Source organism: Danio rerio, chromosome 12 (genome assembly GCF_052040795.2).
Source record: "Danio rerio strain M-AB ecotype USA chromosome 12, GRCz13ab, whole genome shotgun sequence".
Taxonomy (NCBI): Eukaryota; Metazoa; Chordata; class Actinopteri; order Cypriniformes; family Danionidae; genus Danio; species Danio rerio.
The window spans coordinates 41,006,231-41,078,319 of record NC_141032.1 but is presented as its reverse complement, the minus strand read 5'-3'; the positions used below and the strand labels follow the sequence as shown (position 1 = coordinate 41,078,319).

The following is a 72,089-nucleotide window of genomic DNA, read 5'->3' as shown; positions in this document are numbered from 1 at the left end:
AATTCTAAATGTATTGTTTTATAGTAATTGTGTGTACTTACATTTCTAAAACAAAAAATAAGCATTGGGTGGTTGAAAACACTGCATAATATGAGACATATTTCTCTGGCTCAGCGCCAGCCAATGTACCAAAGCTCAGATTAAATTTTTCACATCATGCTAGTCAAGCTGGATAACAAGTAAACACCAGCACCCGGGACATTACGTTCCTTACTTCAAAATTGAACAAAAGTAGTATTCTGTAGTGATTTACCCTGCTTTTACTCCCTTCCTCCTCATCAAAGACTCCAACATGTTTGTGTTTCAGGCGCTGGATCATTGCCGAGGTGCTACCATTACACTTTTGCATATTTGGCTGTTAACACACTTTTTTTGTTTATTTAGTGAGAAATGTTCCCACACCTCTAATGTTACCTTCACCCATTTTTTTGCTCCGTCCTGTCTATGAGACGCCAAACTCTGCTGGCATCAGTGCACGAGAGAGGCAGAGTGCGTTTACTGTGCTCTACGCTCAACTAAAAAAAAAAATTATAATCAAACGTCTCTGCGTCGTGCGACATGATGAATCGATAATGAAATTTGTTGCCACCGCTTTTGTTAAATCAATTTTAATTGATTTATTCGATTCGTTGTTGCAGCCCTAATGATGACTATAAAAGAGCTTGCAAAGCATTATATTTACAGTAATGGTGTACACAGAGTCATTGTATACCAACATTCCTGACCCACATTTGACAAGCTGGCAATCATCTTTTGTCTCAGTCTGGCCACACCACCATCATCAGACTAAATACTGGAAATATGCTCTTGCTATGTGTAAGGATACAAGATGTCACTTCATTAGTTAGACTGCTTGTTTGTATTGCAAGAAATCCAACAAGCTCTTGACTTATAGCCACATGTCAAACAGAATCTAAATATTTTTATCCTGCACTTCTCAAAAACAAACTGTGGATCTCTGATATATCTTATTGGCCCGATTTAGGTCAATGTGGTTTACCACACAGCTTTCACATCCATTTTAGGATTTCAGTTTTCTTCCCTGAGAAAAACCTGGGCCACCCATGAATCAGCTGCAGCAAATATTTAATATATTATACAAGTCTGCTGCTAAAACAACCAAGCCTGAAAGAAAACCATTTTTCTCTTATCCTTATTCTAACATGTACCGCCTTTTAAGTTGAAAGTAATAAAATAGACCCTAAAAACAGACAATAAAAACTTTCATCAAACAAAATACACTATAGTCGAGCCTTAAGTTATATTACACAAACATCAAAACAGTTAGATAAAAGGCCAATTAAGAGCTTTCCTTATTGTGATTATTGTTTTTAATGAACAAATGACAAATCTTACATTGTCCTTTAACCAAATGGGATAACTTGAAGTTAGAATTCAAGCAAAGTACAGTGGAAACAGAGCCAACAATATTGATGATTTGCCCAATATTACAGGTTTAAATCTAATCAAATGATTTCTAGAAGATTGAAAGCTCTGCAGTTAATTTTGCATTGCACACAGGTATAAAATGTGCAGCATCTTAAATGAATAACATCAACAAATTAGAATATTTAAAAAAATAATTACTCATTAATTTACAAAAATAAAAGTGATAATTAAATCACAGGACATTTTGACTCGCACTCAATTTCAACATCAGAGAAAATATTTCTTAATCTTAAAGCTGAACTGTGGAATATTTGTTGATGTTAAAATAAAATCCCCTGTCCTATCTGAAATCTTTTTTTTTTTTTTTTTTAAATCCCAGAAGCGTAAAAATGGAAAGTTTTAAACAATCATTCTGTCCACTTGAGCACTAAACAGCCAACCGCAGTTGGAAGAACACTATTGCAAAAAAAAAAAGTGTCGTTCTAGTGTTCTTTTCCAATTAGGAAGTTGGAATTTCCAAGTTGAAAGAAACGCAGCCTGTGATAGTCACTGGATGTTCTTCTTTTTATTTTTTGTATTGTATCTATGTTCTAACCAGCACGTTATAAGAGAAGTCGGCTAAATCACCTGAGGGTCAGATGAGTCAGATGTCAGATGACGGGGAACTGCACTATGGCTCATAGAGGTCACTAAAAACACAGATCTCCTCTATCCTCTCTGCATTCTCTCTCATCATTTTAGTAGTGTAATATTAATAAAGCACTATTACCATGCTTAGAGTTAGCAATATGAGCTTGACCTTAAATGATACCTCAAATTAAGCATCTTTTAAAATAACAGCTAGAAAACAAACTAATAACTAGAGTTGCACAATATCAGATAAATCCAACACCACAATATCCATTGCGATATAAATAAGATTTCACCAGATGAATATAATAGCTCTATTTGGAAATATTCAATTCATTTAGACCAACTGGGATGATGATCAAGTCTTTTTCTATGCAATGCATTTACAAGCAAAAATAAATAAATAAACAGTGCTTTGTAGAATTCTGGAGAGTCTAACACAAGTACAGAAATTAATGTAAAAGAACATGGTCATCATAAAATATTAATATTGTTATTATTTAATCTTTAATAAATATTATAATCCTGGAATGTGCAATGTTAATTTCATTGACAAAAAAAATGTCCATCATAATTTTCGTCATGAACAAGTTTCTACTAACAAAAACTATACGAAAACTAAAGTTAAGCGATGATGACGACAACTATAATAAAAATATACTGATATTTTCATTGACTAATTAAAACAAGATGAGAATGTGATTGAGGGATGTATTCTATGTAACATTTTATTATTTGCCAGTCAAGCGTCATTACTTAATTAATCAGTGCAATAGCTGAGCAACAACTACTGTAACACCAACTACATAAGTAAGGCTTGGTACACTGCCATTGCAAAGCGGACTTTAACTATTTTAAGCCTTTTTAAAGATTTAATGGCTTGAAACTGTTCAACAAACTGTTTAAAAAGACTACCACATTGAGTTTGCTAAAAAATTGCACAATGCTGCTTTTTCAGTTAGAATATTTTGTATAAATAAATGTATACATTATTTTAACTAAATTACACTTATATTAAACTGGTAGATAAACCAGTAGTATTAAACTAGAGTAGATTTGGTCAACTAAAACTAAAATGATTCAGAAGAATGACTAAAATTAAAAGGAATTTTAGTCAAAAGTATACGTCTAAAATAAATAAAAAATTGCAGTTAAAATTACTGAAGATGTGACTATTGCATATACACACTGAGATATCGATGCTAAAATTATATATTGTTCAGCCCTACTAATGACAACCAAGAACGCCTTTGCAACCTCATGGCAACACATTAAAAATCCAAAGAAAGTAAAAATAAAACCTTATTAAAAAATTGATTCACATTTTTATAGATCACAGTAGGTTTATGCACAAAAAAAAAAACAAAAAAAAAACAGCTAGCAAATGTCTACAGCTGATTTTACATAAAGGGGCACAAATAGCCCTTTATGGTGTGAACCAAACAGATGCATCCTCAGTCTGGGATGGAAAAAAAAACAAAAACAGCTGTTAGCAATTCATCCCCGCAGGAAATAAGAGAATCATATGGACAGATGACCTGTGACCTATTTAATGCACAAACACGGTGATATCCACTCAGGCATAACTTGAGGATTGCTTCTTTTGTGCGTTTATTCGGTTGCTGTACTGACATGCAGTATAGGGATCTATCTAGATCCGCAAAATTCTAAGAAAAAAAAAAGAATCTGTTTATTGTTATATTGGATATTTGTTTGTAATTATTCCACAGATTTCCTTCCAAAACAGCACAGAAGACAGACAAAAATCATCTGCAGATTCCATCTGGACATGCTTCTTGGTGTAAACATAGAGCAGAAATATTTTTAATGAATTAATTAATTACTTACTTTAATAATTAAATAATTATTTTGGGGAACTGATAAATAAGCAGGCAAATAAATAAATATATAAATAAATGAATGAATGAATGACCGCTAGTTCGAACGAGCGAATTAACAAACAAACAAACAAATGAACAAACAAACAAATGAATGAACGAAGCAACGAACAAACCAACCAACCAACAAACCAGCCAGCGAACAAACCAAGGAATGAATCAACAAACAAATGAACTAACAAACCAACAAACAAAGCAACCAAGAAACATACAAACAAACAATTAAACAAACCAACAAAAATACAGAGCAATGAAACAACCAACCAACGAACCAACATACCAGCCGGCAAACGAACGAATCAACAAACGAATAAACAAACAAACAAACCAAACTAACAAACACACCAACCAACAAACAAAGCAACCAAGAAACATACAAACAATTCAACAAACCAACAAACAAAAGAACAAACAAACAAACGAATGACCAATATTTTCTATAATGATTTGCTATATTTTTTGACACTTAAATGTGAAATAAAACAAATAAAAAAAAAGAAACTAAAAGTGATAAGCAAGCAAACAATAAACAAACATTATCTGGAAAATCCTGATAACTTAATTAATTGTTAAAATAACATACTAATATTAAAAAACACACAGCTGTTATTAGTGCATTAACTGTGACCAACGGGAACGTTCTTGTGACCTAAATGCAAACTATGCAATTTAACAAATTCAGAGCAAGAAATGAATCCAAACTGATTTTTTAATCCTAATTAAATTAAACTCTCTTGTAATTATTTGGCACATTTAGTGTCGGCAAGAACTGCTGAAATGAACAAACACCGCAAAAATCACCACAGAAAACACATCTCACCTAAAGTGCTCATAACAAACATCCCCAATTTGATATAAAAACCACAATAACAACAGTCTCTAAGATTTGCAGAGCTCATATGCACAAACTCCCCGAGCATTTATAAAAACCCCACAGAGGAAAAAGATCCCGGCAGTTTCCTGTTCTGCTGAAAAGCTATATTAGGATTCAAAGAGCAGTGTCAGCGGGAACAGAGCATTTAGATTCACAAACTGGGGGGAAAATGGGTTATGAAGGAGGATCCCTCGGGCCATCGGAAAATGCCTCAGTGTTGATTTGGAGACGGCGGAAGACCCAGCGTGAGCTCCTGATCTCACACCACAGCATCTGGTCTCGCTCTGCTTCCATTTACACCATCTGCCTTAATAGAAACAGACAGCTACAGAAATGAGCACCGTGCCCGTCCATCCTCTCTCACGATCCCCCCCCTCACTCCATCTCTGATCAACTGGATGCTGATACTGGCCAGCAGAAACACACACCATCACCAACACAAAGTAAGACATGTGCAGAAACGTAGTGAGTGGAAAATGGGTGTCTTCGAGACTTGAGTCAAAGAATTGTTTCAAAATGAGATCTGTGACTGTGATTTTCAGCTTTTAGTATCTTTTTTCTCTGCAACACAAAACAAGACGGACTATGGCAATCAATACGCAGCAATGTTACTTAGTTAACTAGCTAGGGTACTATGCAAAGATGTTACCTAGTTAACTAGCTAGAGTCTATTTTCAGGTTCAAAGTTCCTTAATTTGAGAATGAGAGAATCAGAATAAGAGGATAGTGGCCATATCGACAAAGACAACAGCAACTTTTCAAGTTTAGTCATTCTTAGCTGTCTCCATTATGCTTGCCTTTACTATTGGCAAAGGCCCTTTAAGGCAGGGATGCCCAAAATTGGTCCTGGAGGGCCGGCGTCCTGCAAAGTTGAGTTCCAACCCCAATCAGACACACCTGGGCTAGCTATTCAAGCTCTTACTAGGCTTTCTAAAAACATCCGTGCAGGTTTGTTGAGGCAAGTTGGAGCTAAAATCCGCAGGACACCAGCCCTCCAGAACCGAGTATGGACACCCCAGCTTTAAGGCAAGTAATTTCACTCAGCGGCCATCTTTGAAACGCCTCTCGGGCAGTATGCTCGGGCATTCTGTTTGAACGAGGAAACATCAAATTCTCCAAAATTGCCTGCCAAGATTACGATTGATTTTTATTCACCTTATTCTCCGCAGACGAGCGGGCGCTGCCATTTGAATCTTTTTGTCTCGCGACTTCCGGTCACATTCACTTCCATTCATTTTTTGATGTTAACAACTGCTCGTTACACTGCTTGATGTTGCAATTTAATACTTCCTTATTATATTATGCTACTTGGTCTGTGTAGTCATGCAAACATTTGTTTGTTGAGCAAGTAGTTTGACCGTTTTCTGCCGTTTATTATTCCTAGTCATTTCTACCATAGGCGACTGAATCGGAAGTTCTAAGACAATCGCGAAAACAGGCGCACTTCCGCATTTTAGAATAAGGTCAATATTAAGGAATCACCAATAAGATTAAACAACAACTATCCCTTTAGTTTTTATTTCTAAATGTCACACACAAAATCTGCTGAAACTCACGACTGGTCCGAGCCCCTTCCCCAGAGTTCCCCGTCAGTCTATAGACAACGATGATTGCCTCCTGTAGTAGAAGGCGGGCTTTTTTCACCATATAGCGATCCATGATTGGCTCCTGTACTAGTAGGCGGGGCTTTATTCACCATATTGACAGTTACACTTTTCCCCATTCAAAAAGATGAGTGACAGGTCTTGTGTATTCTAAAGTCTTTGTCATTGGTTATTAGGTTACCAATACTATAATCAGCTGCTCTTACAACTTGATGGAAACACACCTACTAGGCTGTTTCTCAATATACATTCTTGTCTGTACGTGCGTTCTTGTGTCCTCGTGAAACATCATCAACTGTCGCTGATGTACTGTTCCAATTCAAAGTTCTTGGCAAAAACAGATAAAATTCTAAGATGTGTACTTGCTCCGCCCTTTTGTCAAGGATGCATCGACAGGTGACTTGTGCAAACTAGCGAAGCACAGGTATCCCAGAATGCATTGCAGCCCGACCAGCAAAAGCTAAAAAAATCCTTTGCTGTGTTTCAAATTAAAGTTATGAGTTTTTCAGGCGAGAATGTGATTGTTTTAAACTCGAATCGGCAGTTTATTCACAAAGATGATGACGTGCCTCAGCTTATCCAGACTCTGACCCCCAGCCTGTCAGCAGGAGCTTCCTCATCACCTTCCCTATCAAGAGCAGCTTTAATCAGCCAGACTATCTCAAATGTACCGCTGGATCTCATCTCTTTAATGTAGTTAAAACATCATATTTAACCCATCTTGAACATATCTAATGGATATAATAGTCATTTAAATCTACTATTTGTTTTTAGGTGTATTATTTTGGCAGTGTTATTTTGTTTCGCTTTACATTTTAATTATGCAACCGTATTGTACGCTGTTTGTCTTTGTTTACCAAATTGCTTAATGTTATTTTTATTTCCTTTTGCTACATCCTGTACTTCATTTTTGTATAATGTGTGCATTGTAGCATTTTAAATTAAATAATCAAAGACACGAGTCTGTGTAAAATAGCAACTTGTACTTCACATGTATGGTGATTTATTTATTTTTTTCTTAATTCAAACATATTGATTTATACAATTAATTATAAGGCTGTGCTTTATACAACTAAATAATTTTATTGTCAATGTGCAGTAAAACGATGAATCCATGGTGAGGTAAATAAAAATATAAAATACCCATCCCACTTGTGTCCTGGTGTCCTCGGAAGTTCGTTCTTCCAAGTCTGAACTTGGCAAGTCCAAACTTTGCGTACTTGTATTGAAACACACATAATTTTCATTTGGATGTTCAAAATTATTTTTTTACTTTAAAAAGACTTGCTTCACATTAGGATGGAATCCTTAATAGGACATCAAATAAATCATTATATTTAAATATATTTAAAATCTAGCAAGCAAACATTTAACCATGTTTAATAATAAAGCAGACTGTGCATTTTTCAAAAGGGTGTTATTCAGGACAATAACATTACTTCAGTTTGGATTGATGTATGCAAAACTGAGCATTTCACTTCACGTTTACACTGCATAAATGGCCTCTAAGTGTTTGCCAAACACCATTTTCATCAAAAACTGAAAACATTTGTTTATGCATTTGGGCCTATTTACATCATTACAGCAGCATTTTAGTGGCTTTTGCACTGCAGGCTTGTCTTGTATTGAGTCTGATACAGTGTTTATAGAAGAATACGCATACATACAGTATGTACTAGTGTGTATTGATGCTTTACTATTCGCCTGAAATGCATAAAGCAGCAATTTTAGTTGATTCCATGTATGAGCTTGAACTGGGAGATTTAAAAAAAAAAAAAAAAAAAAAAAAAAGACCTTTTTTTTTTTTTTTTTTGGGTGTGTTGTTGTCATTTGCTATAATTAAAGTTGTCCAAAAACTATCAAGAAGCAGGCCTACTTAAAATCTTTTCTTTAAAACATGACCACCTGGGTTACATTTTTAGCTATTTAAAGGGACTTTGAGTTCCAAACATAACATAAGAATAAAAATACATACTGTAGCATGAAGCAAATCTCCACTGTGTTTATACTGTGATGCCTGTAAGTTTAACTGTTGAAAATTGTACTGTTAAGAAATTGTTCAAAATAATAATTTTCCGCCAGGAATTGTTTTTTTTTTTATTATTTGTTTCCATTAGCCTTACAACCAAAACCACATACAGACAATCACTTGTGATTTTAAAACTTTAATAAATTAATTACTTTTAATAAAATCCATAAACAAAATTATAAATGCAATAATAATAATAATAATAATAATAATAATAATATGTATAAGAATAATAATGAGAATAATAGAACGGTAAATATCTATAGGCTATTGTTCCCTGACCTTAAACAAATTACAGCCATCACTGAAACTCAGGTCGTGTGGTGAATCACAGAAGTACCTCACACAGACACAGATCTTTTACAAGAGCATTTGTTTGAGCTAGACTTAACGTCAATTAAAACACAGTCATTAACACGTTTTGGGAAATATATAAATAAACAAATCCTAACAGCCAGACAAGAGTCTATCTCTTCATATTAAGACAATGTACATCCCCTTACCATTTTATGAGGGGCAACTGAGAGGTCAAACACAATGAAAACACTCTCTGAAGACTTCTTAATATAAATGTACATATGTAATATTTTTGTAATATTATCATACAACTCAGATGTGCCAAAGAGACATTCAATGACAATGTATGAAGCCCATGTTTGAAGCATAAACCTCAGCATGACAGTAAAAGCAGAAGGTCTGACCTGCTGATAGTTCTCCTCCTGCGGTTTAAATGTGTGATCCAGCGGCTGAAACCGTAGATTCACATGAGGAAACTGATGCAGCCAGTAAGTCCACCAAGGAGCGATATAATCGACCCGGGCAGACGACATCCTTCAGCGGCCGAGCAGATTAAAACAAAATCACTTTCCCAGATAGAGACGCTCCGACAATTTGGGTGTTTCTTTGCCGTTTACTCTCCTGTGTCTTGTCTTCTCAAACAAAAGCCATGGGTTTGGACATTCAAGATAGTTGAGTATTGAAACTAAAGTGCTCAAAGGGACTTAAGAAGATCTCTGAATACTTCCTCCAATTTGCAGTCCATGGAAATTGACTGGAAATGTTGAATTATTGCATTAAATCCAAGTCTCGTGCCGCAGCCATTCCTGCGCGCGTTGTACTCAGGCGAGAGCGAGCCTGAATGAGCGCACGGATGGGGACTCGGGGACGCGCCTGAGAGGAGAATGAGGACGGGACAAATTTTCTTTCTTTTTTTTTTTTAAACTTTTTTGTATGTATCGCTTATAGTGGTATATTACAAATAAGATTAGGTAGAAAAAGAGTTAAAGTTTACTACATGTTCGAACTATAAAACTACGCTACGTTTGGTAGTACGTGTGAAAATATCTGACGCAATATTGCCATCTATCGGGTAACTCTTGTCTTGCAGACGGCAGAAATACATACAATTTAAAAGCACGTGTAAAGGGGTAGTTTCACATTTATACTTTATAAATCTGAAAACTAAAGCCTTTAACACTACTGTTATTTAAAACAATTTCTTTCTCTTTTTACTTATCACTTAATTTACCGTTTAAGATTTTAGAGTTTGCATTACTCAATAATACAGGCATCAACTGGTTTTAAGTTTTCTAGGAAGCCTTATAAATGTTAATCGTTTAATAGTTATACACAAACTGCATACGTGTTTAAATTTGAATAAACACCAGACACAGGAATATGCATTTTAAATATCAGTTTGAGGCAGGGGTCTCCAAACTCGGTCATGGAGAGCCGGTGTCCTGGAGTGTTTAGCTCTAACCCTAATCACCTGAACCAGCTAATCGATCTCTTACTAGATATACTAGAAACCTTCCGGCAGGTGTGTTGAAGTTGGAGATAAACTCTCCAGGAAACGGGAGCTCCAGGACCGAATTTGGACACCCCTGGTTTAAGATAAAGCCATTTAGTTGCATTGTTTAAAGCAGGGGTCACCAAACTTGTTCCTGGAGGGCCAGTGTCCTGCAGATTTTAGCTCCAACCCTAATTAAACACACCTGAACAAGCTAATCAAGGTCTTACTAGGTATACTTGAAACACCCAGGCAGGTGTGTTGAGGCAAGTTAGAGCTAAACCCTGCAGGAACACCGGCCCTCCTGGACCGAGATTGGTGACCCCTGGTTTAAATCAGGGGTTGTTCAAACACTATCCTGGAGGACTGGTATGTTGCAAAGTTTAGCTCCAACACACTTGCCACGAAGTTTCTAGTATATCTAATAAGCTTGATTAGCTGGTTCAGGTGTGTTTGATATGGGTTAAAGCTAAACTATCCAGGACACCGGCCCTCTAGGACCAAGTTTGGACACCACTGGTTTAAATCAACCATTTATTAGAAGGCACCCATTAAGTAAAATAACTCTCTGCATATAGTCGCATTTCAACCAACATAAGATGCTATATTTGTTAAATGAACATATATTAAAGACAGCAAAATTAGTGAGTTTTACAGTATGGGAGCTTTATAAATACACTTGTACTATAAACAAATGCAATCCATCAATAACACTACCTTTCTAAACAGGTCCATTTAATTGTAAATTGTTTATAAAGCCATTTAAGAGTTTGTGTAGCAAATATAGAAGTCATTCAATATTTGGTTCATATGCCTTACTGCTTGAGACCAAGTAGATAAATCTAGATCAAGATTGGCCTTCATGAAAATCCGTAACACCAATTCCCTGTTAAAAAATAATGAATAAATCTACATCAACATGTTATTAAATGTAATTCCTTGTGATGAAAAATCATCCATTTTAGCAGGCAGTGCTTTAATATTCAGGACTGCATGATTCTTCAGATTTAAATCTCAACAAAAAGTAAACACCCCAATTAATTCAATGAATGCATCAATATTTCATAATACAAATGTCTTAAAATAAATCAGACACTAAGCTTAGATATAGAAACACAAACAACAAGGCTTAATTTTATCCAATTTTATTCCAACATTTGTACAAGAGACATCTACTTCAGCTCCTTCACAGCCAAACCTGAAAGCAGAAAAAGATGTGTGTTATTTTGACTGATCTCCAAAGAATGTCAGTTTAGTCCAGGCACAGCTGTAAGTGTTAGTGAACCGGTGGAACTGAAGATTCTGAGAGATGCGAAACTCAGCACTAGGTCCATCATTGCTCTAGCAAGTGTGTAAATGCACAGTGGGCACAGGACAAACCCAAAGTGTTTGGACAACTTGCAAACTTCTTAAAAACACCAACAAATTACTGCATTAGCATAAATTTACAGACAGCCAGACGCAATTATGAATTATAATTACTGAATACAAAAGAAAGGAAAAAATAAAACCACTCAAGCCTAATAATGTCAATGAAATTTCTTAACTATTTAACTTGTTTATAAAAACACAAATTTGAAGTTGCCATTTATCCACAAAAGCTGTTCCATATAGGTGTATGAAATTCTCTTAGGCATGATTTAAAAAAAAAAAAAGTAAGTTACCAAGAAGCAGCTAGTCCCCATTGATTTTCATAGTTTTGATGAAAGTTAAATAGTAAAAATGCAGCAAGGAAATGATTAACCAAAAACTGTAATCTGCATTTCTGTTTATGTAAAGCACTTTGAATTGCCACTGTATAAGAAATGTGCTATATAAATAAACTTGCGTTGCCTATTCTTCAAAATATCTTTCACATTCAACAGAAAATGTACTTATTTAAAAGATTTGCGAAAAAATTATAAATGGCATATTTCATACTGGTATGACTCAATGAAAATTGTATATGAAAAAATGTTTTAATGCTGAAATGTAATAATGTTAGCTTTTGGTGACCAAGAGAATCCATAAATCTATCTAGATCAGGGATGGGCAAACTTGATCCTCGAGGGCCGGTGTCCCTGCAGAGTTTTGTTCCAACACTAGTCAAACACACTAAGGCCCCGTTTACACTAATTCGTTTTAGTTTGAAAACGCATAAGTTTTGCTACGGTTACGCCATCCGTCCACACTACGCCGGAGTTCTCGAGCGCCGAAAACGGAGCGTTTTGAAAACGCTGGAGAGGTTGTTTTCATTCTGAAACGCTGCTGCTCCGTCTCAGTGTGGATGGGGAAAGACGGAGACATCTGAAAACGGAGGCGGGGCTGCAGACATTCGCCTCTCTGATTGGGGCTTTTCCTCAATATTAAGTAGCCTAACACACAGTTCAGTCCTGAATCTTCTCCGTGTAAGTTCAGACTTCGCAAGTTTGATCAAGGCTGCATCTCTTCTTCTCAGTTTGATATGGAAAACATACCGAGGACACGCGTCAATCTTCACAGGGAATAGTGTATTTTATAACTTCATTCACATTACCCTGGCTACGTTGTTTCACTTTCTCAACAATAAAATGTAAACTTGATATAAGGAACTGCCTATTTTTATTTTAATATTAACAACTAAACAGACAGCAGACATGTTGAGGCGTCGTGCTGCATATATGAGCGTCATCTTCACTGTGTGGATATTTATAACAAAACAGAGCCGATAACAACTGCCTCCTTTCAATTTCAGTGAAAATACGAAACATACCCTCTCTTTTGCTGAATATCAGTTTTAATAATCGATAATGACCATTATAAAAGTATAACATACAATAAGTTTATACATTATAGGACATAAAGGCAAGCGATCAGTCAATATACAGAATAGGCTATGTGGTTACATTAATCATTTACTTATCTTTGCGCTCAGCCAAAACACGTTACCTGAGAAAAAGTAATAGATTCCAATGACCAAAGTCAGGGAATATGTCGTTAGATAAAGACAACAAGATGAATGAAATGTCACGTTTAATAAATATAGTGAGATTAGATCCAGCGGGAGATGCTTGATGAGAAGTCCGACTAGCAGAGCTTTCATCTGGGTAGACAGGCTGCAGCGCTTGCCAAAGTGTGTGTGTGGGATCACGTGATGTGCGTTTTCAGCGTTTTGGTGTGGACGAAGAGCAGTTCAGAAACGCTGGGTAAAACGCGAGTGTGGATGCGGATCGTTTTCATTCTAAAACGCTGTTTTAAAACTAAAACGCACTAGTGTAAACGGGGCCTAAGTGTCTTCAAGATCACTTGAACTCTATAGGGGGGTCTGTTTGAAAAGGGTTGGAGCTAAACTATGCAGGACACTGGCCCTCCAGGATCAAGTTTGCCCACACCTGATCTAGATCATGGGTCTCAATCTCAATTCCTGGAGGGCCGCAGCTTTGTACAGTTTTGCTTTAACCGTAATCAAACACAGCTGATCTAAATAACCACTTTGATTAGTTGCATCAGCTGTTTAATTAGGATTGAAGCAAAACTGTGCAGAGATGCGGCCCTCCAGGAACTAAAATTGAGATCCATAATTTGAATGAAACTCTGGGTTCAACTACTATGCACTTTAAAATCTTATAAATTCATACTACAAAACATGTTACAGCAGGAAAACAAAACCAGAACCTGAAAGGGCAAAATCCCCCTATAATGAATACTTTAAACATTAGTGGAACAGAAAAAAGATAATTTGAATAATGTTAAAAACCGATAACTACTGACACCCATAATAGGAAAAATAAATACTATGGACGCCAGTGGCTACTTGTTATCAACATTATCGAAATATCTTTTGATCAACAGAGGGAAAAAAAAAAAAGTTAAGCTAGTAAATGATAATATTAAATGTTGGGTATATTATTCCAGTAATGCCCATCACATTACTGAAAAACCAAAATGCTGGACACAAATGTAAAAAAATTAAATAATTGAGGGCTCATTTATGTATTTAGGTCCATCTTGCAATCAACATTAAATGTACTATCAGGGTGCATGTTTACATGATGCATGATCTAATCAACATTTCATGTGGCATTTTTGAAAACTGACCTGGTGGCAGGGACTGCTTGAGCTTCTCAGCCTTCTCTTTGTCTGTGATGACCAATGTGTACAGGTATCTGCTGCAGCGCACCTTGAACTTCACATTGTCCTTGTTCTTCTTGATCTTGACAGCTGTTGGATTGCAAGGCATGACATTAGATGAGCTTTGCAAACCAATCTGCTCTTTTAGGTGAAAAAAAAAAAAGTGTCAAACTAACTAGGGCTGCACAACCTATTGTAAAAATGATCATTATCACAATAGTACTACAGTGCCTATGCATTGCAAATGTTTCGGGACTAACCGACAAAACCACAAGTTAGTAGCTGTTTGGACGGTTGTTTTTGCACTCAAAACGAATAGAGGTTGGTTTTATATTTGCATATTTGTTCATTTAGCAGCCTCTGTACTGTTTACCATGTTACTTTGTGTAATGACCACCATCCTCCCTATCCTTGAGTCACCGCTAGAGGGCAACGGCCTATAAGGTGCCCAGTAATTTGGGCTTAGCAGCTTCCCATCCAGCACCTCATAATCAGCATTGGCCGGTGTGTTACAGGTTGTTTGTTGCCTCACGCTGAAATATAAATATGAACAGCAGACTCCAGCAGCTAAATGAATGAGAACAATTTAGCTCCCCCTTTATGGCAAAGCGGAACGAGGTATGTTTGTTTGTTTAATTGTTTAATGGTACTTTGATGTTGTTTATTGAATTGTGCATTGTGTTTGTATCGTGAATGTCTGTGTATATTATGCTTTACGTTCTTGTGATTGTTCAGTGTTTTTTTTTTTTGGGTTGTGTAGTTTTACGGTGTTCTTGTCAACACGGTGACAAGTGAAGCATTGCAGTGTTTCATACTGTTCAAATAAATCACAGTGCAAGCATCAGTGAAAACTCTCTGCCTCCTTCGATGCCATGGGGCTGCTACACTTTGAATATTCGATCGGAATCAGCATACAACTTTGACTTCTAAACAACATTCACTATTCACTATTTAGAATTTGCAAAGAATACTTTTTAGAAATTATATTAAGGAGAATGTCTGAATATTCAACTATAATACCAACTTTACCTCTATCTGAAACGAGTCTGATTTCTAATTATTTCTATGAAGCATTTTCCCATAGCAAATGCAGATGTAGAATATGCTTAGAAGTTTCTAATCAATAGACTACAATCGCATAGTATTCAGTGGTTTAGTGATCTGGTTTTCAAGTTACTAAGAGAACGTTCAGCCACGCTGTCATTACTAAAAATAATATTTAAAAATCTTAGAGCAGTTATACCAAAGGAAAAAAAAGGGATCAGTAAATGGTGTTAGTGAACCGGTGGAACTGAAGATTCTGAGAGATGCGAAACTCAGCACTAGGTCCATCATTGCTCTAGCAAGTGTGTAAATGCACAGTGGGCACAGGACAAACCCAAAGTGTTTGGACAACTTGCAAACTTCTTAAAAACACCAACCGATCAATGCATTAGCTTGACTTTATAGTCACATGAAAAATGATTCTTGCAGGATATTTCAGAACTCATGGCAATTTGTCAGCTAATTTCAACATCGGTAGAGATATGGTCATTAAAACAGACATAGAAAAAGTGCAGCACTTCAGGGTTAAGATAAGCTTTTTCCCCACACAGGTTACTTAATAAACAGCCATCAAAACAACCCATGCAAAACCATTGAACAAAAAACTCCACCACACTAAAAAAAGAAAATAAACTAGCATGTTAAAACCACAACTTACACTTGGCATCCTTCCTCCTTGCTGTAAGCAGGAAATCTTTGATTTCTTCGATTTTACGTGGCTGTTAAGACAAAAAACACATTTGTGAGAGATTCAATTGAGGTAAAGTTAGTTTTAAATTCACATATTCAGACTTTGGCATTCAATAACATAGTAAAGCATCATTTATAATAGCTTACTTTATACAACATAGTTTTATGCACACAATGACAACTTTAGGCAGTCACTACATTGTTTACCACACTACTTTCACTGTAAAACAATTCTGAGTTTCACATTATACCTTCATGTTGTCCAAACACAAATCAATTGAACTTGATTGTTTTTACAAATTTAAGATAAATGAGCAATAAATAATTAAGTTGTAAAAAACAACAACTTAAGAATAGTGCTGTTTTGCTCATTTTAAATATGTAGTTTGAACAAACAGCAAACAAAAAATGAGTAAGATATTGATATTCAATCTGAAACTGCATTTAAGAATGACTTCAAAACAACATTAGCACTATTTCATTGACTGTGAATAATATTGTACTTCGATAGCCATTAGCTACTAGCATCATTACCACATTTAGAATTGGCAAAAAAAAAAAAACACTTTACTGACGTTATAAAAAGGCATAAAATATCAAACTAAAAGTGACTCCAATCTAAAACAAACTATAAAAAATGCATATAAAGCCAAAGTTCCCCATTAGAATTCAAACAACCTTAATCAGATATCCTTCAATAAGAAACGCGTAACGTTAAACCTCACAATGACTAGTTTACAACAATCAGACTTTAACAAAACAAGCCTTTTAAAACATCCAGTACGACTTGCTGATTCAAATATTCTAACAGCGTTAAAGTTAACGTGCGTGAGCGTGACCAACCTTCCCATCACCACCATTTACATTAGCCACTTTCTGCCGTCGTGCGATGCTAAGTGCCATATTTTTGAGTACTTTACAACAGCATTTTACCATGATTGAATAAAACGCATACAAACATCACTGTTTCTTTTTTTCTAGCATTATAATGCTGAATATAATAATCATTTCTCACCATTGTGTTTCAGTTTCGACTCGACCCTGCAATGCAACAAAACAGACTTTATATTAACACTTTGCGACAAATCACCAGCGAAATATTCCGTTTAGGCACACTTTTATACATATACTTCGATATGATGCGTGTTTAAAAGAGGTTTATTGATGGATGGATACAGATTTAAACAGATTATACTGATAGAGCTAAAGTGCTAACACTTACACGTCCCGCGAGCGAGGGGGGAAAAGGGGCGGGACTTCCGCGTGGATGCGTGATATAAACCGGCTACGGATACTCAAGAGGGACTTTCTTTCCTGAAGGACAAATCTCACAGTGACATCTGCTGGTTAAGCAGGGATATTTGATCGTGTGTTTAAATTCATGCTTAAAAGAACAGTTTAGCCCAAAAAGGATTTTTTGGTCATTCTCATCCTCCACTTTTCGTCTCTTTCTAGTGTTTAGCACAAAATAAAATCATCATTTTTAAGAATGCTGAAAACGGGTAGCCATTGACATCTAGCCTACTTTTTTGTTCGTCTGTGGCTATAGGTTTCAGCATTCTCCCAAGTACCTCAACCTTGTTTTGCATTAACCTTCCTATTAGAGTCAAATCTGACCAATTTACAACTGAAAACACTCATAAATATTGTGTTTTACATCTGATTGCCTTAAGGCCTTCTGATATCCTCCACACTATGAACTTGAAAATATATAAGTGATGTTAACCTCTTTCAATGAATTATGAGTGTTTTAATCAACCTTGTTACACCTATGGTGACCACCATAGGAAATGAATGGGTATTCAAACTACATTCATCCATCAGACAGAAAACACACCACTCCAACTCACTCACACACACACTCACACATTTCAGATATAACAATGTCTTGTGCAGGTACACATTTTTTTCTGTACTTATGTGCTGATCCTCTTGCCTGATCTCACAAGGAAGCGTAACTATCTTACATTTTGTCAGTTTACTGGCTAATTATTTGAACAAGTGTACAGGTACAGCGTACAAAAAATGTATGATTATAAAAAGGAGGTGTGGCAACAATCTTCATTGGGGATAAGAAAATCTTACTAAATTTTATGAATACGATCGTACAAATTCATACGAATTAGCCACTAAATCAAAACATTACGAATTGCCATGAGATGGCGTTGGATCCTCTGAGGTAGATACAGCCATATCGCACTGCTACTCGTGTGATATTGTCCATTTATCTTTATAATGATATAAATGGTGGTTGTGTGTATGAAATTACAAATAACAAATGTAGCAGGGCATCAAATTACTGTTTATTTCTTTGCATTTTAACTTTGTAAACTATAAAATCAGGCGTTTTACGTATATTTGGCACATCTGTATGTATGTTTTAATACCATTTAATGTTAATCTTTTGGGTCATTTAAAGTGAAAAGTGTGAAGATATGTTATTATTAATATGCTTGTAACAAAGAAAAAAATGGCTTATTTATTTAAAATATTAACAATTTTTACTTAATTTAAAAGATAAAATTAATAAAAAGTTTCTCTCACGGTGCTTCAGCAAAAATAGCGGTATTGTGAAAGACTCTCCCCACCTCTTCCATAGTGACTGCTGCCATCAGGAAGAAGGTTTCGAAGTATTAGAGTCTGCTCGGCTAGACTATAGCTTCTTCCCATAGGCTGTTATAGAGTTCTCAACTTCAGTCAATTTACCCCCCTCTGAAATCTCATCCATCCTTCAATAAGGAAAATTATGTTTAATATTAAAGTAACATGCTCATGTTGCACTATACTTGCTTCAACCTTACATAACTCTTTTGGACAATATTTACCTTCAGTACCTCTCTTGCACAATATCCTGCACAACATAGTTTAGTATCATGTGTAAGTAGGCTATGTGAATAGTCTGTCTTATGTGTATAGTTAAGTATCTTATAGTTTATGTTAGTCATGAATAGTTTTTTAAAATTATTTTTTTAATATGTCCAGTGTTGTGTTTGTATTTATAATTAATTTTTGTAGCACCGCTGTCCTGCAAGACACAACACTTCATTCCTCTGTATGTCCACACATGTAGAGGAATGACAACGAAGCTCAACTTGACTTGATGAAAAGACAATTTAGGCCTTCTTAAAAACTGAAATGGATTAAAATGATATAAAACATGAGATAAAACTGATAAAAACACAATTAATTACTGAGAAAAAATCTAATGAATAGGAAATTTAAGCTAATTAATAAAAACTACAATTTCAATGGTTTGTCTTGTTTACGTAAAGGCATCCATTTTTTCTCTCACAAACAATTATTTAAAAACAAGACAAAAGCAAATCAAAATTGAAAAGCTCAAGCATCTTCTGCAACACATCAGAATATTTATCTTTTCTTTTAGGTATTGTGTGACTAATGAATGATAGAATTTGGCCTTTTTGTTGTCCTAACCTTAACCCATAGGTACATAGTATATACAGTTGCAATCAGAATTAATAAACCCACTTTTATTTTTTTATTTTTTAAATATTTCCCAAAGGCTGTTTAACAGAGCAAGGAAATTTTCACAGTATTCATTTCATTTCATTTTCTTGTCGGCTTAGTCCCTTTATTAATCCAGGGTCGCCACAGCGGAATGAACCGCCAACTTATCCAGCAAGTTTTTACGCAACGGATGCCCTTCCAGCCACAACACATCTCTGGGAAACATCCACACACATTCACACACACAATCATACACTACGGACAATTTAGCTTACCCAATTCACCTGTACCGTATGTCTTTGAAAACCCACGCGAACGCAGGGAGAACATGAGCCGAGGCTCGAACCAGCGACCCAGCGACCTTCTTGCTATGAGGCGACAGCACTACCTACTGCTCCACTTCTTCACCTAATTTTCACAGTATGTCTGATAATTTTTTTTTCCTTCTGGAGAAAGTATTATTTGTTTTATTTTGGCTAGAATAAAAGCAGTTTAAAAATTTTTCGAAACCCTTTTGAAGTCAAATTTATTAGCTCCTTATACAGATATACAGATATTTTGTAGGGGTGAAACATTGCAGTAAAACTTTTATTTCATAATGTGATTACCCCCTACCACCACACTTATATAAACAAATAAGCAATGCAAATTTATTTTCAGAGCCTTGTTCATATTCACCAATGGCACCAGCAAATGAGAATGTAAATAAATACTGTGTGCATATAAAGGCAAGCATAAGAGTATATTTTACATCTTAATCTGGGAAAAGGTGTTTCTTCCTTTCAGTTCAAACGTCTTCTGCGCATCTGTCATGCGCTCACATTCACATCAATAATTCACACATCTGGCTCTCCGGCCTAATTCACCTCATTTGCCAGATTCTTGAGTGACATCTGCAGCTTCTCTGCACTTAATTAATAAAGGTATAGACACCAGCGCTGCCCTCCTCACTCTAATTACTGTCCCATTGGCTCATCCGCGTTTCGGCCCACGTCGAAGGCACAGGGCAGATCCCCCAGCTCGCTGCCCTCCACTGAGCTGAATGCTGATTAGGCTCATTTGGCTCAGTGTTTTTGCTGCTTCCATTCAGGGAATTTATTAGGGCCTGTCCGACTGCAGTCAGATGTTAAGGAAGGTGGGATTCTTCACTGCAGGTTCTGCATTAAAAGTTAAAATCTGACAATGTTGATATAGAGGGAAACCTTTCTGGCATAATGCATATATCAAGATATCAGTCCATAATAAGCCTAGATGTTTCCATTCTAAGCATTCACTTTAATGCAGTGGCACTAGATGGCAGATTAGGCTCACAAAACAGATAAAGAGGCATGAAATGTGAGGAAAGGAAAGAGGGCACTATCTGACCATTTACTGTGTCTATTTCAGTAGCCTAATATTGACTTTAGGCCTCTGATTCATTTCAAAACTGTACATTTTGGTTTCTGTAAACTGCTTCTGACTAATATATCCCTGATTGATAAAAGCTATTATTTTCCACCAGAGTGCAAATTACAGGAGGGTTTGACCAGCAATTAATGCTTGATTCCTCTAAAATACAGTAAAAGCATATACAATATTTAAATAATAATAATATTAATAATATTAATAAATAATAATAATATTAATAATAATAATAATAATAATAATTTATATTTTTTTATTTGACCAGCAATAAATGCTTGATACCCCTAAAATACATTTAAACCATATAAAATATTTCAATAATAATAATAATAATAATAATAATAATAATAATAATAATAATTAGAATTTTCCCAGAGATGGGTTGCGGTTGGAAGGGCATCCGTTGAGTAAAAACTTGCCGGATAAGTTGGTGGTTCATTCCGCTGTGGCGACCCCGGATTGATAAAGCAACTAAGCCGACAAGAAAATGAATGAATAATAATGTATATATGGCCTCCCCTATAACGGTTTATATGCATGATTGTGACCAAAAGAGATACTGAGAACTATTTAGTGCAGACATTTGAATAAAAGTGTCAGTTTTGCTTTTGAAATAGGTGTTTGTATTAACATTTAGCTCAAAAGTAAATTGAATTCAGGCTCATTGTGTGCATTAGATGCTTGCTTGAACAAGGATGTTCTTTAAAAGATGTTTTATTATCAACTATCAGTGCTGAGATGCAAACTTATCAATGTTTAGCGAAATTTTCCTCTTTATTAAAAAATGTCTTTGAAATTTGCAGTTAAAATAGTCCATCTTAGATTAGGCCTACTGTTAGAATCCAAACATTACTTCTAAACCGCTAAAAATAAATGTAATTAATAAATATGAGGTTTTTATGCTACATCTGAAATCACACACTTCTTTTCTACAGACCTATTGCTGAAAAACAAGTAATCTCTCATTCAAAATATGCTTCTTACCACAGATTTTGAAAAGAGATCAGAACGTTACTGGAAATTTGGATTTCTGATAAGGATTTATGTGATTTATGAGCAAGCTTTATGTTAATAAAAAGCTAATTCGAAGCTGTTTGGTATTTAATAATAAAAAAATTAAAAAACGAGAAGCACATTAATTTATCAAAATGATCTAACAAAGGTAAAGAGGAAAAAATAACCATGCTTGCTGTTCATATGGCTTGTAATTGGGATTAAGTATTAATTTGTTAAGTAATTTAACATAATATTGTTTGCTGGTGTTAATTTGGAAAGCCAAAACTCTAGCGGGTCCAGCAGACCCATGAACAATGGCTGAGTAACCACCAAAATACGAACATCACACAAGGGTTAATAATGTTTACAAACTTTAAGCTAAATGTCTATGGAATTTTTTGCCCTGACGCACATGCATGCATCAAATAGTTGCACATGCATCAACTTATATTGGTCAAAAATACATAACTTTTTATTATTTAAACTGACAAATACATTTAATAGTGTAAAAGTGTAGCCCTAACCTTAACCCTACTGCACATTACGCTGTACATTTTAAGCTGAATCAAATTAGCCTTATGAGTCCATTGAACTTATATTATGTTAAACTGACTTAAAACAGCTTGCGTAACTTCTAAAAGTAAGTTAGAACATTATTAACCTAGTTTAATAAGTTACAATGACCTAAACACATATGCTGTCAAAATTAAAAAGTAATATTTTATTCAAAATATGTTTTGTACCATGGCTTTTGAAAAGAGATCAGAACGTCTGTGGAAATTTGTCATTCTGATAAAGATTTACATGCTTTATAGCAAGCTTAATGTTAATACAATGCTCATTCAGAGTTGTTTGGTCTAATGTTTACAAACTGTAAACTAAATGTCCGTGGAATTATTTCCCCCCTGAAGCAGTTTAGTTGCACATGCATCAAATTATATTGGTCAAACATATACAGCTTTTTCAATATTTAAGCTGACAAAAGACATTTAAAAGTGTTAAAATAGATTAAATGCTTCAATTCAGCTTTTATAATGATTTCTAAAGAATGTTCTGTGAATGTTCTGTGACACCAAGGACTGGAAAGATAATGCTGAAATTTCTGAATGGAAAACAGTAGTGTATTTCATTCCAATAATTGCAGCCTTGGCGAACATAGGCGATGTCTTTCAAAATCATGAAAAAATATGCCAACCCCAAGCTGTTGCATGATTTTTTATTGTTACACAGGTTAATGTAGACTTAAATTTGCATAAAACCTTTCTTTAACAAAGAGAAGATTCTGAAATAATAATACTAAATACAAAACACTCTTAGTTTATTATCTGGATAAAGAAGTGAACATCTTTGTAGAAAAGTTTGCATGTTCTTTCTTTCTTTCTTTCTTTCTTTCTTTCTTTCTTTCTTTCTTTCTTTCTAATTAGGTTGCCTGTTTAAAATTCATAATCCTCATATTTAGAAATTTGACACTGTAAAAAATCCTGGTTGTCTTAAAATTTTAAGCTGAATCAAATATAACAAATGCTATGGGGCGGTATGATGCCAGTTCTTTTCTTCCTTACCAGCTGACCCCTTAAGTAAATAACAGGGTGAGAATGTGGTAAAATCTGAAAACGTGGTTAAAATCAGGCGAGGGCTTTTCTTTTTCTGGATTGCTTTTTTAAACACTGTGGTTGGGTTTAGGGAATGGGTGGGCTTGTTAATCTGTGCTTTTGAAGACACTATTGGTTGGGTTTAGGGAAGGGGGAAGGTGGGGATATCAGTCAGTTGCTCAGCCAGTAAGACAGTCAGTTGACAGCTGCCTCTGGTGGATTTACGTGAGAACAGCAGACGCGTAAATCATAAGAGATAAAAAAAAAAAAAAAAAAAAGAGTACACAGCGGCCTCTGGTGGATTCGCTAAAATCAAAAACTGCAAAAAAATACAAAAAACATAGCTCCTGGGATGTATCTCCAGAAAGGTATATAAGGGTACGTAATCAGAATGAGCCTGGGTTGATCATTTACCTTTTGCACTTAAAAAAATGAAATTCCTACCTAACTGCGGGACACGGTCCTGAAATCACATAATATTTGGCAGCTCCGTCAAGGGTTGCATGCTGAATGTGCTGTTATGGCCTGGAAAGCAAATGTTGTCAGGGACTTTGGGAAATTGGTTTGTTATTTTCATCTTACGTTACTTTCGTCGCCGCTAATCCCCTAATTCTTTTCATAGTGATAAGTCAGTAGTTTATTAGCATGAACTGTGGCCTAAACTATCACAGCCATATCACCCTGCAGCTCAAGATCGGTTACTCACTGAAGCTAAGCAAGGCTGAGCCTGGTCAGTACCTGGATGCGAGACCACATGGGAAAACTAGGTAGCTGTTGGAAAAGGTGTTAGTGAGTTAACTGTGTGAGTCCTAATGCCCCAGTAAAGTGACACTATACTGTCAGTGAGCACCATCTTTCGGATGAGACGTTAAACCGAGGTCCTGACTGTCTGTGGTCATTAAAATCCCATGATACTTCTCGTTAAGATTAAAGGTGTAACACCGGTTTCCTGGCCAAACTCCTTTCATCGGCCCTTTCCCATCATGGCCTCCCAATCATCCCCATCCACCGAATTGCTCAATCACTGTTTCTCCAATCAGCTGTTGTGTGGTGAGCACATTGACGCAGTGGTCCTGTGGCTGCCGTCTCGTCATCTAAGTGGATGCTGCACACTGGTGGTGGTGTGGAGAGATCGCCCCTCATTATTGTTAAGCTATTTGGGTGTATGGCCATACAGGGTTTATAAGCTATAAAATACACATTACATTACATAAACTAAAGTGCTGCAGAGCTTTTTAAATTGTTATCAGTAGTAACTGTTTTCATAACTTAATTTCGATGCTAACAAAAGATAATAGAACATTTCTGCTAGATAGATGGGTACAGAGAAAAATGATCAGTTTGGTAGCAAGTTTGCCCATTATAATAATAAATACAAATATTAATTAATATTTTTTACTTAAATTAAAAATATTTCTTTATTGAGAAGTCTGTATAAAATCCTCCCCTAGTGAATTTTTAAATCTCATATAAGCTACAACCTTCAGGGTCAGCCTTCAGACTTTTTTTAATGTTTGCATGAAACAGCCAATAACTTAAATAAGCCCACCAAATGCCAACTAGACAGATCTCTTCAGAAAATAAGCAGGCTTCATTTCTGTATCTTGCCGGCAAGGTGCTCGATTCCAACATCTTTTTCCTCTTATTTTTCAATTTGCAAAAAAATGAATCATTGCATTAAAAACAACAAAAAGAATCACCTCAAGCATTTTTCACAACCGACAACCACAGCAGCGGCGCAGGGTTTTCCTTACATACCGTCTCTGAGCCATTAGAATAGATGCGTGCCAAGTCTTCAGGCTCCATTTTGACTAACGTACATCGTCAGTAATGACACGCAGTCCATCACTCAGCCATTCAGGTGAGACAAACAAAAGCTTCACTGTGTGTATAGCCAGAAGTAATGTGCGACGCCGGGCCAACATCAATCATGCTTTGCATTCTGCTGGAACCATAAATGGGGAATAAGAAGCAGAGTTCATCCAACCATCATTAGTTTTGCTCAACTTAATTTCATCCTTAATTTCGATACCTGTAAACGCTGCAAGGCTACACCGAGATGATAATGTATAGATCTATATTTAGAGCAGGAAAAGGAGCCCTCCGAGTTGAAAAATAGCTGGAATAACGTGAAATGGAATTTTCAATTAGGTCTGCAAAGGATCTGAGGAGGATTTTACACTTGAATGTGAAATTGGACCGAGTGTGTAAGCACCCTCGTGAGCTTCTTGGTCTACACGGACACATTTGAATTCATACACTACGTTTGACAGAGGATTTTCCCTCATCCTTATATGCATTATGTGCATTGATCGGCAAGCATTGATTCTTATATGCCGGATTATAAGATGCTATCTGAAAGCAATCATACTGGCTTTAGAGGATGAAGGACATCATTTTAGCAGAAAGGGCTATTTTACAATGTGATTGGAATATTACAGGATAGTCGCTGCTAAACATTTAAAATTTTGGGGTCTGTACAGGAGGAATTATTTTCATAGATACAATAATAATAAAACAAGTAGCGATGAAAGGGACCTTGCACCCAGGCTCACCACCGCTCGGACAGAGAACAGTGGACAATGATAATATCAGAATGATAATTAAGCTAATAACATGATATTTAAAAATGGAGAAAATCACAAATTTATGCCAAATTTCCTCCTGTCGGCAGGTGGCACTATGGCTATAACTCAATATTGCATGTAGACGTCTTCAGGAGAGGAATCTCATCAAATGTGAATTTTCAGACTGATCGGACATTGTGTGGCTGAGTTACTAGTACTTCCTCTTCCATGGTGAAACACAGAACTTTGTCAGTCCGCCACAGAAACGCCCTTCGACGAAAACTCTAGATCTTCACAATTTAACATCACAAATGCCTTTGGATTATATTGATGGAACTTGGATTTGATCTGATAAAATTGCTAGGAGAAGTTTGTTACAGTGTAAAACATCATTTCCTGTTGCCAGCATGTGGCGCTAGGAATGTAACTGGATATTAGCATGTAAACAGAACAAGATTCTTATCAAGGAATGGATTTTGAGGCAGATAGGACAATGCATGCCACTGACACCCCCTTCAACGAAAACTCTAGATCTTTGCAATTTAACATCGCCAAGGCCTCTGGATGACAAAACCCAATTCTGGTGTTGATCTGATAAAATGATCTGAGTTTGTTAAGATACAACACCTAGAATTTGGAAAAAAAGCACATTTTCGTCAGAGGAAGTTAAATATATCTCTTTTGACTTCCCTTTCGGTTTTGGATATTGCTCCAAAATACTTTTTTTAGTATTGGTATTGGCATGTTTGATGTGTGTGCCAATTTCTGTATGTGTGCGTGAAAAGTATGACACATGTAAACTTACACCACTTCTGGTGTGTGTGCAAATTTAGTGAGTTTTCAGGCATATTTAGACCCTTAAAAATGTGACTCATTTCTTGAGAAGAAGAAGAAAAAGAAGAAGAAATGGAGCAATTCCAATAGGGCCTATGCACCACCGGTGGTCGGTCTCTAATATAGAAACTGCAAGCTGAAAATCTCATGTTATTTTAAATATGTTACATTTACAGTTACTTTCAGATTATGTGTCTATAAGAGGGTGTTGTTTATTTATTCCCATTTCTCTATAATTCTTTGCCACAGAATTGTTTTTGTCTAATTAAACTAAAAATCAGTGGCTGTGACTATTATCAATGAGTTCTCTGTTCTCATGTATTAACAATAACTAACACTTGTTTATGATAACAACAATGAATCTTTTCCCTTTTCTTAAAGCATCACAAATCTTGTCCTATTGTGCAACAGCAGCAGCACATGATCTAAAGCTCAAATTTAATTGGACAGCCCATTTTATTGTGGCATGACATAAATAAAGGACACATTGGCTGAATAAAAAAACTGTCATGTTGTGATTAATCATTCCCAGTGTGAATAGCTCCATGGGGATCTATTGTTTTAATTCAAGAGTGCCATTGCATCGTACATAGCACCATTTAATCAAAGTGCCTTTACTTTGTCAATGAGAATTTTGTCAACGAGAGAGTTAACTGAAAAAAAAAAATCAGCTCCTGCTGATCGATGTTGAAACTAGAACCATTTTGAAGGCAAAAACATGTCTCTCCACTGACAGTCTCCGGAAATATCTGTTTTCAGGCTTAATATACCTTTTTTGTATGCAATACGTTTTACTAATGGATTTTTGTTTCTGACGTTTTGACATCAAGTTTGTTTTTGACACCAAGTTCATGGAGTTTGTGCTCCTGTGGTGAAAAACACCTTTGTTAGAATGTAACATGCTTGTCTGAAGTCTTACATATGTGCCTGCAGTATAGATGCTCAGCTTGAACATGAACACATGATGTTAAAAAATTCCACCAGCTTGGATCTTGTTTTCATAAAAAATAATGATTAAAAAAAATGACAAAAGCGCGGCATGGTGGCTCAGTGGTTAGCTGAAGGTCGAGAAGGTCGATAGTTTAAGTCCCAGTTAGGCCAGTTGGCATTTCTGTGCAGAGTTTGCATGTTTCACTCATGTTGGCATGGGCTTTCTCTGGGTGCTCTGGTTTCTCCCTTGTCCAAAGACTTGTTCTTTAGGTGAATTGGATTAACTAAATTGGCCGTCATGTATGAGTGTGTGTGTGTGTGTGAATGTGAGAGTGTATGAGTGTTTCTCAGTGCTGGGTTGTGGCTAGAGGGGTTCGGCTATGTAAAACATTAGCTGGAATTGTTGAGGGTTTGTTCTGCGTTGGCGACCCCTGATAGATAGTGGATTAAGCCAAAGAAAAATGAATAGACCACATCTCAAAGCAACTTTACCATTGTATCTACACTATTAGACATTTTATTGTATTTTTGTGGTAACTTTTGGCAGCACTGTTGACAGCAATTTATCGCAACTGCCTCTTTACAGTAACTTACCAGTAAATGTGTTTTAAAGTAGCAGTTTGCTACCGCAATTGCATTTTACAATAAAACAGCCTTACCACAACTCCTTTTAATGGTAAAATGCCCTTTTTACTGGGTGTTTTACTTTTACAGTATAAGTTTTCACAGCATTTTTACTGTAATTTATTTACATTTTACACTAGCAGTACAAAACATTTAGTTTTAGTATTTAATGAATTCCAAACAAGTGACTAATTATTTCATTAACTGTCTCTTTTTCGTCTTCAACTACAGTAGCAGTTAATTTGATTACAGAGGAATACCGTAAACTCCTAATGTGCAGTAAGTTACTGTAAAAGTTTTAAAATGACCCACAATGCAGAGCACATTACAATAGTGAACTGTAAAGAAAGTATGTGGTATTTTACTTGATGTTTTTGCAGTAAATAACTGTAATTTATTCACTCTAATACTATCAGTAAAAACTATTTATTTTTAGTATTTAAAGAATTCCAAGCAAGTGACTAATTATTTCCTTGACCGTCTCATTTTCAACTTCAACTACAGTAGCAGTTTCTTTGATTACAGTAGAATACCGCAAATTCCTAATATGCAGTAAGTTACTGTAGAAGTTTAAAATTGACCCACAATACAGTGCATTTTACAGTAGTGAACTGTAAAGAATGTATGTGGTATTTTACTGGGCTTTTTTTTTTGCAGTAAATGACTGTAAAATTGGGTCAAAGAATATTGGTGTAGTTTTCACATGGTCTGAGCTCTTTTGTTGAACCATTTTACCAACAAAACTGTCAGAAAAGTTCAAATCCACTTGAAACTGCTCAAAAATAAAACTGCATTTAACAATAATAGGCCGTGTAATGACCATTTGAGTGGAAAAGCAAAAAATTGTCATGTTTTACTGCCTGCTGGTGTTCATTTCACCTAGACACTGCAGCAAAAAGTAAGTATACGTACATTATGCATAGTTCCAATGAGTCTGGGCTGCAAACTAGTATTTAACAATCAATCACTTGCAAGAATTGATACTTGAAATAACGTAAAAGCTAGGATTGCAGTGCAAATTTGGATTACGTGTGCAAAAGGAATATTCCACAAGCTTAGATCTTCTATTTAAGAAAAAAAAAAGTTTTAGTTCCTGCTTTCATTTACAGCCCTTCTCCGTACATTAGTATTTTCTGAAAGTCAGCATCCTGTCAGGATTCTTTTCTCAAAGTGACACTCTCCTTACTTCTCGTCTCTAACTGTCTGGCCTGCGCCAACCTGATGCCGCCTATCTGTGCTGGTGCCTGCTGGCTTTTCCTGCCGTCCATGTGCCTGTCAGTCTTCCAGAAGCAGACTTCCAGCACTTCTACCCACTTTGTCAGTTTTGGCCGACAGCAGGACTATTTCAGCTGTCTGTAAGCGCTCTTGGCTGGAGTGCAGCGTTCTGTTGCCTGCGCCACTTTACGTAAAAAAGGACTTAGTTGCTGAATGTATGGAGTTATTCTGCAATTTTATACCATCTTAGCAGAAATGACACATATGCTGGAGATGTTTGATGAAAGACATAGGCGCATTTACAGTCTTTATCATCCATTTAGCTGAATTAGAGCTTAAAAAAATCTAAATTGTTCAGGGTATTGTTCTCCGATGAGAAACAGCAGCTTTAATGGAATCAGGGTGTGCATTATTGTCGAATAATTGAACGATTACTATGCTTTTATCCTTTTTTTTGTCCCAAAACAACCACTACACTTGAAAAACATTTAGTGTTTGTTCACATTACTTATTGAAATTACGCTGAAACAAGCCAGTTCTTTAGTTTTTTGTGACAACTTATTTGTTTTATGTTCAATCGACTTCAATTTGTTGAAATATTAAATCAAGTTAACTTAATTTCTTCAAGCCCTTTTTTACAGTGTAGTTACAGTAAGAGTACAAAGGAGGGAGCTTTGGGGTACAGGTTGTTGGGGCGGCATTTTTGTCATGGACGAAAGTGAAGAGGGGTCGGGGGGGTGGGGCGGTTGGTGTTTCAGGTTGTTGGAGCGGCATGGACGCTGCCCTGATTATTCTGCCACCCTATGAGGCCACCTGGGTCACCTCTACACTGTAATAAAATCCTGGGTTCCATATAATCATGAAAAAAATAAGTTAACTTATTAGTTTTTACAAAGCAGATTGAACAAATAACAGTTGTCCCAAAAAAACTTAAGAATTGTGTTGTTTCAGCTCAATTTAAATAAGCAGTTTGAACAAACAACAAACTTATAGATGCGCCAGCCCTGATGCTTCTCAATCAAAGTTTTTTATTTTAGCTTGATTTCATTTTTGACTGATTTCAGCTTTTACAGTTTAGTGATGGAACTGTAATGCAGCTAAACATGCCTAAAACTACTTTATCTGTGTTTATGTGAAAATAATTACATGTCTCAGAATGTTCATCAGCCAATCAGAATCAAGCATTCAACAGCCCTGTAGTGTGAGTAAAGCCGCCTTTCCACTGCACACGACATTTGGACATGACTGTCGGAATACGCCCCCTTGTGGCAGCCGCACTATATTTTCAGTGTTGTAATGCACCACGGGGGAGAAGCTGGTGTCTGTCAACATTAAAAATATATATTTTTATTACTTTCTTACAAAAATTTATGAACAGAAAAGTATTTTTTTTAATATAGACTTTTTATAATTTAAAAAATAACCAAATAAACTCCTATTTCTCATCTCGCGCGCATGGATCTTCTTGGACAACACTGGAATACATAATTTCTGTTCGGCAGGTCACATACGGTCTAGTCGCAGGAGTTCAAATATTTCAACAGATCCGCAGCTCAATTCAGATCCGAATTTTCCGCATACGGAGATGATCGGAACTCAACACAGCACCGGGACTGCTCTCGATTGGAAATGAATGACTTCCGATCTGTTGCTTGTCGTTTGTCGTGTGCAGTGGAAAGGAGGCTTAAGGCATAATCAATGCATTGCCATGTGTTAAGTGATGTTTTATAAACAAATTTTAGGAGGAGCACACGCAGATGTTTTGACAAGGCTAATTCATTGTTGACAATCATTCAATTATCCAATCAACTTAAGACCAAACACCTCTAAATAACCAAGCATGACCTACCTTAATTTTCTCTCGGCTTTCAGCACCCCTCTGCCACCCCAGCTCCACAGCTTTAAACCCAATTTCTTCTTAAAATGAAGCCGGGAGTGTTATGAGGCCGGGTTAGACACCATGCTCTGACCCTTATCTCTCTCTGTCTCTTTCCTGACATGAAGAATAATACATGTTTGGGTGTCGTCCCAAGCCTCTATTCAAATATTTGAAAGTGTGGACATGTAAAATGATTTTAAATGCTCAACGTGGAGGCAAAGAACCACCCAACACAAAACGGAGTGCATTTAAAATCCTTTGCAAACCCCAAAACCATTTCATTCATTCATTGTCCTTTAGATTAGTCTCTTATTTATAAGAGCAAGCCACAGCGGAATGAACCACCAACTATTCCGGCATATGTTTTACGCAGTCAATGCCCTTCCAGCAGCAATCCAGCACTGGGCAAGACCCATATACTCTCACACTCACACACATACACTGTGGACAATTTTGTTTACCCAGTTCACCCATACTGAATGTCTTTAGACTGTGAAGGAAACTGGAGCACCCGGAGGAAACCCACGCGAACACGGGGAGAATATGCAAACTCCACACAGAAATGCCAACTGACCCAGTCCGGACTCAAACCAGTGACCTTCTTGATACGAGGCGACAGTGCTAACCACTGAGCCACCATGCCATCCAAAAGCATTTCATTATCCTATTATTTCTGTGGTCATTTTCTTAAATACTGTAAAAAAAATAAAAAATAAATAAAAAAATAGTTTTGATACTTGCAGAGCAATATTTGACTTAATTTTTGTTAGATATGACATGTTAGGTCTCCTAGTCCTGCTTTGAATCAGTAACAGGCAGATGGACAGTGAGTGTGTGCGTGACTGAGGGGCCGATTTGCATATATGCATGTAATGGACACAGCTATATCTAATAGCTCATAGTAATATGAATTAGCTACTTCTTCAAAAATATTTTAAGCATATTTCTGAGTTGGTTAATCCTCAGTAGGCTCCTTGGTCATCGACATTACGTAGAGGAATGAAGACTGCGTCAACTGTCTTTGAGTTACTATGGTCATTTTTGATGTTTGAGGGAAACCACACATCTTGAACTGTGGTCAAAACTGACTAGAACTACTTTTATATTAAAATCTGTGTCAATAAGAAGTTGCAGAGACTTTTATTTCAGTGTAATGATGCACTTCAAAGTGAAACGGTTTATTCAATAAAGGCGGGGCTTTGTTTTTGCACATCATTACTTTATAGCAATCTAACGGTAGGGGCGTGGTTAAGATTATTGTGGCTTAAGTTGTGAAACTGACGTCAACATAGAAGGACTGCCACTCTAAACGCAGAAGAATTAAAGATGGATTAACTTAATTTTTCACCTAAATAATAACAATGTGCGCTAGCAAAATAAATAATGTAATTTTGAATTAACATGTACCTTAAATGTTTGCACTGTGCATCTTCAAGCCAATGAGAATCAAGAATTTCAACAGACCACGGAATAATACAGTTTATACTTTTATTAGTAGAAATGACACACCGGAGTGACATATGCTGGAGATATTTGATGATAGACTTTGGCACATTTACTGTCTTTATCATTCATTTGGCTGAATCAGAGGTGGAAAAAAAAATATGAAAAGTGTTGGGGTTGTTGTTCTCTGACGAACAACAGCAGCTCTAATGGAAACAGGCACATGCATTTTCTCTGACTGCCACTCTGAATCATTGTCTTCGGTCTAAGTGTTTTTATATTACCTGAGCTGAGCCAGCAGGTTTCCATTTAGCTAATCAGACCTTTATATACATATACACACATCTGCCATCATTCACATTATAGCATATAGTGGATCATTACTTCTTGTAATGCCATGCCTATTTAGTATGCTTTTACTAGAGAAAGTATTGCTTAAACAGGGCTTCCTGTCAAGGAGGAATAGGATATTCTTATGAAAATACATAATTATCAGATTTTAATTAGAAGTCTAATATACATGAAAAACAAAAATGACTAAAATGTTAAAAATGTTAATTGAGTTTTAACTGTTGTAAGTTTTAATGTTATAAGCTTTAAGTAAACTTTACAGGTTAAAATGTTTTTTTTTAATCCATTATGCTAATTTAGTTGATCAAAAATGCAAAAAATAAATAAATAAATGAAAATAAAAAAACAAACAAACAACAACAAAAAAAATATTGTGCAATTTTATCATTTATAAGACATCTATTTACAATTGTATTTTATTTTATAATAAAAATAATTCAGTTTTTAGTTACACTTTTGTACATATTTTGTATATAAATAATAGAAATAATCTGATATGTTATTTGTTATAAACAATAAAATTCAGACAGTGTGATTTCAATATTTATAATGAAATTATTGACACACATTGGACAGATCATTCATTATATATATATGCAACCTAAAAATGAAAAATATTTAACTAAAATATCAAAAATGTATAATACATACTTTCACACATTTACAATAATAAATATTTTTTTGGTGTTATTATTATTATTGAAATATTTGTATAATGTAAAATCTCTATAGAATATCACATATAATGGAAAAAGTCTGGGTTTAAAACATATGAAATATAAAAAAATAAATAAATAAACAAATAAAAGAAAGAAAAAACAAAGAAAGGAAATGAAAACAAATATTTAAATAAATAAATATACAAAAAATAAAGAAATGAATATAAACAAAAAAATAAAGAAAGAAAGAAATGAAGAAAGAAAGAAATGAAAATAAATAAATGAATAATAAATAAATAAATAATGAATACATAAAGAAAGAAAAAAAGAAAATTAAATAAATAAATGAATAAAGAAAGGCAGAAGGAAAGAAAGAAAGAAAGAAAGAAAGAAAGAAAGAAAGAAAGAAAGAAAGAAAGAAAAATAAAAGGAAATAAATGAAATGAAAACAAATATTTAAAAAAATAAACAAATGAATGAATAAAAAAGAAAGAAAGAAAGAAAGAAAGAAAAAAGAGATGAAAATAAATAAATAAATAAAGAAAGAAAGAAAGAAAGCAAGCAATGAAAACAAATATAAAAACAAACATGCAAGTAAGCAAGCAAACAAACAAACAAACACCCAACTGATGTGGTCAATAAAAAGCCCAAATGTATTTTGTGCTCAGTTGTTAGCTGTAGATCTGAATACAGTTTGTGCCATGTCCTAACTCTAATACCCCTAAATACAGTCCAGTCTAAACTCTCTGTCAACATAACACAGCAACCTCTCTAAAAAGGCATGCAGCATTCGCATTGCCTTTAACGTCTCCTCAAACTGCAAATAAAACAGCATATCTACAATTTATTACTTCTGAGCGAAGAGCGGAAAGCGTATCGTTTAGTTGAGAAGGACAGGCCTGCAGTAATGAAAACAGCCGTATGATGTGGAGAATGCTGACATTCAGATATAGCGCTGCTCCATATCACACATGCGCTAATTCTGCATTCTGCTGCCGCTCCTTTGAGCCAGTCAGAGCTCCGTCTCCACATCATCTCCAAGCTCCAGCTCAACCTTTACCCTGTTTTACTCTGCTGCACAGGAACTAACCTATTAAATATTTATGGTCTTTAAGGATGTTATTTACCAGCTTCAGTCTCACAGTCTCTGACTTCTAATGCTTGAATTGCACTCCATAAGGCAACCTGGAGCGATGACCTTGGGTTTGAGAAGTTGTTTGAAAATGGCAACTCTATAAGTATTCCAGCGGGAAGTCATTGATTTGAGATATCGTGAACAGTTTGGATTGAAAAGGCACTGATGGTGCCACTAGTAATAATAATTTATAATAATAATGTTTGGGTTGGTTTTATACAAGCTTCAAGGGACAGTTCACCAAAAAACTATTTGTTGGTAATTTCAAACTATGCATGCAACGGAAGCTGTTATAATTTAAAAAAAAACCATTTGTTTAACTGTGCCTTTCCTGAAATGAGCACTATGCTACGTTCGACAGATCGCACTATTACGTCTTTCTTTTCTTTTTCATTCTTTTATAAACTGTTTTAACACATTTCAATCTTTATATATATATATATATATATATATATATATATATATATATATATATATATATATATATATATATATATATATATATATATATATATATATATATATATTATACTTGTCTATTATTTGTTTCTATTTCATTTATGTTTGTCTCTTTTAAGGCTCCTACACACCGGGGCGCTTTTCATTTGCGTTTATCGTCAGCGTTTTACGAGACGTTTTTCTGCATTCAAACCCAAGCGATGTTTAATGGCATCAAGCAGAAGAGTATACAACATCACACCTTGACGTTAGATGGCGCTACACAACTTTAAGCTTCCGACGCTCGCTTGTAACACAGAAGAAGAGGAAGAGAGGAAGTGTACACGCTTGTTGTTAAAGTTACTGGTTACTCGAAAAAAAAAATTTCAAAAAATTGATTCAAAAACGATTCCTTGGATTTACTAAATATTTTTAAGTTAAGTGGTTGTAAACAATTTATTTGGGCTGAATTTAAATGAGCAAATTAAGTTGAACTTTACTAAATTTAATTTGATAGTTTAAACACAACTCATAAAAATTGTTTGCAACTATTTTGTAGACATATTTTTTTTTCAGTGCAGAAATGTATATAGGGCTACGTTTTCAGAATGAGCCTGGGTTAAACTCTGACTTGCAAGAATTGAAGAAAGTTTCAATTACATTACCGCTAAAACTTTTATTTTTATTTTTATGGTTTTGCGCTTATCAAGGCTTTCTTTGATCCAAAATACAGAATGAAAAAAAGGAAATTTATTTTTCACAACGATAATTTGAAACAATGGACACTTGGGCAGCACAGTGGTGCAGGGGGTAGTCCTCTCACCTCACAGCAAGAAGTTGGCTGGTTTGAGCCTTGGTTGAATCAGTTGGCATTTCTGTGTGGAGTTTGCATGTTCTCCCTGTGTGTTTCCTCTGTGAGCTCCGGTTTCCCCCACAGTCCAAAGACATGCGCTATAGGGGAATGGGGTAAGCTAAATTGTCTGTAGTGTATATGAAGTGTATGGGTGTTTCCCAGTGATGGGTTGTGGCTGGAAGGGCATCCACTGCATAAATATGCTGGAAAAGTTGACGGTTCATTCCACTGTGGTGACCCTAGATTAATAAAAGGACTAAGCCGTAAAGAAAATAAATGAATGAATGAACAATGGACACTCTGCTTGAATTTGACATTTTTTCAATGCATATGAAGCTACATTTGTAAATTAAATTTGATGAAACTACAAACTGAGACTCATTTTGACCCATAAATAAAGTTAATTGAATAAATAATAAAAATAAATAATTGTCTATTTAAAAAAAAATAACCAGCAAAATTCTTATGTTGCTATTAAAAGATGGCCGATGTATTGAAAGCATTATCATAAATAAATTGCTCTTGCAAGTTTTGCAGTGGCAGAAATGACACATTTAACCTTTTACAATATGGGGAACGTAATTAAAATTTTTGTGTGGTATCATCACTTGAGCGTTTGTCTTGACACACTAAAGTCCAATCCCCAGCTCACCTGCAAACACTTCTGAGGGCTGGAGGGGGGCTGAAGCCTGAGGCACCATCATTTTCTCCAACAATTCTTCAAAGCTCCACCTGCCAACAGTGATTTGGGTGCATTCAGAGAAAGTAAAAGACAGTGTTCTCTTCCTGCCTGCATCAAGTCTGTAAACACTTTTATAAGGAATGAAGACATAGATAAAGCTTCAAGTGCTTTCTGGACTATGAAAACTCAATGCCTTTATTGGTGTGTTAGCTTGAGATAAAGCATTGACCTAAAATATTGTCAATAAAAAGCAATCGTAATCCTAATAATGTTATAATTTTTTTAAATATTACCACAATTGAATCTTTAAGAGGGTCCTAAGCACGACTGAAGCAATGCTGTCTGATTATATTAAAATTTATATACACTGTAGTAAATGCCTGTTAGTTAACAGTTTCCGTACATGATGTGATTAACAAGTGTTTGCCATTTAATTTACGGTTGTGAATTGCATTATGGGGTCTTGATCTCTGCTCTGTCGACTTTTGATGTTAAAAATTCAACTCTTTGTTTTAACAAAGTGACTTTTATTGACATTTTAGTAGTTTGAAATAATATAAGGCATAAGAAATAATATATAGAGAAATAAGACTACAAGATTTTCATACTGTACACTCTCAGAAATAAAGGTGCGCAAGCTGTCACTGGGGTGGTTCCTTTTCAAAATGTACAAATTTGTACCTCAGAGGGTACATATTAGTACCTAAAAAGTATAAAAGTGTTCCTCTTAAAATGTTTAGGTATAATATAAACTTTTGACGTACCAATATGGACCCTTTAAGTACAAATGTGTACCTTTTGAAAAGGAACCACCCCAGTGACAGCAAAATATCACTTTAAACTTTTCAAAATCTTAATAGAAGACACTTTTTTTTTTTTAACTTCCTAAGGTTATAAGTTGTTGGAAGAAAGATCAAGATCCCACACTACATTTAAAACCCCTAAATAAACAGGGAAAATACTTAAACACACATGAATCACAAAATATGAAAAACTGCTAATTAATGGATAATATTTTACAGTACCTAAAAAATTCTAATAAAACAACAACATTATTACAGTGTTCAGTTCACACCTAAAATACGGGATACCTTCCCTGTATAACTATAAGCCATAAGCCTAGTTGCAAACTGTTTCAAATATGGGGAGGAAATTAGCTTAAAATGATAGAATACTTAACAAACAGAACAAACTGAAAATAAAATAATAGGTTTAGCCTATAAAAAGCAATGGTCTATTTATAAAACTAAATCAAGCCATACAATCAAGCCGCTCACTTTATTTCATTGTATAAATATTGATTAAAGTTAGTATAGTTAGTGAAGAGCTGTGAATTTCTTATTTTGATAGACTGTTTTCTTTGATTACCAAGGAGTCACAATATAAATCCAAAGATCTATAATGAAAGCATTTGATCCCTTTCATAACTGTTTGTGCTCATTTAAGGCAAAACTATTTGTGTTTAACATAAAGCATGCCAGGACAGACATTTTTACATATTAATAAGTGTATTTGTCTTTTTACAAACACTTCCAAATCCAAAAGTGTTCACTTTTGCTCCTCTTCAAATTGCCAAAATTGGCTCATTCTAAAAACTCAGACCTATGTTTCTGGAGATCATGAATTATGTAGCCAGAGCTGTGAATAGCTGCATTTCGTCAACGCTATAGGCTGATATGATGCCTTTCCTTTTCTTACTTACCAGCTGACCGTTTACCTCCATGTGAACAGCTACCAGTCAGTCCGGTAGCTCGACACGTACGTCAGAGGTCTTGAGACATAGAGAGGAGTTGACCATGACAATGGGGTTCAAGTCCGGTGAAGAACGGGTCCAGAAAGCAGGTAAGACAAAAGCCAAATACAAAATAAACAAGTTAAAAACAGCGTGAGAATGTGGTACAATCTGAAAATGTGGTAAAAATCAGGCTGCCGTAAGGGCTTTTCTTTTTCTGGATTACTTTTGAAAACATTGGCTGGATTTAGGGAAGGTCTAAATCTGTGCTTTTTAAATCACTATTGGTTGAGTTTAAGGAAGGGGGAAATTGGTCAGTCGTGAGGCGACCTCTGGTGGATGTACAGCAAAACAGCAGGTGCGAATGGCACTTGTGAGAGAAATTTTAGATCTGAAAAAGCGTACACAGCAACCTCTGGTGGATTTGTGAAAACAAAAACTGCAAAAAAACTGCAAAAAAAAAAAAAACCTTCCTCCTGGGATGTATTTAGCTTTCTTCAGAAATGTATATGTAATCAGAATATGCCTGGGTTGGAACTTGCATAGGAAGGGCGATGGTTGACGCATAGCTTTAATGGAAATGAAGTGAATGCTGCCGTTTTAATATTAATTTTAATGTGCTTTCAAGCCAAAATAAAGCACAAATCTCCAGAACAGCTCTTGCAGTTATATCACATTTGAAATTGGCTTTATGTTGATGGTACTTTCACTTTTCATAGAAACATAAAAAATTTGGTGGAAATACAGGAAAATACTTGATAGCGGGATAGAATGGTAAAATACGGGAGAATCCTGGCAAAAACAGGAAGGTTGACAGGTATGGTTCAGTTAGTTTTACAACAACCATTAAGGGAAAGAAATATCAATAAATAATTCTGTTTCCGAATATTTCTTTAACAAATGGAGCCACTATGTTCATTGATAAGATGTTAGGCAAAGCGAAAACAGGGTTAATGCTGCTTATCTATGCAGATACGCAGAGTAAACAAGCCATTTACATTCCACTGCTGTCGCAGTTCTGTAATCCAGCCGTGTTTGCGTTGTTAAATATGTATAGTTGCAAGATGTTGAGGGCATATTTGATCAGAAATCTGCTGATGAGTCGAAGAATTGCATATAGTGAGCATTAAAAATGAATTTCAGATCTACATGTATTCCAGGAGCTCAGCATTGACCCTTATGTGCTGTTGGGAATGTTTTCATGTTCTCTTGGGTGATTTTGAATCTTAATTTGGCCGTATCTTTTTCTGCTTCACCTAGCAGAATGATTTTTGGTCACAAATCTTATTTTGACACATATTTTAAGTAAATACTTTTGATTAAAAAAAAAAAACTGATACACTCTAGGCAAATGTACTACCCTTTTGTTATGTTAGGGATGAAAATATCCACTGAATTAAACTCCTGTAAAAATGTATCAGGTTAATACTTTTTAAAATTGTTTTGTATAAATTTGTTAAATCAACCTCAGTTCTGATCAAAACTGCTTAATTGTTTAGAAAATTACAGAATTTTAACTCTTTAATTGCTAAATTTTTAAAGGATGTCACTGCATTGCAACAAAATGAGATGTTTTCAATATAAAACGTAATTGTGGGTTGGATTTTTTTATTTACTGTTGGTCACTGTTTTTGTTCCACTGGCTTCCATTATAATCACATTTTTTTTTATTACAAAACCATGACATCATATAATTATTCAGTTTTGATTGTTGCTGGTTTTCCCTGTTGGGAAGAGGGAAAATTTGTAATTTTTACTGTTGATTGTCAGTTGGTACCATTCACCCTTTAGATAGACCATTGAAAGAAAAGCTTAGTTTCTGGATTTTATATGTAGTAACAGCAAATTAAAGTGTTTATGTTTGTCTGTGAGTGGCCTTTACACACTTACCTTGTAATGTCTGAGAAAATCTAAATATGCATCACAGCTCTCAGAACTACATGGAGTAAACGAAAACAAAGCCTGTGTATATATGCATTATCAAAGGTGGTTATAATGGAGACTAATGAGCCAAAAACAGCCACCAAGCGTAAATTAGTGAGAAAAAATTCAAATCTAATAATGTATTAAAGCCAATGCTGTTAATAATCCTACACATGTCTAAGACTGTGATCAAAGATTAAAAATAATCCTCTCCACAATTACTTTCTATATTGACAATTTGGCATTTTGTGTGCTTTCTTCATGAATTCAGTGACATCAATTAAAATCCTGTAATTTTCTAAATAATTTAGTTGGTTTGATCAGGACTGAGCTCGATAAACAGATTTATGCAAAAAATAAATTGAAGAAAATAATAATCTGATGCATTTTTACAGCAATTTAACTCAGTGGATGGTTTCATCCCTAACAAAACAAGGGTAGTACATTTGAACAGTGCACAAGGGTTAAAAACGTGCCTAATGTAGAAGGCTCACTGACTGAATGTAAAAAACAAACAAACTGAGAAGTAAGCTAAAGTGTTGGTATTTTTCTCTTTAATTCTTTATTAAAAAGTGTTTACCAACAAAAGAAACCGAGACAAGAAATCTTCCAAGCATAAAGCGCTGGCTATTAGTTTTCCTTAACGGTGGATCCACATCAACACGTTTAGAGATCCTTGAGACTAATAACATCTATTTATGGATTTAGCTCAATTTGCATTGTTTGTTTGACCAACCACAATAAGAGACACACACACTCTAAATGAACCAAATCCATACCCTGCTCTTCATTATGTTTCTCTTAATGTGGTTGCAGTATAATTTGTCAAAAATGGATAAGATTGGTCTGTGAGTAAAACTGAGGATTGATGGAGGTAGAGAGACTGTAAGCGAGTGATTTGTGAGATGCTTTTGCCAAGCCCATTAAATTCAAAGGAAACTTTTTTTTTTTTTTTCGGCATCATGTGAGAAAGTTTTTGTGATGGAATAGTGATTTTCAAGGTGATTAAAAAGCCATTACAGAAACGACTCTCTCAGGTAATTCGAAAGGTAGTTATTCAAACCCTTTTTGAGAAGCCTGGTAGGGAAGAGCACACATTAAAGAAATGGCAGTTATTAGATGAAGATATTATGCAGGATTGCCCTTCTGAGAATGCGGCTGGCAGAAATATTCGCTCTTTCTTACAGTAGGCAAATGCTCCACGATTGATTATTCTTCTGTCTGATTTTATTTTCATCGCCGTTTGTCTGAAACATCTCAGGGAAATATTGAAAAGTGTGTGTTTTTCTGTTATCAAGTGGAGCATGTCAGTTTTGGATTGAGACATTTCTGGACAGTTAGGGTTTACAAGAGGAAGGAGAGTGACAGTTGTTGGGGGTTTCAGGAATGGGGGTGTAGTGCCCCGCTGTCTACAAACTTGGACACCCATTCTGGCCCCCTAATAGTGAAATCATGGAAAAATGCCAACATAGGCTCATTCTAAAAATGTAGCCCTGATGATTTCTGATGATTGCAAATTATGTAGCCAGAAGTATGTATGGCTGCCTTTTGTATTTAAAACGAGCGCAATGGAGTGGTATGATGCCGTTCCTTTTCGCGCTGACAGCTTACCTCTGTATGGAAGGCTTTCCCACTGTTACCAGTTTGTCCAGTTAGATTGCCATGTACGTCGGCGAACTTGAGACGCCGAGAGTTTGACAGTGATGATGGGGTTGGAGTCTGGTGAATAACAGTTCCAGAAGGCGGATATAACAAAAACAGAAACTAAAAAATAAAATAAACAAGTAAATAACATGGTGAGAATGTGGTAAAATGTGGGAGAGTCAATCAGAGCTTTTGAAAACACTATTGGTTGTGTTTAGGGAAGGAAGAGGGTGGGTCAGTCGATCAGTCAGTCATTCAGTCGACAGTTAGTCAACAGCGGCCTCTGGTGGATTTAGGCAAAAACAGCAGGCGAGAATGGCACTCGTGGGAGAAATTACAGATCTGAAAAAGCACACACACTGGCCTCTGGTGGATTCGGTGGATATTTAAACAAAAAATATAGCCCCTAGGACGTATTTGGCGCTCTCCGGAAATGTGAATCAGCGGAACATTTTCAGAATAAGCCTGCAGTGAATAATGCGGACATCTCAAGCTCTCTCCCACATAGACAACCCCCAAACCCCACCATTTTTATCTTCATACGCCAGCCAACAACCAACTGCCCCCTTCCAACATTTTACATCTATTAATGACCCTCCCCGCTCTTCACCTATATATAACCAACTCCTGTAGTCTTCATCTTAGTATACCTTCTCTTGGTTTACCTTTCCCCCCTGCCTGTTTATAGAACACACCTCCCATGGGACCCTCCCACAAACTACTTTGGCCAAGTTGGGATGTATAATGGAACATTCAAAACTGCACTTTCATGAAGTTTGTACTTTACCATCTAACAACTAGTGGCTAGTGATTTGTTTTAAATCTCTTTTAAATCGCAAACAGCTTTTAATCATTTTTTAATCATTTGCTAAATGAAAAGCTGAAAAGAAAATGAATGAATAAATGAATAGCAACAACAACAACAACAATAATAATAATAATAATAATCTAAGGAGGTCAAGGAATTTTTAGGGTATTGGGACAACACGAGGGTGTGTAATTAATAACAGACTTTTCATTTTTGAATGAACTAATTATTTTCTATAGTGCTGCCTCCTCCTCCTCATGTGTATTGTTGACTTCTCAGAGTGAGTTAAATTTCATTTTTGGGCCATTTTTCTCACAAAAGACAAGCTGCTTATAAATGCGCACATCTGGATATGAAGTGTTTTTCACTAGCACTCCTCCTTAAACATGATAGATCACATATTAGTGTTTACATACAAAACTGCTATTAGTTACTGAGATTAAATGCTTGGGGGAAGAAAATAAAATATGTTCTTATTATCGTAAGTATACAGGCACTTTAGACTCAATTAATTTATTTTCCTAGCTTGACAGAATAGCTCTTTCGGCATTATGTTGAACATTATAAGCATTCGCTTAATTCGCCTTAGAATATACAAGAGACAGAACGTGTGCAAATGTCACATCCTTTTGATTCCTTCAGCAAAATCGCCTCAAGTCCTTCATTTAAATACATGGAAGAGAAAGTTGAGCAAGGTCTTGTGTTTTAGTTTTTGCTGCAAGCTGTTCATAAATTGGCAGTAAAAATAATACACACATATAGCTACTTTAGGAATAAATATGTACACTACACTGTGAAAAATGCTGGGTTCCACACAATTCCTTCATGATGTCCCAAGACAAACGGATGAAGTTAACTTTATTATTTTTACAAGTTTAAGTGGATTGAACATAAAACAATTAAGTTTTCCTAAAAAACCTCAAGAAGCTATTTTTAAATGAGCTGTGTGAACAAGCATCATATTTTTTTGACTGTATCTATGATGATTTAATTGGGTTTAATTTTTTTATTTTCTATTTCGACCTGAGGATGCTTCACACTGGGCTTCAGCGTCAACGCTTGACAGAGGGCGTGTCTGAAGTTGGGGCTGACAAGATCATCATAGCAGCGTCAGCCAATGAAGTTAGTCAGCAATAGGCCACTGTCTGAGCTGGTGTATTTGCATACAGCGATCTGATTGGCTGACACTTCTATTGGCGCTTGAAAAGTTGAGAAAGTCCCAACTTCTGCAGTGAGCAATGCTACTGAAGCGGTGCTGACGGATTCACAATGCAGTTCGCCAATGCCTGACGTCACCCTTTCAAAGTGAAAGGAAAGCATTGACGCTGATGTCCCGTGTGAGTTGGCCGCTAGATTGTCCAGCGACATTGATGTTATCAAAGGCCTAGGAAGAGTTGACGCTAACTACAGAGCACTTCAAGAGGTATCCATAATCCTGAACTAGGCTGTATCATGAGCAGATTCTGTGGCGGTCACGGAGGAGTGGAAAGCATGAGCCTGATTCCTGAAAAAAACCCTCTGACAGACAAGTATTCCCATTCATCCGGAGGGCCAGCCTGAGCACCTGCCGGTGACCTACTCACACCAGCAGCTTTTCCAAGATGGACATCCAGCGTTCTCCAGCTAGACTGCAGCTTTGCACAAGAAATTTGGCCAGAGGAGAAATGGTCATTGTGGGGAGGTAAGCATGATCGAACACCCAATAAGGGGCGAGAGCATGCTCAGAGCCCAGCGGCTAATCAGCAGGCCAATCAGAAATAATAAATAACACCTGTTTATTCTAGTGATTGGGCTGGGGAGACACCCTTCTTAAGGAGAACGGGAGGAACAGTCGGGAGAGAGAGCTGAGCGACAAGCAGCACCCCTTGATGTTGATCAACACAGCACATTGTCACAGAACATTAATAAAAATTGTCACTTACCTCAACGTTGACCCTGTCTTCTTCTTCCCACCCAAAGAATTGTGTTACAGTCATGCTCAACTGAGCCTGGTTTCTCTAGGTTTTTTCCTTCACTTTCGTCAATTGGTGAAGTTTGTTCCTCGCAACTGGCTTGCTTGGTTTGGTACTGGTTTGGGAAATCAATGGATTTACTATCCAGTGTTTGGACTTTCAACAGTGAAATTTAAACTAAACTGAACTGAGCTAAACTGAACTTCAACTCTGAAAACTGGACTGACATAGTTTGACTTTACCAGAACGTCTATGTTAAGCTGCTTTGACACAATCTACATTGTAAAAATGCTATAGAAATAAAGATGAATTGAATGAATACACTTGGATGCAATCATGTACAGTCATGACTAAGAGATCTATTAGTGATACAGAGGAATCTCTATAAACATTTCTGCTTATTCATTGGTTTTTATAATAAATCTCAGACATCATCAGTCTTTCCTTTAACAAACATGAACCTTGACATTTTGCCGACATCATACGGTTGCATAACTCATCTTTTATATGAAACGACCTTGCAAAGTTTTGATCAGAAATCATCTTATGTGAACCTCATCCATTTGATGGGTGGCGAATGTAATTGCAAATGTATGCAAATCTAATAGTTTGATTAAATAACGCTTACAGAACTCCACTCGCCACTGCCAACGTCGGTTTGTACCATAATGAGATTTTTGTCATTTCTAATTACAGTAAAAACAAGATGAAGTTTTTACCGTTCATTTGCGTACATTCCTGCCGTTTGATTCCAGGCCTCATTACATGCACGCGAGCTACATCTCATTCTACATTAGTTTAATTAAAGATCTTTAAACACATCTTTATCGACTCCATCGTTAACGCGAGATAATTGAGGATGAAGAGGAGAAACAAATGAAAGTGCACTTCCACTCCATCTGTCCATCACTCCATTAGCCGTCTTTAAACGTGAGAGGATACAGAGTTCAGAAATGGGAAATTAATTGAAGTCTCTAATTCAATTTCCTTCCTCATTTCTCACTTTGATTTAATTCCCAGAGATCACCGCTTCTGTATCCTACAGGCTTCAAAGCGCACACCTGTATGTGTCAGAGCAATGATTTTTTTCAGGTCTTTATGAACTGAATTAAATGGATACGACTGGTTTGGAAAGTTTGGAAGTCTGCACTGCAGATTTGAGAAAACGTGAGTAATTGGTTTTGTCACAACTACAATAATAATAATAAAAAAACATTGTTTCCACAAAGTCAATTTGAGTTGGGAAAACATGAAAGAGTTAACTTATTAGTTCGTACAAATTTAAGTGCATTAAACATAGAACAGGGCGAAACAGTGGCGCAGTAGGTAGTGCTGTCGCCTCACAGCAAGAAGGTCGCTGGTTTGATCCTTGGCTCAATCGGCGTTTCTGTGTGGAGTTTGCATGTTCTCCCTGCGTTTGTAGTGGTTTTTTGGTTTTTCTCTCCATGAATCCAACTCAGTCTGGAGGTTATGAATATCAGAAGAGTATACTTTATTGTCGACAACAAAGGAGAATTTTCAGGAGACCCCCAGGAGCATCTCTGTCTGAAAAATTCTGTCTCACTGATGTTCTGGCCTGCTTATATTTCTTTTGCAGCTGTTTTTTTACATTGTTCTACATTTGTAACACAAGATCCCACCTAGTTTTAACCCTTGACCCAAACCTGATAACCATATATCTTATCTATCTATACTTAACTGTTTCCACATGTGTTGCTCTATTCTCATCCATTTTCTGTGACACCATAGTTGTTTACTCAGACTTTCTCCCGCTCTCTTCTCATCCACTTCTTGTGACCCTTAGTTGTTTACTCAGGCCATTTCCCCTTTCTAACTCTACATAGCACCTTAATTCTTCAAATGGTATGCAAGTCCACAAGCAGACCACACACACACAACCCGAATATACAGATCAACCTCATACCCCAAAGAGCACAAAATCCACCTCACGTTCGCGTGGGTTTCCTCCGGGTGCTCCGGTTTCCCCCACAGTCCAAAGACATGCGGTACAGTTGAATAGGGTAAGCTAAATTGTCCGTAGTGTATGAGTGTGTGTGTGTGAATGTGAGTGTGGATGTTTCCCAGAGATGGGTTGCAGCTGGAAAGGCATCTGCTGCGTAAAAAACTTGCTGGATAAGTTGGCGGTTCTTTCTGCTGTGGCGACCCCGGATTAATAAAGGGACTAAGCTGACAGGAAAATGAATGAATGAATGAACATAGAACAATTCAGTTGTCCCACAAAGAACTGTTGTCTGTTGTTTCAGCTTATTCAGTAAGTAGTTTGAACAAACCGCAAACACTTTGTGAAACAAGCTACTCTAAAGTGATTTAGACAATAGACATGTATTCGAGAAAAAACAGTAGCATATCAGGCTGATAAGATACATTTTCAAGCACATAAACAGATGGTGATCTGAAAAAGCCAAGGAGGGCTGGTAAAGCAATTGCAATAGTGCTTCAAATCTCACACAACTAATACAAATCTAGTTGTCATATTAAGGTATTAAAATACAGTAATATTTGCCATAAGTAAAAGAACTAATCCGGGGGTACTAACGCCCCGCTATTCCCCAGCCACCCCCCATCCCCAAGGCGCAAATGGATTTGCTATTTAAACAATGTGCCGGAAAGCTGGAAAATTAAGGTTGCATTGGTCTGAAAATATCGCATCGGGGCGAAAACGTCTTGCTCTATATTGCGCCAGGTGTATGATAGGGCCCAATATTTCATTTTTTAAGGCCTAAAATTTGGTTATTGAAATTTAAGACATTTTAAAACTTTAAGACCCAGCAGATACCCTGATATACCATGTGATTCTGACTAACTTGTTTGTGATTGCTTGTGAAGAAAAAAAAATACAGCTATAATTACCATCATCCTGCTGTGATGGAAACTAAACAATTTGAAAGCTGCAAATTTGCCATTTAAAAAGTACAAAACTGCCTTACAATAAAACAAAAAGTCAAACTCCCCGAAAACCATAGCTCTACCTGCTGGGATAAAGAGTCTAATTCCTCGAGCAGGTTTTACTAAACCCTGACATCCGTCTCCATCCAGGAAAGCCTGATCTGCCAGACGTTTCTCTGCTGGCGTCGCTTTAGTTGTCTTGTGCCCTTCTCTGCCAGGTGAATAATTTTTTTTCTGAGCCGCTTTTGGGTGGAAACGAACAGCCGCGGATTTGACTCGCTGCAAGTGGCAGTGTTTCAAACTCTAAATCCAGATTAGCAGGGCTCTGTATGATCATTACACAGAGAGGGATTATACCGCAGCACGGCTTTTTCCAGGCCAATATCAGTGTCTTCGTGAGAGAGCGAGGCTGACTAATGTGTGATAAACTCATTGGTGGATTTAGGGAGAAAAGCGAGAGGGAGCCATTTCTCAAATCATCCGCAGGGTTTTGCTGGGGATTCACGGCACGTCTTAAAAGCTATACGTGAGCTGTGATTCATTGATGTGTAACTCAATATTTTGGACCTCACGGCTTGCATGTGACAAACAGCGAGGGCTGTTTGCATGTTTTAAAAGTAGAAACTGATTCCAAATATTAATAGGACTGACCCTCAAGAATCTGGGATAGTTTCTTCATAAATCACTGATGTTATATTGATTTTTTTTTACTTTCAATTTTTTATGCTTCACTTCCTGCATGGTTGACTTTTACTCAGGATAAAACATTGCAATCCCTTTCGCAGGGTTTTGTTCTGTTTGAGCAACACACACTTTGTAGGAGTCAAAGACATAAAGGGGTTTCAAACATCAACAAAATAAAAGTGTAATGTAGCTTTAATTCTTTACTTTTTTGCCTTTACGAAGTCTTCTTACAAAGCAAAAGACAAAGACTGACACATTTGTACTATGATTTACCATTATTAACAGAAGACCCATTAATGTCATTCAGCATAATAAGTGTTTTTTTAAATGCAATAATGTTGGCAAGTGCATTTACCACAATCATTAGACAACATTAAATGACTTGATAAAAAATAAATAAATAACAGGACAGCCACAAACATACTAATTATACTTTAACAAATTTTTACTAAACCTAATTGCTCACTGCTTTTACATTTTGAATGCTCATAATCAGTTTTATTTATATACAATTGTAATATTTAATAGATTAAAACAGCAGTTATCCTTTACATTTAAATGTAAATTTATGTTTTAGTCATTTCCATTTATGTTTCTGTCATTTTTACAATACATTTTTGTATTTAAATAATTTTATTTCAGTTTGAAGAATCTAACTAAGGGTGTACTCGCACTATGCTATCCGAACTGTTCCCAGGCCTGCATATCAAACAACTTAAACGATATAACTAAAGAAATTTCCACTGTGATGAGCGAAAGTGCTTACTGAACAGCGCATCAGATGATGTAAGCGTGCCCAGGCCCAAATGTAATGTAAGCGCGGGCCGTCTGGGAACACGGGAGGGGGGACAAACGTGCTTTGGCCCGGTTCAAGGTAGCTGTACATAGTGTGAGTACGCCCTAAGGATCTGAGAATCTTTGTTGCAAACTTATGTGTATATTGCTTCAAGAAAGCAATCATTCATTTGTGTTGTTTTAATTTTCATTTGTTTCTATTACATTATTTGTCCTTTTATTATTTTATTTAATCATATGATCATTAATTGGTGTCAATATGGCGCAGTGTGTAGCATGATAGCCTCACAGCAAGAAGGTCGCTGGTTCGAGCCTTGGCTGGGTCAGTTGGCATTTCTGAGTGGAGTTTGCATGTTCTCCCTGTTGGTGTGGGTTTCCTCCTGGAACTCTGGTTTCCCCCACAGTCCAAAGACATGCACTATATGTGAATTAAATAAGCTAAATTGGCCAAAGTGTATGTGTGTGAATGTGAGTGTATGGGTGTTTCCCAGTGTTGGGTTACAGCTGGAAGGGCATACACTGCATAAAACGTATGCTGGAATATTTAGTTGTTTAATCCACTGAGGTGACCCCTGATAAATAATCGGACTAAGCTGTAAAGAAAATGAATGAATGAATGAATGACTATTAGTCATTAATATAATTATCATTTTATCATTATATTGATCATTAGTTAATGACTTTTTATTTTGCTTTTATAATTTATTATGACTATTTTCCTATAATTATTGCTTTATTATTTTTCCTTTTTTTCCATATTGTTATTATCTTATGACTGTCGATATCTAGTGACTTGTTTTTAAGATTAATATAAGATATAGGAGATAGGAGAATGTCTTCATTTCAAGGTCTGTATTGTCTCTGGACAATGTTGTGAAGCATTAATTTTCCATTGCTGTTGCCTGTGGTATAATAACACGAAATCTGAGCATTAATCATACACAACTGAGGTTATTCAATAAACTCTGCTCTTTCTTTATCATTATTACTTTGTCGCCTGCTTCTGCTCCTCTCTAGCTTCCTCAGTCAACTCCTATATTGATAGGAGACTGTTAATTCAGTTGAATACTGGTTAACAAGTTCGGGTTTTGGTGCGGCTTGTAGTCTGGATACCCAGACAAACAGACACTTTCTGACAGGATCTGGCGTCCGGGACTAGATTTTATTTATCTGCTATGGAGAGTTTGTTCTAACAAGTTTTAATAATTATTTGAGTTAAATTGTGTATCAGTTTAATTATTATATTAGTTCAAGTTTTACTTATTGTCAAAAAATTGCTATATTTTTAGTTAGTAGCAGTGCAGTGCTGTGAGTTGACATTATAAGTTTGATTGTCTAAAATATATCTAAACCAAAAATAAAATAAAATTTTGTAGAAACATAAAATATTAACAATTTCATTAAATACAAACAGCAAAACCACATTGAGTTAAATATAAAATTGTGAAGTTTAAGGCACAAAAAACAACCATCATAAAATAAATTTAAAAAGAATAAAAAAATAACTATAAAAGTTAGCTTTTATTTTTATTTTCATTAATTATTTATTTAAATTGTAAATATGTCTGATATTATTTGGTTTTATGAATCTTTTAAGTAAAATACGTTCCTCATTACAGTACTAAATAAAACAAACAAACAAAAAAACCAACCAACCAAACAAACAAACAAACAAACAAACACAGATTTTTTTTTATGATCTCTCTTCATTCATTCATATATTTTCCTCTGGTTTATTCTCTATCTCTCTGTACAGTGGAATGAACTGCCAACCAATACAGTATATTTTTTATGCAGTGAATGATCTTCCAGCCGCAACCCAGTACAAGAAAACACCCATGCACATTCAATTACACATTCTCATTCACTACAACCAATTTAGTTTATTAAATTCATTTATATTGTATATCTTTGGACTGTAGGGGAAACCGAAGCACACATTGGAAACCCACGCCAATACGGGGAGAACCCGTGCAGCCTCCACACAGAAATGCAAACTGGCCCATGGGACTCAAACTAGTGACCTTCTTGCTGTGAGGTGACAGTGCTAACATCTGAGCCACCGTGCCGCCCATGATCTCTCTTATTTTGTTAAAATTATTCACATTTTTACAATTTCCGCAAGGGGTTCCCAAACTTCCACACATATTTTCCTCCCATACCACTGTTTTGTCCACACCCTCGTCTTTTAGATGTGTCTTACCATTAAAACACCATGGAGAAATAGGAGGTACAAAAGTGTGTCCCTCCGTATGGCTGCTCATTTTCAAACATAGTGTTGTGGGATTACAAGATCATTAAACCCCCATTTAAAGTGTCAACATAATGGCTTCTGAAAAAAAAAACAAAAAGCAAACACAGATTCAACAGGAGGAATGGGAGTACACGACTGAGCCAGAGCAAGGCCACAATGGAGTCCAAACTCCCATCAGCTTCCAAATCTAATATTCCTATCCTCGCTTCACACTTAGGAGCAGCCATTATGTCTTCATCTCTGCCTTAATAAGAAAACAGCTTCGCGTATACAGCCAACACACTCAATGTGACAGAACTGGAGACTTAACGCACTTCCTTTAGCGTGCTATATTTGCTCATACACTTCTATGATTGCAAATGTAAATAATTGTTTTTTATATTACATACGCTTAACCCATGGGCTCATCTGCACCCTGCAGTTTGAAGTCTGACTGACTAGACGGCAGCACACTGTGAAAATGAAATGAGAGCAATCCAAGAAAAAAGAAAAAGAAATGAGAAGAACAGAGCTTTTAGCCTGAGGCAAAACTAAGCGGTAGAGAGGAGCTTGTTTGCCTTCAGTCTTTCATAACCAAGATTAACCTCTGTAGAGCTGCCGCAACCAACACCATAGCAAAAGAAACATTATTTCTAACCAGAAGTGGGTAGTGTTTAGCATTTACATTAGTAATAGGCCATATTTCAGCCCAGGCTCATTGGGAAAACATGTCTCAACCTACATTTTTTGTAGGCTGACCATTCAATCTAAAGAATATTTAGGCCTAACAAATAAGATTTATATATTCTGATTCTCATCCATTTGGATTACATACTTTTGACATAATTGAACAAACAAACTAATATGTGATTGATATTTGTTAGTTAAACATAAATAAAAATAAATACGATTAAGATTTAAGTAATAATATCTATCAAATTCAATGTATTTCAAATTGTAGTTATTGGAGTTGCATTAATTTTGACCTTGAATATCAAAGAGCCCATATTATACAAAAAAAATATATGGATCGCTAACAACATACTGATATGCATGCAAGGTCAAAAAACACTTTCATGGTCTTATAATCTGCATTTATTTTTACCCAATTATCCCAGCGACTCCCATATGAATCGTTCAGCGGTTCATTTGTTCCCAAACCCCTCCTTAGCGCGAAGCTAATCTGCGCTGATTGGACCGATGACAGCCTGTTGCGATTGGTCGACAGCGTTCAGCCCTAGACAAATGCCCAGCGCGGTTTGTCAAGCCTCCGGCAGACGATAACCCCGTGACCATCATAACCCACTGCACGGGAAGTATGAATGGCACTTAGCAGTGAAATTGAAACCGATAGCGTGCACATCATTTACTGAGGGTGATTTCCGTGACCGAGGTTTTCTTCCTTCTCAGCTGTAACTTGGATAATTTCTATTTGCAATTATTGCTGTGGCACCTCTTGCGTGAAGGGTTACATGTTCTCAGGGCTTACCTGTACTCTGCTTTGCCAAAAGATCCCATCCCCAGCCAGGGGGTTGTAGTGCTCACCAGCTTGTAGCAGGCTGCCTTTGTGCCTAATAAACTGGCCTTATTTTGCACGCACCCCAGGTGTATTGTCTGCCCATTCTCACAAGTCTCATACACAAGTCTTTTCTGATCCTTCCTTTAACAAACGAATGAATCGGCCACTGTAAGCGTGTAGACTGCTGAATCAATTATTTCCCGTCACACTTCCAATAATATCCAGGTAAGCACAGCGTCTTCTTGACTCATGACTTCAGGATCTGTTTGTCTTAGCTGCTGTGTTAGTGGGCGGGGCGCAGGTTTAAATTTTCCCGGGTTTGTGCCCACAACAATTATGTTTCGTAGTCACGTCTAGCTGAAACGGCTAAAGACTCGTTATGAAGACGATTCATTCTAACCACTATGAGTCGACTCTTTTTTTTTAGATGAATCAATAGTTTTAAAACTGTCCACTTTCAGATTTAAGACTTAGCTGGATATTTCACATCACTTAGATCTGTATTACACACTACATGGAAGCTCATTTTTGAAAACCCACAATAGGGGCTCTTTAAGTAAGCCAATCTCATAGAATTTAACTAATTGGATCTGACTTTTCTAAAGATAGATATGTTGGTAACACTTTACAACAAGGCTGCATTAGTTAATGCAGTTACTAATATGAACAAACAATGAACAATTTATTTATTAGAGTATTTGATCATGTTAGTTAATGTAAATAAAGTCATTCGCAGTTAGTTCATGTTAAATCACGGGGCATTAACCAATGTTTACAGGCATGAGTTTGGATGTTATTAATGCATTAGTAAATGTTGAACTTTGATCAATGATTGTTGTACTCGCATTGTTCATTATTAGCTCATGTCAGTAATGTCAATGTCAATTTTATTTATATAGCACTATTATACTCAAAGGTCGACCAATGTGTTGAACAATACAAATCACAAAGAAAAAGTATAAAATTGTAGCTAAAACAAACAATTCTCACTGATAGTGTCAGGGTTCTGCCACTCGTCTTGTAAATTCTTGTTTTGGTGGCCGAGTCCAGACACTAGCTCTGTCTTGTCCTGTTTTTGTCATTGTGTGTGTCTCTGTGTGCGCTCTGCGTGCCTCGGTCACGCACGCTTTTGTACTCATATTTATCTTTTGTTCTGTCGGCATTGCGCTGTTTCATTCTCAGCGTCTTCGTCTAGTTGGTTTTGGTTTTGGTTGACGCTGAGATGAGACATGCGCGTTGCATATGTGTGAGCGCACGGTAAGGTGTTTATCTATCGTGTGCTCGTGTCTTGCGTCTATTTGTGTTGTCCAAGCACGTGGCTCTGTGTTTACATTGTGGCCGCGTGCTTCAGTCTTGTCCTGTTATTTTGAATGTGTGGTAAATGAGTTCTCACATTGGCTGAATGTTCTTGTCCTTTATGTGAGCGCATGGCTTGTGTTGTCTCTTTGTGTCATGTGCTCTCCCGTCTATTGTCTAGTCCCACCCTCCTTGTTAACTCATTATTAGTTTATTAGATTCACATTTTTAACACCTGTTGGTTCACCTGTGTATTAATTTAATTCTGCTTTATATTCTCCTCATGTCTGCTGTCCTATGCCAGTTCGTCGTCTATACTCCCCCTGTGTTCCTGCTCTTGCTCCAGTCTTGTCTTGCCAGCCCAGCCAAGTTTGTTTGTGTTACAGTAATTTTTTCCCCACCTCGGGGTAGTTTGTTTCGCCTTTTTGTTTTATTTGTATTTTATTATTAATAAAACCCATATTATTTTCTGCAATTGAGTCCTCGCTTCTGACAGATAGTTATTATGGCTAAAAACAAATAATTCTCACTGATAAAATGCCAAATCAAAAAGGTAAGTTTTCAACCTACATTCAAAAACAAACAGAGATGATATAGACCTAATACAGAGGGGCAGCGCATTCCACAAGGTAGGACCAGCTACTGCGAAAGCCCGGTCACCCCAACATTTCAGCCTCGACTTTGGGATGTATAATAGTCTCTGGTTAGATGACCGTAGAGACCAACCAGGCTGATGTTCAATCAACAGGTCTGACAGGTAGGAAGGTGCCAAGCCATTTAGTGATTTAAAAAAACCAGGAGATTAATTTTAAAAGTGACACGATAGTGCACATGCAGCCAGTGCATAGAGTGTAAAACTGGTCTGATGTGGTAAATACATTAACTAGTGAAACCTTATTGTAAAGTGTGACTGGTGTATTTATACCATATTCATATGTTTTAACTGATTAAATCTTATAGTATTAGATTTTTTAACAGATTTAGATTGATTCCAAGGAATTTGACAACATACATTAAAAAATGGAAAAACTCAATCAAATCTAAAGGTTGCAAACTGTTAATGATAAACTTCATTGTGATTACATTTTTTGAGTGCACAGAGATACAGTAGATAAGTCAGGCAAATGTGTTTGATTACAAATACTGTTGTTTTGTGACGTTTATTCGGTGTTGTGCAAAGAACTACAGGAAAATAATCATTCATTCGTTGAAAATGTCCCTGTAAATGTCAATAATGTGAAAAGACACAAAAAGCATACTGCACGACAGTGTTCATTTTACCTAGAAACTGCAGTCAAACATATGTTGAGGCACGCTTTTACTGGTGTAGGTACTACATTTGAATTTAGTTCACGGCCACTAGAAAAGTATAGTTTAATATATTTTAAATGTGTGTTTATGAATGGAGTTGGGATTTACTACATTCACCATTTGTCATTATCACATGACATACATGGAATAGTTGTGTGGCCATAATTCCATTCATAAACTCTCCCATGACCTTATCTGATATTACAGTGTCCATTGGAAGAGCACTACAGAATCTTCTTGCCTACTGTTTTCAAATACATTAGATAGATAGATAGATAGATAGATAGATAGATAGATAGATAGATAGATAGATAGATAGATAGATAGGTATACACTGTAAAAAAAAAAGTAATTTTACAGTTTATTTCCAGCAGCTGGGGGGTGTTAATGGCTGTTAAATTAAAGAAATATACAGTAAATTAACAATTGTTGAATTACAGAAATTTACTAGAAATTTAAATTAAAGGAAATTTCTGTAATTTAATACTCATTATTTTACGGTATATTTCTGTTTTTAATGGTGGTTATTTTACATTTTTTCCAGCACCCCAGCTGCCGGAAATAAACCGTAAAATAAGAGGATTTGTTTTACAGTGTAGATAGAATTGAGACAAAAAATACCTAAAAACTGTTTCTTTAATGTTTTTAATTTTTATTTTTTTTAGAAATATTGTAGTATTAGTTAGCTATTTTAGTATTTGATACTTTAAAATACCTTTTGTATTTAACTTTTATAATTTTTATTTATGAAATCTGAAAACGTGGTAAAAAAATCTGGCTGCTGCGAGGACTTTTCCTTTTCTGGATTGCTTTTGAAAACACTGTTGGTTGGGTTTGGGGAAGGGGGTGGGTGGAAGATCGGTCGGTTGGTCGGTCAGTCAGTCAGTCAGTTGACAGTGGCCTCTTTCGAATTTATGCAAAAACAGCAGGCGTTAATGGCATTCATGGGAGAAATTTGAGATCTCAAAAATCATACACAGCAGTCTCTTGTAGATTTGCAAAAACAAAAACTGCAAAAAAGTAGCTCCTGAGATGTATTTGGCACTCTCTAGAAATATATATATAGGGGTACATAATCAGAATGATCCTGGGTGGTCTTAATTTCATTCAAGTTTTAACCTTCAAGATTTCAGTTAATTTATTATAAATGATAGAAACTATCATGGCTTCATGAACTTTACATCCAGCTGAATTTGAACTACAAGATGTTGAATTAGAATAGTAGCCAGAGGAACTACAAACAACAGCAACAGCAAAAGTATGACAAAAATATTAAGCGTTACCAACAAAACAACAACAAAAAAGACTAAATTGGAAGGAGTTAGCCCACTACAGTAATTATTAAGACAATATCCATCCCTGTAGCACTTTCGAAGTCTCTAGAAACCTTTCACCATCGATTTCTACTCATCCTCTCCTGAATGACCTCGCCGATGCTCTCTGAATGCATGAGTGAAATCGTCACATGCATAAAGAGCGTATTTATTAGATTTGTCATTCCCGTGTCAAATGTCATATCCAATCTCCAGGAAATGAGTTCCCTGATTGCCGTGATGTCTGCTTTGTAAAGGAGAAAAAAGGAAACGATTATGGAGAAGGACTTGGATGCCATGGTCGTGTCATGGCTGAGGTGAACAGGCTCAATAGCTTTTTCTCTCTGCAAAAGGCTATTAATCTCTGGGAACAGAAGTCATGCCATTCGGTGGCCAGGACACAATGTTTGATGTAAAAACACAAAAGCCTGTCATTGACCTCCAAGCAACCACATATCAAAAAATAACTCGTCATCAAGGATGGCACGGATGTCTGATATTACCCATCGTAAGGAAGAGCAATGAGACATGTCTATATGAAGAATCAAAAGGCCTCATGAAATATAAACGTTTCAAGGATTTCTAACTACTGATTCATTGGCACGTCATAACTTCTGGAACTAAAGCTGTGAACTCTGCGAAGCCCTAGACGTCGATTAGAGGCTTTTTTTTTTAAAAAAGGCTGTTCATATTTAACTTTTGGATATTAGCTGGAAACTAAAATGGGCATAGTGAATGAATGTGGGTGTGAATGAAAGAGAGTTTGAGTGTTTCCTATCACTTGGTTGTAACTGGAAGGGTATTCACCACATAAAACATATGCCAGAGTTATTGGTGGTCCATTCCACTGTGATGACCCATTATAAATCAGGGACTAAACTGAAGAACAGTGAGTGAGCATGTAGCTGTCAAATGGCTGCAAAATGTTAAATATTAAAGTGCGTGATTAATTGAGTTATTATGCCATACTTTTTATTCTATTTCTGCGAGGAATTTCTGAAACAAAAATCTGCAGATTATAAATCTAAATATTGTATATGCTGAACACTCAATCAATACAATTTTTTTGTCATTTTAATTTGAGGTTTACAATGCAAATCTAATTAGAACCACTCATTTGTTACACAAAGCTACAGTAGGTCTCTCATATAATACATCCAAATTTGCGTGAATACATTGCATACAAGTCAGTGCACACATGAGAACAGACGTGAAACACATGATGTGTTTGTTGCTGACATGTGGAATTTCCCTCAATCGTGTCTTCTGTCCCTGCTGAAAAATCCAGCTTAAACCAGCCTAGGCTGGTTGGCTGGTTTTAGCTGGTTGACCAGCCTGGTTTTAAAGGGGGTTTGGCCATTTCCAGGCTGGTTTCCAGACATTTTCAGCCTGGTCTTAGCTGGTCAGGCTGGAAAATTAGCAGCCAAATCCAGCTTGACCAGCCTGGTTTAAGCTGGATATAGCTGGTTTTGGCTGGACTCCCAGCTTGGCTAGGCTGGTCAAGCTGGTTTTAGCTGGTCATCTCCCAGCCTAACCAGCTAAGACCAGGCTGGAAATGGCTGGAAACCAGCCTGGAAGTGGCCAAAACCCTCTAAAACCAGTCTGGTCGACTAGCTAAAACCAGCCAACCAGCCTAGGCTGGTTTAAGCTGGATTTTTCAGCAGGGGTGTTTAGTGTAAAACCCAGCTATGTTGCCCAACAGAGAAAACAGTTGATGTCAGGAAGCAAAATCTCATGTAGTGGCTACACGATCACAGTGTACACTGAGTTTTGGGTCCGTGTTTTGGATGAGACGTTAAACCGAGGTCCTGACTCTCTGTGGTCATTAAAAATCCCATGATGTCCTTTGAAAAAGAGTTGGTGTTTCACCCTGGCATCCTGGCCAAATCTGCCCTCTGGCCTCTGTCCATCATGGCCTCCTAACACTCCCCATATCATAATGGGCTTCATCACTCTCCACGTCTCCTCTCCACCAATCAGCTGGTATGTAGTGTGCGGTCTGGCACAAAATGGCTGCCGTCACGTCATCCAAGTGGATGCTGCACACTGGTGGTGGATGAGGAGATTGTGTAAAGTACTTTGAGTGCTCAGAAAAGCGCTATATAAATGTAAGGAATTATAATTTTTATTATTAGTTTTGGACAATCACTGAGTATTCATAACATGCGGTTTTAGTCACAGGATACTATGTTTTTGTTTGGACAAACAACCAAAATTCAGTTTTAAAAATGGCTGTGTTTTGTGGATAGGGCCTAAGATGGTTATTTTAAATAAACAAACAAACAGAACAATAGTAAAGGAATAATAAGCTTAGATTTAGGGCTGGGACACACCAAGCTCACCGTTAGCCATTAGGCTTTGTTAGCCCGTCGCTCAAGTTAGTTTTGAGTGTTCCACACATCTGCTCTTTTTGGGCTAAAGTCATAGCTCATTGGCACGACTTAGTGTGTAGAATTGCTGTTGGCTGTCAGCTGAAGAGAGAGCTCTGATTGGATATTCAGTAATGAGTCAGAGTGCGAGTTTGACATAGTAAACAATTCAAGCTAAGAATAAATACAAAGAGGTTGGAAGTAATTCTGCTACAATTCTCAAATATTTGCCAATAATATGGATTATTAGAGGCATCACGGTGGCGCACAAGGTAGCATGACCGCCTTACAGCAAGAAGGTTGCTGGTTCAAACCTCGGCTGGGTCAGCTGGCATTTCTGTGTGGAGTTTGCATGTTCTCCCCATGTTCGCGTGGGTTTCCTCTGTGTTTCCCCAACAGTCCAAAGACATACAAAATTGTCCGTATGTGTATGTGTGTGAATGAGTGTGTATGGACGTTTCCCAGTGATGGGTTGCAGTTGGAAGGGCATCTGCTGTGTAAAAAATATGCTGAATAAGTTGTCGGTTTATTCCACTGTGGTGACCCCAGATAAAAAAAAAAATGAATGAATGAATGGATAATTATCAGGCATATTTGCAGGAGTGAATCCCTCTGTGGTGAGTCACAGTTACTGTGATAATGATACTAAATGCTGCTTTTTTTTACTCTTTGTGCTTATCAAAAGCTCGATTTCCCTTTGCGGAAAGAGAAAACAGATTGCCTCTGTGGTGCGTAAGGACAAATCCTCTTGCGCAGGTGCAGAATGCAGATCTTGTTTCCTATGATGTTCACACGCAGCTTTTTGGTCTAGACACAATTCAATAATGCAGTTTTGTTAAGATTTTTCCAACATAGGCTCCTTCTGAAAATGTAGCCCTATATACATTTCTGGAGATCGCGAATTATGAAGCCAGAGCTGCGTATAGTGCATTTCCTATTTAAAATGAATTCTATGAGGTGGTATGACTCAATTTCTTTTCTCGCTTACCAGCTGACCACTCACCTGCATGTGGATGGCTTTGCGAAGTTGACCATAATGATGGGGTTTGAGTCTGGTGAAGAACGGTTCCAGAAAGAAGGTAAGACAAAAACAAAAGTAAAACAATAAAATTAACAAGTAAATAACAGGGTGAGAATGTGGTAAACATTTGGTTGGGTTTAGGGAAGGGGGTGGCTGGAGTGATCGGTTGGTCAGTCAGTCAATGAGTAAACAGAGAATTTACGCGAGAACAGGAGGTGCAAATGGAATTCGCAAGAGAAATTTGAGATCGGAAAAAATATACACAGAAGCCTCGGGTGGATTTGTGAAAACAAAAACATAATCAGTATGAGCCTGGGTTGGAGTTTTCGCTAGTTGTTTGGTGTCGGCTTGGTGTGTCTTGGCCCTTATGCAGGTCATTATACCAGGATGGGACGCTATAGGTGAAAGTCATTGGAATAGATTTTGTGCCCCTATGGGATGGAACCACAAAGCATCATCTGGTAGCAGAGCAGTTTCCAGCTGGGCACATAAGCCTGAAGTAAAGGTAAAGTGGTGCAGAGCCAGTGGTTGTTTTGTGGGCAAATAGAGCACCTTGAATTTGATGCGAGCGATGAATGAACAACCAGTGTAGACTGATGAATTGCCTTTCAAAAGTAATAACTGATTCCAAACAGTCTGAAATGAATCGTCAGGAAATACAGTTTTGCTTCCTGTATAAATCTAATTAAGCTTATAACAAGTTAGCCAAATTCATTGTTTTCCAAGAAACATCTACATTCTTTGACTCTGAAACAGTCTAAATGTATTGCTGAGTCCCGGATTTTAAAATGTGTTATTGATATTTTTGAAAATGATACAAATGGAATGTAAAAATAAAGTACATTTTATTTCTCACCAAAAATGAAAATTCTGTCACTTGCTCGCCCACATGTGCAAAACAGCGCTTCTCTTCATCTGCCAGCTGGAACGCATATTTACACCAAGCTTGCTGCTATGAATTGAAAAAAACCATGCATTGGGATTTGGTCAAAATGAGGAAAAAAAAACATCAAAATAATTTTGGAACGGCTCTATAGTTTCACCCATCTTTTCCTGCTTTGTCTTCACACTTTGTCTTGAAAACACTATAGACTGATTTCATGCGGCCGCCATTTTAAAAGTGAAATCGAGGCTGCGGTGAGAAGAAACCGGGAAGTACCGGCTGAGTTATACAGAAACGTTGTGTACAGCGAGGAGAAAGTTACACAAATTTATCATTTCACTGCCTTCTGAGTGACCCGAATGCCCATTCTGAATGGATACCGAAAATAAAAAGACCACATTTCAGCTAAGTTAAGAGAAATGGCACTAGTTGGCTAAGGTATTCTTTCAGATGCCATTTATCAAACTCAAGATAATGAATGATTCTTTCACTGTATTAGACCTGTCACAAAACTGAATTTCCATACTGCAATTTATAAAAACAGTTTACGTAACATTTAAGGACTGTTGAGCATGTCCTTTAATGCCACTGATTTGCCATAGTATTCACTAGTGCTCAACAGAAATGACTGACTGGTAGTGAACGTCATCAGTTCACTACACTTCACCGATGTTTATCAAGTGCAAACACTGACAAGTGGTCTGCTGATGAATCGACTGATCTTTGCGGCTTTAAAACGCTCCAGTGTCTGTGTATCTGTGTTTGCACTCAGTGAGTTGATGACCTTCACAGCCAATCACAGTCATCTCTTTTGAGCAAATCGAATATAAAAATTCATCCAGAGTAGAGCAGCTCTTGTACAGGCACGGTTTATTGCAAGGAGGTGATACTGCAGCATTTATATTACATCACACTGATTTTAGCAAGAAGACATCCAAATCTTAATTATCATCATTATAGAGGCACCTTAAAGTACATTATATTTCTCCCTAAAAATGGAAATTCTGTTACTTGCTCGCCCACATGTGCAAACAGCGCTTCTGTTCATCTGCCAGCTGGAATGCATATTTTCACCAAGCTTGCTGCTATGAATTGAAAGAAACCATGCCTTGGGATTTGGTCAAAATGAGGAAAAAAACAATCATAATAATTTTGGAACGGCTCTATAGTTTACCCATCTTTTCCCGCTTTGTCTTCGCACTCATTAATCACTAACTGCATTAGTCACAACAGAAAATGGATTTGCCCAATTGCATGTTTTTGATGGGAGAGGAACGCGCGTGCTGCAGATAATTTCGATTTAATTGTTGTGGAGAGATTGCGTTTGTGAAACAGATGATTGTGGAACTGATGCCCGCCCTATACCTGTGCAGTTTGTATCTCACTCTCTCTCTCTCTTCTCTCACAGTTACTGTCCTGTAAATGTAGATCAATGGTCCGATATCTGCTGCCAAGTAGAAAATTTCACTCTTAATTGCAACATCTGTTTGCATTTATACGCAATTTGTACTTCACTTTCCCCCCAGTGCATGAAAATGTTCTCTCTGCCAGAATATTGTTTATTTATTTATTTTGCTGAGCTGATGAATTATAGGTTGACTATAAATTAACTAATATTTCAACACTCTAAATACCTAACGGTTAAACTTGGGGAATTCATCCAGCGAGATTTGAACAATATAGACTCATTCTGAAAATGTAGCCCTATATACGTTTCTGGAGATTGTGAATTATGTAGCCAGAAATATGTATGGCTGCTTTTCATCTTTAAAATGAATGCTATGAGGTGGTATGATGCTATTTCTTTTCGAGCTTACTAGCTGACTGCTTACCTGCGTATAGACGGCTTTCCGTCTGTTACTACTTTGTCCAGTAGCTCACCATGCATGCCATGTACGCTGAGGGGAATTGACCAAGGCGATGGGGTTCGAGTCTGTTAAAGAACGGTTCCAGACAGCAGGTAAGACAAAAACAAAATAAAATAAACAAGTAAAAAACAGGCTGAGAATGTGGTAAAATCTGAAATTGGGGTAAAAATCAGGCGAGGGCATTTCTTTTTCTGGATTGCTTTTTAAAACTTTCGGTCGGGTTTAGGGAAATGGGTTGGCAGGTCAATCAATGCTTTTGAAAACACCATAGACTGATTTCATGTGGCTGCCATTTTAAAAGCAAAATCGAGGATGCGGTGGGAAGAAACCTGGAAGTATCGCCTTAGTCAAACATTAACGTTGAGTACAGCGAAGAGAACGTGACACAAATTAATAATTTCACCCGCCTGCCAAGTGACCCGAAGGTCCATTCTGAATGTATGCTGAAAATAAAAAGGGATATCAGACCTAATTTTTAGCTAAGTCAAGGTAAATGGCACCAGTTAAGCCTAGTTCACACTACAGGATTTTAAACATCAGCAGATCGCTGTGCTGTTCACACTACATGACTTGACTTTGTGTCTTTTGATCTCTGTGGTGTTCACACTACGCAACACTCCATGAATGATCCACAAGAGGGGGGTCACACACTACATGATCTGACAACAACTCATTCCCCATCAACTCATTCAAGCTACCAAACCACAGCCAATGAAAATTTGAGAGAGGAGTCGTCAGAAAAAAGCTGAACAATATTGGCTGCTTGTGTGCTGATTACTTCACTGACAGCTTTTCAAGCTTTGGAGAAAGCATTTAAAAACATCGTCAAATCAGCTGATTTATCAGCGGATTAATCACTCATCTGCAAGGTTCCAGGGCATAGATACACAGAGAGTTTTTAATTTTTGTAATTTTATAACTCTTTGAAATAAAACTAACATATTTATAACACCCTGCCGTTTTCTAACTATCAGTGTATTTCTTTCTGACTTGATTTTTTTATTACAAAACAGTAAAGAACTGAGCATTTCTGCCTTCAATTACCATATTGGTCAAAATGACTGCATGCATGTCTGATACTTTTCGCTGTGACTTTAAATATGTGAGCATTTTCTTGCCTGGCAACTTCCTGCTAACATAAACAAAACTTTCTGATGGCAAAAACATCAATTTACTTCAGATATCTTTCAAAACAGCATATTCTGTGCTGTTAAATAGCTCCTGTTTGAAAGTGAAAATGAAAGCCAAGACCTTTTAGTGTTTTAGTATCTTAACTACATATTTATAGGCTGTATTACCAAAAAAAAATTATTTTTAGGGTAATGTGTCATTAAATATGATGCCAAACATTCAAAGCTTAATTTTAATATCTCAATAATAGCTTTGAATGTAAATATGTTGTGACAATATGGCGTTTTATATGAGAACGGTCAGAATGAGCAGTATGGTAATTCTAATAGTTACAGAATTCTAGTTCCACTGTTAATATAGCCTACTCTCATGTCTGTGCTAACGCAGAATGAAGCGAGTGCACTGATGCCCATTCTGACCAATCACAGATGTTTCTGCTGAGCTCCTGAACACACAGCCATTCAGCTCATGCTGATATGCTCTCTCATTGGCTGTAGCTCGTCACTACATCTGACCACACGTGGGGTTGAGTCGGCCGACTGCTCTGGAATATTTAGCATGCTTAATGTTGGATTTCCGTCTGCGAGGTGTCGGCGACGCGTCAGCGAGCCTCGTTGATGCGTTGCTCAGTAGTTCACACATAAAGAGAGGCGAGCGCCGAGCACCCGCAGATTTCTTCCCGATCACAGCCTGATCTGTCGGCGAGCTCGTTAACTTCCAAATCGGGCTCAAATCAGGCTTAAAATCCTCTAGTGTAAACTAGGCATTAGCTAACGTTTTCTTTCCCAAACTCACGTTTTAGATGCCATTTATCAAACTCTAGATAATGAACTGATTCTTTCACTATATTAGACCTGACAGGATGCTGAATTTTGGTATTGCAGTTTACAAAAACCATTTACGTAACATTTAGGCACTGTTGAGTGCATTCCTAAACCCCGGTACAAAAATTTTAAAAACTTTAAATTCCCGCTATCATTTAAGTGCCGCTGAGCATATTCTTAAACACTTAAACACGCTGATTTGCCATAGTATTCACCAGTACTCAACAGTAATGACTGACTGGTAGTGAACATCATCAGTTCACTGCACTTTACCAATGTTTATAGAGTGCAAACACTGACAAGCGGTCTGCTGATAAATCGACTGATCTTTGCAGCTTTAAAATGCTCCAGTGTCTGTGTATCTGTGTTTGCACTTGGTGAGTTGATGACCTTCACAGCCAATCACAGTCATTTCTGTTGAGCACAGGTGAATACTATGGCAAATCAGCATGTTTAAGTGTTTAAGAACATGCTCAGCGGCACTTATATGATAGCGGGAATTTAAAGTTTTTAAAATTTTTGTACCGGGACAACTTTATTACAGACAACACGAGGATGTGTTACAAAGGAATGCAATGTTTTATTGCTCAACGGGTTACATAGGCTTCAGCAGGGAAGTGTCCCCATTATGTTTACCTGGTGCCATGAACTGAAGCCTGGGAGGACACTCAAGCGTATTACTCTTAAAGAGATTTTGATTTTGTTTGATGCCTAATATGCTTTTAATTGTTTAAATTAAACTTAACATAATTGTATTAAAGTGATGTTTACATCATTTCTGCATTTTGTAATTGCGGCAACAGAAGTTTGTAGTCCACAGCATGTTGTTGCAATGTAAATGCTGATCCTGTACTTCCAAGTTTCTTCCCACCACAGCCTTTCTTTCACGTTTTAAAATGGTGCTGGGTGAAATAATAGTATTTTTGGGGTGTTGGTGAAGGAGGACAGCTGATCAGTCGATCGGTCAGTTGACAGTGGCTTCTGGTGGATTTGCAAAAACAAAAACTGCAAAAAACGTACTTCTTGGGACGTATTTGGCACTCTCTAAAACTGTATATAGGGGTACATTTTCAAAATGGATTTGAACCTCTGTGTGCCAAATTAGCACTAGTGCTCAATGGCTGGCGCATAAACAGACATGCATAAAGTGCTTCGATTTTCAATGCTCTCATTGGTAATAATGCATCAAACAAATATGAATATAAATTCAGAGTTGACAAATGGCTAAACTGTTTGTGTTGAACTGTGCAAGTCAGTCTCACCTTGAGCCACTTTTCAGAAGAAGGAGATGCTGAGAGGATGAGAAGGCTAGATCTTCATCTTCAGTGCTTCAGTCAGTCGAGACAGGGTTGAAGAGATCGAGGAAAGCAATTCCCATACAGGCCAGGAGGACGAGTCTCTGGAATGTAATATGACCTGTTAGTTGAGCTAGCCATGCGACAGATGGCCGTGTGAAGATAATGTTATACAAAAAAAGAGAATTGGCTGGGTGAGAATCCTACAAAACAGACACAGTCTAGGAGAGATAGAAGGCTGGTTGTGTCAAAATATTAGATCTGGGGGAAGGGGGATGATTCATAAAATTTGAAGATGATTCTCGTGCTGTCTTTTTTTAGTTGTGGTCACTTAAACTACAGCAAAATAGATATTTTAAGAATAAGTTGTAATAGTAAAAGTAAGAAAACACACCTCTCATCCTCTCTGGAAAACACACAGCATGTTCAGAGCTATCTGATTCCTAATCAAATCATTGTCTTTTCTGTGAATTTAACAACAAGTAAGCCTTATGAACTGATTCTTTTAAGGGAATCAGAGATGGCACAACCAGTTTAGCCTCATGAACCAATGACTCTCAGGAACTGATATATTTTAGGAAACTGAACACATACAACACAACCTATATGAACACATCGATGGGGAAAAAAAAAAAAATCAACTCTCAGAAATGATTTTTTTAAAGAGGGTCAGAAACTAAGACCACTACCAATGTAATCTTATTCTGCACAAATGACCAGTGGTGGAAAGAGTACTGAAAATCATACTTAAGTAAAAGTACCATTGCTTGTCTAAAAATGTAATGCAAGTAGAGTAAAAGTATCTGTTGTAAATATTACTTGAAGTGGGAGTAAAAAGACCTTTTAAAAGTACTCAAGACTAGTGAGTAATGAGTATTACGCTGTAAAAAGCTGATTCACAACAGGCACACAACATCATAAGACATTAATATTAGGTTAGATTTAAGACATGATGTTGGGTCATTGGGTGACTAAAATTCAATGTCTAGTCAGGACATTATTAGTTAAGGACAACATTATTTTTTCTTCCTTATTCATGTCCAATAACGATGTCAAATAATGTTGATGTTAGGTTGCGTCAAAAAGTGACTCAACCAGTGTAATGACATTTAGAAACAAAAGACTCCCAGGAACTGATTCATTTTAGGAAATTAAAAACACACAACACCAATGTGACCACAGTGTTGTAAAAGAATCAACTCTTAAGACATTAATCTTTTAAAGGAATCAGAAACTAAGAGCACTACCAATGTAATCTTATTCTGATAAAACGACTCTCATGAACTGATTTTGTTTAGTGAGTTGAAAACATACAGCATAACCTATGTAGCCATATTCACGAACAAATGATTCTTATGAACGATTGTATTTACTGAATTAAATCAGTGTAATGGCATTTAGTAACAAATGACTCTCAGGAACTGATTCATTTTAGGAAGTTGAAAACACCACAACCAATGTGATCACACTGATGTAAAAAACTACTAGTGTAACGATCAGAGCCTGAACAAATGACTCTGATACTTAATGAATCGAAAATATACAGAACCTCTGTAGCTACATTCATGAACAAATGATTCTTATAAACCGATTGTATTCAGAATTACAAATACAGCACAATCAGTGAAATGATATTTAGGAACAAATCATCTTATGAACTGATTCTTTGCTACTGAATCATAAAAAAAACAGCACAAAAAACAGAAGCTGCGTCCCAAATCGCATACTTATGCACTATTCTACACCATTTTGTAGTATAAATATTGTAAGTAGTGTATTCACACTGAAAACTCTAAAATAATAAGTGCACTTTAATTACCCTGATGATGCACTCATTTAGCCGGTAAAATGAAATGTGTAATGATGGACACTTCATGCACTCAACGACCGCAGGTTTGGGTTTGCTCATGAAGCGGAAGGGGCGGAGCTATCGGGCGCACATGTTGGATAACTTTATTTATTTTGGATGGTGAAAGCAAAATTCACCTCCTAGAGGAGATTATAGCACCTCCCGATGGTGAATGCAGTTATACTAACGGCAGGTATTATCTGATAATTCGGTCGTTTATTTCACGGATTTGGCAACCGTCAAATGTCATTAGGGAAACGGTTTGAATTTCCGATTAGTAAAAAAACATTAGTGTGCCATTTGGGACAACACTACATACATATACTATCCTGTTGAGTGTGTAAGTGCATAAGTACATAGTGCATGAGTGTATAGTGTGCCATTTGGGACGCAGCTAGAGTCACATTCATGACCAAATGACTCTTTTGAGTTGGTCCTTTTAAATAAACATTCAAAAAGGTTTATGTGAGTTTGAATTTGAATCTTATTAACAAATTTATTTCACAAATGAACACTATGCACCATTTTTTTCTTCACATTTTGATAAGAAAGAGTAAAAGATGATGATCTGTATAAAAATTAACCTAAGTGAAAGTAGTTTTAAGGAATGTTTGTCTTGTGACTTTACAGTGCCTTGAAAACCCCACAAACATTTCCCCCCAAAAGTTTATTTTGTATTTGGCTGCTTGAGATATTATAGCAATCCTTGCCCTTTACTGCTCCAAATGTAAGGTCAGATTATGGAAAAAATGTAAGCAGAATCATAAATAATATCACAGTGGCATTGTCTAAATCAAAGAGCTCCAGGGAAATCTATACAGTATGTCTCACTATATGCTGACCTTAAAGTTCAGCATTTCTTTTCCTCTTTAAAATGTGCTTGCCATTTTTTTTAGCCGCCTGGTTACCAGACTGATGGCATTCCTGTTGGTAACTGCTGTTGTCTGCACAATTTTCTGAGCTCTCTCCTACTTATTTCATATTCAGAACATCAGAGTAATACAGAAATTGCTTTAAATGTAAAGCCTGAGGCCAATTTATGCTCCCCCCCCCCCCCCCCCCCCAAAAAAAAGGGTCCGTCTCTTGACCAAGACTTATTACTGGTCTATCTGAGAAGTGGTGTGTCTGTGTGATTTCTCTCTCTTTTTTAGGATAAGATGGCAGTTCAATAAGGCGCTCAGCTCCCACACGGCCCTGTGGGAACTAGCAGGGGAAAAAAAGGAATGGATTTCACAAGGGAGGGCCGTGCTTGGGGCAGATGAAACGCGGGCAGCACGTTTGCAGAGGTGAGATAAAGCTTCTTTATTCTGGTTTCCTTGCTTTTTTTAGTTAGCATGCCGAGCAGTACTTGTGTGTTGGGAGTTTGCTGGTTTTTGGCAGCAATATCATAATGCTTAGTCATACTGAAGGATAAACAGGCCCAGTGTTGGGAAAGCGACTTTTAAACAAGGTATAGTTAAAGGTGCTGCCTGTATGTTTTCGGCTCTTTTAAGGCATAACAATATCATAATATGTTTGCAGATATTTAAGAGACATGTTAAATGAACATACTTGTTTATCTAAAAAACAATGCTTAAGTAATTCATTCTCCTGTGAAAATGTCTTTATTTTGTTTTCTATAACCCACCCATTGCCAGTTTACCCAATTCAATTTTAGACGACTTAAATACAAGATGTCACAAAACGGAAGATAAGATTGTCCTTTTTTCCTCTATCGTGATATACATCAACTTGAAATGCTTCTGAAATTAGAAAAAAGTTGGGTGGAGCATCATTTTGTCCTTTGGGAAACTAATAAATTAGGAAGATGGGTGTTGCTAACAAAATTAAAGATTGACGAACAGATTAAGGTAGGGATAACCCTGCCCAACAGCACTGACAGCCCAGTCCTAAAACACAGATAGCCCAGCCCTAAAGCACTGAGAGCATTGTCTTAAAGCACAGATAGCCCAGCCCTAAAGTACTGATAGCCTCACCCTAAAGCAGGGATACCCCTGTCCAAAAGCACTGATAGCCCCGCCCTAAAGCACAGATAGCCCCGCCCCAAAGCACTGATAGCCCAGTCCTAAAGTACTGATATCCCCGGCCTAAAGCAGGGATACCCCTATCCAAAAGCACTGATAGCCCCGCCCTAAAGCACAGATAGCCCCGCCCCAAAGCACTGATAGCCCAGTCCTAAAGTACTGATATCCCCGGCCTAAAGCAGGGATACCCCTATCCAAAAGCACTGATAGCCCCGCCCTAAAGCACAGATAGCTCCGCCCCAAAGCACTGATAGCCCAGTCCTAAAGTACTGATATCCCCGGCCTAAAGCAGTCATAACCCAGCCGCAAAGCACTGATAGCCCCACCCTAAAGTACTAATAGCCCCACCCTAAAGCAGTGACGGCCCTCATCAAAAGCCCTGATAGCCCTGCCCTAAAACACTGATAGCCCAGTCTTAAAGCACTGATATTCTCACTCTGAAGCACTGATAGCCCGACTCTAAAGCAGTGACCGCCCTCCCCAAAAGCCCTAATAGCCTCGCCCTAAAGCACTGATAGCCCTGCGCACTGATAGCCCCAACCTAAAGCACTGATAGCCCCAGCTCTAAAGCACTGATAGCCCCACCCTAAAGCACTGATAAACCCGTCCTAAAGCACTGAAAGCCCTGCTCTAAAGCACTGATAGCCCCACCCTAAAGCACTGATAAACCCGCCCTAAAGCACTGATAGCCCTGCTCTAAAGCACTGATAGCCCCGTTCTAAAGCACTGATAGCCCCAACTCTAAAGCACTAGTAGCCCCACCCTAAAGCACTGATAGCCCCACTCAAAAAAAACGATAACACCGCTCTAAAGCACTGATAGCCCCACCCTAATGCACTGATAGCCCTGCTCCAAAGCAATGAAAGCCCCACCCTAAAGCAATGATAACCCTGCCCTAAAGCAGTGATAGCCCTGCCCTAAAGCATTAATAACCCTGCCCTAAAGCAGTGATCGCCCTGCCCTAAAGCATTGATAGCCCTGCTCTAAATCACTAATAGCCCCGCTCTAAAGCACTGATAGCCCAGCCCTAAAGCACTGATAGCCCCACCCTAAAACACTGACAGCCCCGCCCTACAGCACTGATAGCCCTGACCTAACACTGATAAACCCATCCTTAAAAAAGTGCATTTTGGTTTTATTGCAACTTTAAATGTCAACCCTGAATCTTTTACTGAAATACTCTCTCCCATACTTTTCTCCCATTTCTCCCAAATACGCCATTTGGTATTATTATTTTGCATTACAACAGTAAATAGAATAATAGACAGAGTGATCTAAGAAAAAAAAGAAGAAGAAAAAAACAGCAAATATAGGGCCCCACGGCAGGAATTGCTTAGGACCCCCAAATCAGTAAATCCACCCCTGATTGCAAGTCATGCATTTTTATTAAATAACCCTTGACCAATCTACATAAGTGGCTGCAATTAAATGTACAAACATAAAATGTTTAAGGAAGAATCCCCAAAAAACACCATCAGCGGAAATTAGAGAAACAAATGCAAAATAAACTTAATTAAAATTCCAACCAATAAAATTTGACAAACTAATTAATTATAAATAAAATAAATCCCATAATATTACACAATTAGATTCTGTGATAAA

The 72,089-nt window shown here is 36.8% G+C and overlaps 2 protein-coding genes and 2 long non-coding RNA genes across 9 annotated transcripts in view; 1 reads left to right on the top strand and 3 right to left on the bottom strand.

The window, feature by feature from the left end:
• The window catches only part of ttyh2 (tweety family member 2), a 131,836-nt gene extending 122,272 nt beyond the window's left edge, over positions 1-9,564 (bottom strand). For 3 of the 4 annotated variants that reach the window (XM_087274900.1, XM_087274902.1, XM_087274901.1), the window contains exon 1: positions 9,126-9,564. In XM_087274900.1, coding sequence (XP_087131026.1) covers positions 9,126-9,254 — 129 coding nt within the window. In that variant the 5' untranslated portion in view covers positions 9,255-9,564. 4 annotated transcript variants of the gene reach the window in all.
• Positions 9,565-11,342: 1,778 nt separating this feature from the next.
• Positions 11,343-17,286, bottom strand: rpl38 (ribosomal protein L38). Of its 2 annotated transcripts, none has more exons than XM_087274899.1 (5): positions 17,167-17,286; positions 17,052-17,077; positions 16,005-16,065; positions 14,270-14,392; positions 11,343-11,411 (listed from the first exon to the last, which is right to left on the bottom strand). In XM_087274899.1, the coding sequence occupies exons 2-5, from the start codon at positions 17,052-17,054 to the stop codon at positions 11,386-11,388; spliced, it is 213 nt and encodes a 70-aa protein (XP_087131025.1). In that variant the 5' UTR covers positions 17,055-17,077; positions 17,167-17,286; the 3' UTR covers positions 11,343-11,385. The 2 variants fall into 2 exon arrangements, with proteins under 2 accessions (XP_087131025.1, NP_001002486.1); NM_001002486.2 differs by having other exon boundaries at positions 17,259-17,283.
• Positions 17,287-31,515: 14,229 nt separating this feature from the next.
• Positions 31,516-40,122, bottom strand: LOC141376860 (uncharacterized). Of its 2 annotated transcripts, none has more exons than XR_015504471.1 (3): positions 38,809-39,253; positions 37,077-37,156; positions 31,516-31,659 (listed from the first exon to the last, which is right to left on the bottom strand). It is a non-coding gene; the product is annotated as an uncharacterized LOC141376860 (long non-coding RNA). The 2 variants fall into 2 exon arrangements; XR_015504470.1 differs by lacking the exon at positions 31,516-31,659 and adding an exon at positions 36,270-36,663 and having other exon boundaries at positions 38,809-40,122.
• Positions 40,123-43,428: 3,306 nt separating this feature from the next.
• On the top strand, positions 43,429-47,354 carry LOC147841463 (uncharacterized). The gene is made up of 2 exons (XR_015504472.1): positions 43,429-44,742; positions 45,058-47,354. It is a non-coding gene; the product is annotated as an uncharacterized LOC147841463 (long non-coding RNA).
• Positions 47,355-72,089: the final 24,735 nt, after the last annotated feature.

Coding starts and splice junctions, on each gene's coding strand:
- rpl38 (XM_087274899.1), bottom strand. Junction 14,393..16,004: donor AAGGAGGAAGGATGCCAAGT/GTAAGTTGTGGT, acceptor GCAATCCAACAG/CTGTCAAGATCAAGAAGAAC. Junction 11,412..14,269: donor CAAGCAGTCCCTGCCACCAG/GTCAGTTTTCAA, acceptor TTCTGCTTTCAG/GTTTGGCTGTGAAGGAGCTG.